Source organism: Mauremys reevesii, linkage group 2 (genome assembly GCF_016161935.1).
Source record: "Mauremys reevesii isolate NIE-2019 linkage group 2, ASM1616193v1, whole genome shotgun sequence".
NCBI lineage: Eukaryota > Metazoa > Chordata > Testudines > Geoemydidae > Mauremys > Mauremys reevesii.
This window is the reverse complement of record NC_052624.1, coordinates 133,878,169-133,947,545: the sequence shown is the minus strand read 5'-3', so window position 1 is coordinate 133,947,545 and position 69,377 is coordinate 133,878,169. Positions and strand designations below refer to the sequence as shown.

General features: G+C 51.3%; 2 protein-coding genes and 1 long non-coding RNA gene across 8 annotated transcripts; all 3 read right to left on the bottom strand.

The window, feature by feature from the left end:
• Positions 1-30,637: 30,637 nt before the first annotated feature.
• On the bottom strand, positions 30,638-37,493 carry LOC120396375. Its single transcript, XR_005593086.1, has 4 exons — positions 37,429-37,493; positions 36,685-36,744; positions 32,702-32,816; positions 30,638-31,964 (listed from the first exon to the last, which is right to left on the bottom strand). It is a non-coding gene; the product is annotated as an uncharacterized LOC120396375 (long non-coding RNA).
• Positions 37,494-39,706: 2,213 nt separating this feature from the next.
• On the bottom strand, positions 39,707-58,957 carry LOC120397285. The gene is made up of 10 exons (XM_039522981.1): positions 58,954-58,957; positions 58,636-58,752; positions 57,801-57,947; positions 42,720-42,824; positions 42,473-42,601; positions 41,972-42,066; positions 41,258-41,414; positions 40,358-41,167; positions 40,099-40,213; positions 39,707-39,740 (listed from the first exon to the last, which is right to left on the bottom strand). Exons 1-7 carry the CDS (start codon positions 58,955-58,957, stop codon positions 41,337-41,339), a joined length of 675 nt encoding a protein of 224 aa, XP_039378915.1. The 3' UTR covers positions 39,707-39,740; positions 40,099-40,213; positions 40,358-41,167; positions 41,258-41,336.
• Positions 58,786-68,834, bottom strand: LOC120396367 (maestro heat-like repeat-containing protein family member 1). 6 transcript variants are annotated; one of them, XR_005593083.1, is made up of 12 exons: positions 68,659-68,831; positions 66,827-66,880; positions 66,079-66,153; positions 64,912-64,991; positions 63,681-63,758; positions 62,767-62,881; positions 62,357-62,430; positions 61,302-61,397; positions 60,248-60,389; positions 59,733-59,782; positions 59,021-59,404; positions 58,786-58,813 (listed from the first exon to the last, which is right to left on the bottom strand). XR_005593083.1 is itself a non-coding variant. In XM_039521164.1 (12 exons), exons 7-12 carry the CDS (start codon positions 62,420-62,422, stop codon positions 58,964-58,966), a joined length of 660 nt encoding a protein of 219 aa, XP_039377098.1. In that variant the 5' UTR covers positions 62,423-62,430; positions 62,767-62,881; positions 63,681-63,758; positions 64,912-64,991; positions 66,079-66,153; positions 66,827-66,880; positions 68,705-68,834; the 3' UTR covers positions 58,843-58,963. The 6 variants fall into 6 exon arrangements, 5 of the variants coding, with proteins under 5 accessions (XP_039377098.1, XP_039377097.1, XP_039377100.1 ...); XM_039521164.1 differs by lacking the exon at positions 58,786-58,813 and having other exon boundaries at positions 58,843-59,137; positions 59,273-59,404; positions 68,705-68,834; XM_039521163.1 differs by lacking the exon at positions 58,786-58,813 and having other exon boundaries at positions 58,843-59,137; positions 59,273-59,404.
• Positions 68,835-69,377: the final 543 nt, after the last annotated feature.

The window sequence follows — 69,377 nt, the reverse complement described above, 5'->3', positions numbered from 1 at the left end:
CCACAGAGCAAGAGAGGAATAAGGCTGCTGCAGCCAGAATTTCCTTCACTCTGGCTGCAGTCCTGTGCTCTCCCAAGGTATGACCCTGGCTGTCAGAAAACTCCCCAGCTCCCTTTAACGAGCGTCTTTGCCCCCCCCCCCCCACACACCACCGCAGTCACTGCTGAGGACAAACTGCGGGGGCCAGTTCTTGCTTAGGGAGTGGGAGTTTGAGCTCTTTACATTGGCTTTGTAGTGAAGCGAGCTCCTAACCAGCAAGGCCACTAATAATAGCAAGAGCCAAGAGGTTATTTGAGCTAAACAAATTCTTTAAAAGAGGCAGGGTGGGGAGTAAACAGAAGCCTAAATGACAGCAGGTAGCATGTAAGCGGGAAAGTAGAAGTGCTAAGATGGCTTGTGAAGAGCAAATAACTGAAGGGATATAGACAAACACTAAAAAACACTTTAAGGAGATCAGAAGTCTATGAAAGAACGGGTGGATTCAAGAGAGCAATTAAAGACGACAAGGAGATTGCTGAGAAGCTGAGATTTTTGTGTGTGCATCTTCTCCCTTTATCACAGAGGCTGTTGGAGAGAGATCTGTCCCAGACTGGTTCTCTTCTAGTAATAGAGGTACCATCAGCGCTTGAGATAGCAGCCGAGGTGGTCACGGACCGAGCTGATGATTTACAAAGTAACCCCCACACCCACTTCTTCGAGCTGAACTTCATCCTGCTCTTAGTACTATAAGAGCCCTACCATCAATTAAACCCTAACGCCACCCCTTAACCCCTTAAGCCCTGCCCCCATAGGACCGCCCCCCTGTCCTGCAGGGCTCACTCACCAGGGTCCTGCAGGCTTCACTCAGGAAGGTGGGGATGCAGCCAGCTGGCTCCGCACGAGCGCGCGCAGTGGATGGTAGCTGAGGAAGGATGCGCAGCGCAGCAATGCCACCCTGCACGCCTGCCGGAGAGGGCGAGAAGGGAGCTGGTGAGCCTTCCTGAGCGCCAACTCGCAGGCTCTGCGCGGCTTGGGGAGACTCCACTGTGCCGGAGCAGCAAGGAGCCACCTCTTTGCAGACCCTCCTCTGGCCTGACAGTTGTTTCCCAGGCCCCTACAACCCCCATCTCCAGCTTGGCTGGGTTGAGAGGAGCCAGGCCCGACTGCTGGGGCCGGGGAGGGACACTCCTGGAGCAGGGAAGGGGCCATTCCCTGTGGGTCCCTGTTGGGCTGTTAACAGCACTGCCCTGTGACCAACGTACTTGGCCTCCTCTCAATCCCAGGCCCTATTGGGGGCTGCTACGTGGGGGAGCAGGGGAGGGGATTGCTGCAGGAGGTTGGTCGTTCCCAGACAGGAGCTAGCACACAAGTGAGGGCAGGGCAGCAGCAATGGAGAGCCAGCCGGCCCCAGCGACTTGCCCTACCCTGAGGCCCTGCTTGGGTCAGGTCACTTGCTAGAGGCCACAGACAGACCTGGGCCTGGCCACTAAACAGGGCAGGCTGTAAAATGGAGCCAAAGCTGTGGAGAGTCTGGCTGGGCAGGGAGGCTGGAGGTGCCTGTGGGGAATGGAGGAGAAGAAGGGAACCCCACAAATCTACCCCGCAGCCAGGGCTGGCTCCAGGCACCAGCTGAGCAAGCTGCTGCTTGGGGCGACAGATCTGAAGGGGCAGCATTCCTGCAGGTTGTTTTTTTCCCCCTTCGCCGCTCCAGCCGCCCTGTAGGGGGCAGAAGCACAGAGGAGGGGAGCACCCTGCTGGGAGCGGTGCCAGGTCTGTAGCAAGCCCGGCAGTTTTTGGGGGTTTTTCTCCCTTCACTGCTCCGGCCGGAGGACGGAGTTTGCACCACGCTTGCCATGTTGTTATAATGCCCCCAGCACCCCTGCCCCTATGAGCCCTCAGCTGCACTCACCTGGGCCACCTGGGGATCCCCGTCCTGTAGGTGGATGAGCAGCGTCCCCATGCTCTCCTCCACCTCAGCCCTAAAGAGGGACGACTTCTTGCAAACAAATTTGCTGAGGTGGCCAAAGAGCTCCATGGAGGCCCGCCTCAGGCCGCTGTTCTCCTGCAGACAGGGGGCGCAGGGTGGTTAGGGGAGGACAGGCTCAGGTCCTCACATGCTTTGGAATCAGCCTGGCAGATTCAGAGCCCGGAAAGGTGTCAGCTAGTTCAAATGACAGGGCAATTCTCTGCAAACTCCCCTCCTTCCTGCTGGGCCCCAGGGCTGCCAAACAATTGTGGGCCCACGGCCCAAGAATGATTCTATCCCTGCCCCCCCGGGCAGAGGAGCTGAGCTGCCCCACAAGTCCAGGAACATGCCTGCATTGGCCACTGAGCCCCCTCTGCGGGAGGGCAGCTCCTGAGCACCTCCCCCTGTGGGGGGCACTATATCGCCCTGGGGCCTGCCCTGCTTGGTACTTACATCCGAGGAACTAAAGGGACCGAAAGCAGCTGTCAGAGAGGGCTGGGTGAGGCCAGTGGGTCCTAGCCTGGCTGGAGGAAGAGGAAGGGAGTTTGGTCAGGGGCCAGTGGGTGACTTAGATCCGTACCGACTGCTGTTCACGGGTACAGCACCGGGACTATCTCTCATTGGCTGACCAGCTATTGGCCTCCTGTTCCATCAGCTTATGGGCCTTGTTAATGCTCCCCCCGATCTTCCAGGCTCACCTCTGCCAACAAGACAGTGCAGGCCATGCGTTCGCCCTCCTGGCTGGCCTGGAGGCTGGGAAGGAGGAGCCATGGGATGCTCCTCAGGGCCTGCTTTGGGTGGATCACCATGGCCCTGGAAGAGAACAAGAGCTCGTGCTGACGTGTGCATGACAACCCTGCACATGCCGGAATCTGGCCTGGTCCCGGCCACTCCCTCCCATCTCTGCCCCACTGAGCTCCAGAGCGAGAACGTGACTCCTGCAGCCTCTGTCCTCACCTGCTAAGGAGAGCGAACCCCTCGGGCTGGGCCTCCTCTAGCAGCTGCCAGCCTCACTCCTGGTCCATTAGCTCCACAGCTGGCTGACTGCCCCTGAGGTGCAGCACCCACACCAGGGCCTGCCACGACCATGCTGGGAAGAGAAGGGGGCAGGAGATGGTGATGTGGGGATGCCTGCTCTCTGGGCGGGGTGGTGGGGGGCAGGACTCCCTTGCTGCAGCACTGAAGGGATCAGGGTGAGAATAGAAGCTGCTCTACTTCTGCCTATGGTTCCCCCGCTGCCAAATGTGGAGGTGGAGGTGGGGTGGGGTGCAGTGTCTGCAGATGTCACCTACGCTCTCATCCAAAGATGTGAAAATTCCCCCCACACACCCCCAGGAAAATGACCCTGGGGAGAAAAGTACATGCAGTGCCCCCCTGAACGCCCTGCTGCTCTGAAACCTGCCCCCATGAACTGCCCACTCTGAGGAGCTCTCTGGCTCCAGGAGTATCCGGGGGCAGCTCTGCCTGCTCCTAAGCACAAGAAGCCTGACTGATCTGAACCTTCAGTCCCTCGAAAGCATCCGGGATCCCTGGACAACGAGGATCTAGGCAGGAAATCCAGGCAGCCCCCTCCTCGGGGCTGGCACAGACACTGCGTAGGTGCTGGAATCCATCAGCCCCACACGTTACCGATGGGGACTGGCGTAACTGGGCAGGTCCTGCTGGGCTCCCGAGAGGTGCTGTGTCGGAGAGCAGGTGATGGCGAGGAAGCAAGAGGCGAACAGGTCGTTCTCGAGTCCCTCCAGCGTGTCCGCTTGCCCCAGGGCCCCGACCAGCTCCCACAGGCCGCGTGTGGTCTGGAAGGGAACAAGATACAGTCAGAAGGCCGTGGCCGTGTGCAGAATGCAGCCAGGAAAGAGGGCTGAATGTCAGCGCTGGGAACTTACCGCCGGGGGCAGCCGGGCTGGCTGGGGGCAGCTCCTGTCCTGGCTCTGTCTAGCGTTAGCCTGGCCCTTCTCCGGGCTGTCACACCGCAGGATGTGCAGTACCTCCCTGGTCAGCGTGGGGTCTGCACCTAGGAATCTCCAGATGGCCTTGGCCTGGCTGTGACGGACAGAGGGACGGCAGGGAAGGAATTAACACAGAGGAGGGGCCCAGTTGGTGCACACCGGGGATGATGCCCTGCGAGGGGTGACGGGCCAGAAGCAGCAGGTTGAGCCTGCTCGTGGCTGACCTCAAGGCCTTTCAGGCACTGGCCAGTTCTAAGGGGTTCATACCCTCCTGCCTGGGCACTGCCATGGGGCACTGTGTCACAGCAAGGGATGGGCGGAGGTGGCCAGACTCACTTCTCCCAGCTGGGGGGGCCCCCTCCTTCCATTGCTGCCTTCTCCTGATGGGAACCAGAGGGGCTGGGGTTAGAGTCCCCATGGGGGAAAGCAGTGACTCCAGGCTCAGGGCTGGTGTGTGTGAGGAGGTGCCCACTCTTGGGGTGGGGGGCTAGGGCGAGGTGCTGGGCTGGATCTCCTGAGCTTGGGGGGGCAAAGAGTGGAGGCTGTGGGCAAGGAGAGCAGGAGCTCCTTCCCCACGGGGCAGGGGATGGGGGGTTCAGGAGGAAGAAGGCTCCAATTCTGGCCACGCCATGGCTCTGGGGTAGGGGGTTGGAGAAGGCTGTAAAATGGGCGCTGTGCTTGTTGGCTCTGGGCAGGATGCAGGGGAGGCGCTGCTGGCCCAGGGGAACCTGGCAGGCTGGTGAATCAGAGAAGACCAGCCTCTAGGGGTGGGATGAGGCATCTAAAAGGGCAGCGATGGGGAAGATACCAGGCTGGGATTCCAGTGGGGAGGGGGCATTTCCCAGCTGTGGGGAGGGGGTTCCCCTGCGATGCAATTAGGCTGGCCCCTCTCCTGCCTCAGCCTGGAGGAATGCCCTGCCGGGAACGGGGGGCCATGCTGACAGAGGGGGTGACTCTGCTCACATGGGGTCTCTCCTGCTCTGTGTTGTGATGGGGGGTCCCTGGAAGACTGTTCTGGCCTCCAGCCAGCCAAGCCATTGCACAGCCAAACCGGGAGGAGTTAGCACAGAACGAAGTGGGGGAGGGTGACAGCTGTGTTAGGAATAGCTCAGCTGGGGGAGCCCTGAGCGGGGGTCCCAGAGCACACGGAGCCCTCCAAGGGACAGGGAGGTGAATGGTGACACATGCCGGGGCAGGGCTGTTCCCTGGGGGCCTGTGTGCAAGGGGAGGGTCTGTGCTGTGTGTAACCATGGTGCTGTAGAGTGACCCCATTAAGGGGGGGGCTAGGAGGCTGGAGGGGGGGTGTCTATCCTTTCCCTGGGACCGGCGCTCACCGCTCGTAAGGCCAGGGCATCTGCAGGAGGATGCTGACTGCAGCCTTGGTGTGCTGTCTGGCCAGCAGGTGCAGGATGTCTCTTTTCCTGTCACTCAGCCGTCTCCCCCGGGGTGGGCTCAGTGTGGAGGAAAGAGCCGTGTGCAGATCCTGAACCTGTGGAGGCAAAGCAGGGGCTGAGACCCTACCCCCGCTGTGGGTGTCTGGCAGACAAGCGCTAGGAGGAGCTGGGCAGGCTCAGAAACAAGTCAGCGGTTACATGGCCCGGAGGAGACCATGGATAAACTCTCCTAGCGAGTGACTGAGCAGAGGGGGGTTTGCTACGTTGAAACCCCCAGCCCTGAGCCAGCTCTGTAGCACTAAGGGTCCCAATCCCATGGCCGAGTGACACCCCCATCCCCCTCTCCCCCCCCCCCGGATATCCCGGCTGCACCTCCCCTTGTGACAGCACGCCTGGGCTGCTTCAGCACCAGAGTGGGATCTAAGCATCCGGGATGCATTTCCATGCTCAACATCAATCCGTGTCCACTGGGCAAAGAGTCAGTGGACACGGGGGACCCCACTGCGGGCTCCGTTCCCCCAGCTGCGAGATGAGTCTAGAGACAGGGCACATTTCCCAGGGAGTGAGCCGGGCAAGCCAGACCCCTGGGATCAAAGCCTGCAAACCATTACAGGGCCATGCCCAGCGGCCACCCTGCACACAGGGGATGGATGGGTCCCATTGATCAATGATGGTGAGAAGGGACGTCTCCCCGCCACATCCTCCCTTGTGCCCCAGAAATTCTAGCAATGGGGCAAGATGGAGCTACCCGAGAGTCCCATGCCCAGCCATTACTTGGCCCTGTACCTCTGATTCTTTCAGCACCGCCTCCATGACGCCCGCCAGCTGGTCAGCACACTCCCCCTTCTCCAGCAAGCCCACCAACAGGGTGAAGCTGAAGGGCGTGAGGTCACGCGATGGCGGTTGCTTCGCAATGAGCTGCAGGGAAAGTCACAGGCCGAGTGTGAGCAGTGAGCCCAGGCCCGGGGAGGTGGGTTTGCTCTTTGGGGAATGGGGACCGAGGCACTGGCCTGTGCCCAGGGCTATGTGAGTGGGCATTGGAGCCCATACCCAGGAATTTCCATCTGCCGGCTCCTCATCGAGGGAAGGAGACAATAACCCCCCTTTCCCATGGGTGTGTCCGTCTCTCCAGCCACAGTCTCTTTTATTCACCATAGCAACGTGGGCAGGGCTCTCTGCAGCTGGCATCCTTCTGCATCTTGCTCAGCATGGTCGCCACCACCCCTGTCTTGGAGTGCACGGCGGCTGCACAAGAAACCAGCAGTGCTCAGGCAGAGCTCTCGGGGCCGGATTCTTTCCCCTCCCCGTCGAGCCAGGTCAGAGGTGCCAAAGAGCCAGACTCCGGCCGCAGCTGGGAAAGCCCCACTAGGGTGAGCTCTCAGCTGGCTCCTGGGCCAACTGCCCACCCTTCTCCCTGCTGTAGAAGGTGTGTTGGGGCTGGGGTGGGATCAGGGGAGGTCCCAGATGGTCCCAGGCACCTGGTGAAGGGCAGATGCCAGGTCAGCCTGGTAGGTACCAGCTCACTTCTGCTCTGTGTCCCTCTGGTCAGGGCTGTGATGAAGGCACCACATTCTCTCTGCAGCCCTGCTCGCTAGGTAATGGCCAGGGCTGTGAGGGCTGAGAAGTGGCGACTGCTTCTGCTCCATCTTACCTTTGCAAGGCGTGAAGAGCCAGTAGAGAGCCTGAGATGCCCAGTATCTGGTGGTCTCCTGAACATCAAAGGCCTGGCTTGTCAGCAGCCCGGCCATGTAGCCCTGCTCTGCCATGGGTTTCAGGTCCTAATGGGCCACCAAACAGAAAATCAGGGCATGGGTTGGGGGTGAGCCCAGCTCTGTCTGTATCACCCCCGCCCCACCCCTTGAGTGCTGTGGGGGACAGCAGGGTCTGTGCTGCTCACCTCGGTGATGACTCTGAGGCGATAAAACATGAAGATCTGGGCCCGGGCTCTCACAGCTCGGCTCCTCTCCTGGGCCCGGGGAGAGCAGATCCACAGCTGCAAGTGCTGGGGAGCAGGGAGAAAGCCGTGTGAGCGGCAGCAATGCCAGGGCAACTCCCAGAACCTGCTTCCCGCCCCAGCAGGGAGAGGACATGGAGCATTTAACCTCCTCTCCTCTGCTTTCAAACACTGGAACTCAGCGCTCCTCTCCTGTCTGGGGGGTGTTGGGACAGGTCTGAGGGTCTTGGGCTCAGTGCTTTGAGGATTCTCCCCATTGATCCTGTGGGGTCTCAGGGCTGTTTCCTTCAGGGGCACAGAGGCACCAGCCCAAATTTAGGAGGCCAAAGTGACACACCCTGGAGTAGGACTAGAATTGTCTTGCTGGCCACTAGGGAATAGGCAGAGCTGCTGGTGCTAGAGGAGCGGTGGCCAATCTCCTGCCCTGGCCAGGCTGGGGGCCAGGGAGGGGGGTGGCTCCTCCTGGGCCCTGGCACTGCGCCAGGTTTTCAGAATGTATCAGTTCAGTTCACTAACTACAGATGGTATTTCCTTTCTTTAAGAAATAAGGTAGTTTTAACTGCAAAACATTTTTGATTAATGTTTTTCTTAAGCTTCTCTTTCTGGTTCGGCAACAGCATTGCTGTGTAACCATCTCTTGTTCTTTATCCCTGTTTCACCACCTCTGTTCGGGATAGAGACACTTATCTAACTCTTAGCAGTAGTGTGATTTGAGTAGGTCATAAGCATTAGACACCTTTGATCTCCAAAGTACAATGGGTGATTTATCAAGAATCCCTGGTGATTTCCCGCTACTCCTCCATCCACAGCCGATATCACGTTTGGGTCTGGAAATTCTCAGCACCCCTCAATTGTCTACTGCTATCAATTGTTCCTTAGATTTAGAGCCTTGGATGCTAGCAGGACTGGAATTTGTTACTGGGTTCCTGGCTGTTCCAAGTCAATGAGGGTCTCAGTCTGGCCTCCAAAGTTCAAAATCCCAGAAGTAAACATCTGGGTGGATTGAGTTACACCATTGATTTTAATCATGTTTTGCATGTGTACTTTTTAGTTATTTTCCTAATGATAGGTTGATTCTCATTGGTTGAGAATCATTAAAAAATGTTGATTTGCAACTAAATATAGTATTTACACTAAATTTGGTGATTTTTCTTTTGCTAACCATGACAGTAAAGTATATCTATGTACATTTAATTAAGCAGTTATATGGCTTAATTTACATTTCTTGTATCCAATGTTTACATTTTTATTATGTTGCAAAATGGCAAATGATGCATTTATTTCCTAGACGATGATAGATTTTTTACTTGTGATTTGTCTACGCGCTGTTTCGATGGAAATTCAAATGCACTTAAAAATGCACAAAAACAGCATTTTCCATTTGTTTCTTAACTGAATAAATCTACCTTCAGTGTGCTGGATTTACTGAAACATATTTTTCATTTAAAACTAACTGATTTAAGGATGTATCTGCAGTTAGTGAAATGAGCTGATTGTATCTGGTCATCGTGTCCGTCAGATTTTAGAACTAATAGATCTGATCCTTTCATGTCCTTCTTTTTCCACTCCCAGTCAGTTTCTGAAATTTTGAATGAAATTATTATTTAACTCAACTAGCTGAATCAACTGAAATGAAGAAAATAGTCTCTCTGTGCCTGCAGACGAGGCTGCTGCTGTCAAAATCTGGTTTACCATTTCAGCAAACTCTGGTGCCAGCCAAAGACTGCCATGAGTTCAGTGGTTTGATATCCATTAAATCTTGGCAGCAAACATGGACTTCTTAATATTTATTATTTAATTTAAATGACTTTACTAAGCTATTGCAAGTTTAGGCATTGACATGGGTTGTCATAATTTCAAACTAAATCTCCAATAGGTTTGTTCTTCAAAAAATAAACCTGTTTTTAAATTAAACAAAAATAATCCAATTTAATTTTTACAAAATACCTTTTTGGGTTTCTTGGTTTTCAAACAACCATTGATTTTTATTTACCTTGATTTTAGGAGAACTACTACATTCATGAGAATCATAAACTGCTCATATTCCATTAAAGGAGAGAAGGCAGCAAAATTCATCATATCAATTTCTTATGAATTATTTACTCAGTCGTAAAAGAGACTAACTAGAGGGTTGGACACTTGTTTGTTTATGTAGGCCCAGTTTCTACCTATGAACCAGTAGCAATTGCACTGGATAATGCCGCAAAACCTAAATTTTATTGTCAAATCATCTAAGTCATTTCTCTTCTGCTCTTCTTGTTTTATAAGTTTCAGATCAACAAAATCTTCCCCTTGACAGTCACTGCCCATGTGACGCTGCAGGCAGAGTAGCCTGAGCAGTAACATTGTGACATCGGAGGTAATTCAGCCACTCATCACACACTTACTCCAATAACCCTGACCTTAAATACTAACCCTATGGCCAGCCTTGGTCATCTCTCCTATTGAAACCTGCAGGATCATTTGTGGGGTTGAATTATGCAAATCACCTGCACAGAATTAGCATTGACTGGCTGAGTTAACTCTGATGTCACAATGTGCCTCTACCTGCAGCACCAAGTAAATGGGCACAGTGTGGAAATCAAGCTTTCCGGGTGGTGGTGGTTTCCATTTGCCACTAAAATCAACAAGGTTCTTTCCACCGATGCCTAGAAATTCCCTGCAGTTTTGGAATCAATTGGACGTAGTCTTCAAAAATTATTGCATTACAGACAGACAAAAAAAAGCCATTCAATTGAGTGTTAGGCCTCACGGCACTCAGCCAACAATGACTTCAGTCTCATCCCTTTTAACTCAGTAATAACCCCCAGCTCACCCAATCAGTGTGGAGACACTCAGGGACTGGAGGCTGAGCATTCTCAACAGATGGCCAAAAGACAGCACTAGTCACAACAGGAGATCATTCTGGTGGAGATCTCTGTCAGCGCATTATTCCAGTCCCACCTCTTTGTGAGGGCTTCCTACAATGACAGCTGGAGAACAGCCCCACCCTCCTCAGGAAGAAGAGCAGCAGAGAGAAATGGAACAAGAGCAGAGAAAAGAAAAGACAAGAGGAAGGGAGGAAAAGAGAAGCAAAAATGGACAAATTCCAAATGCCTCAGTGAGTCATAGATTTCAAGGCCAGAAGATCCACTTTGACCATCTAGTCTGTGTAACGTGGGCCATAGAACTCCCCTCCAAATAATTCCTGTTTGAATTAGAGCACATCTTTTAGAAAAACAGCCAATCATGATTTTAAAATGGCTAGTTGTGGAGGATCCATTCCAGCCCTGGGTTAATTGCTCCAAACCCAGACTGTTCAAAATGTTCGCCTTATTCCAGTCTGAATTTGTCTAGCTTCAATTCACAGCCATTGGATCTTGTTATATCTTTGTCTGCTCAAGTGACGAGCCCATTAGCAAATATTTGTTCCCTTATGCTCATCTGTTACCCTTCTCTTTGTTAAGCTAAATAGATTGCGCTCCTTGAACCTATCTTTATAAGGCATGTTTTCTAATCCTTTAATCATTCTTGTGGCTCTTCTCTCAACCCTCTCAAATTTATCAGCATCTGTCTCAAATTGTGGACACCAGAACTGGACACAATATTCCAGTAGTGGTCACATCAGTGCCCAGTACAGAGATATAGAACTTCTCTACTTTTACCTGTGATTCTGCTAGGTATGGGTCCAAAGATCGCATTTGCCCTTTTGGCCAAAGTGTCTCAGTGGGAGCTCATAGTCAGCTGATTACCTGCCATGACCCCGAGTCTTTTTCAGGGTCACTATTTCCCAGGATAGAATCCCCCTCTTGTACACATAGCCTATATTTTGTTTCCTAAAGAGAAACTTTACATTCGGACATACGAAAATGTATGTTGTTTGCTTGTGCTCAGGCAATCCAGATGGCTCTGTATGAGTGACATGTCCTCTTCATTATTTACCACTCCCCCAATCTTTCTGTCATTGGCAGATTTTACAGTGATGATTGTATATTTGCTTCCAAGTCACAGATCAAAATGTTTGTTTACATCCAAGAACCAATCCCTGCAAGACCCTACTAGAAAGACACCCACTCGTTAATGATTCCTTATTTACAATTATGTTTTGAGACCTAGTAGGTAGCCAGTTACTAAGGGGCGGAGTGCCAGGTGGGACATTTTTCTGCCAACTTATCTTGTGTTTTACGAGCCTAGAGCTCGGCTGGCAACATATGGATCAAACAGGTTCCAACCCTCACTGAGAATCTTACCTTCTACACAGGGAATGTCTGCTTCCTACAAAATCAACACAGAAAGGAGAACACTCCCGAAGAAGCTCCTCCTTAGTACTCAGGTGTGTGACCACAAATCCTCTCTTAGTCCTCTAGGAGAGACCGCAAGAAGCAGGCTTACTGCAGCAAGGCTACAGGGGTCTCCGAGGTTCCCCCTACCCTCCATCCCTGCCTGCCTGGCTGAGGTTAAGGGTGCTGTGTGAGGTCACAGCCTCCTCACCACCTTTGCCCAATAGGCTAAGTTCCTACCAAAGGCTCTTGTGAAGTCACTGCACCACCCACCTCTGCCTTGCAGGGCTGACATCTGCCGTGGGTCAGCCTGGTGGTATGTTTGAGCTGCTCTCCAGATCACCCCACATGCTCATTATTGATTCTGGGGGGAGCAAGCAGGTTACCCAGAGTCTGTTCCTCACCCCACACTGAGTTTTTTCATAGATTGTGAGGCCATTAGATCTCCTAATTAGGCCTCTATTTCACAAACCACGAAATTTCACACCCTTACCCCCATATTAAGCCCAATAGCTTGTGTTTCACTAAAACACACCTTCCAGAAAGATATCCAGTTGTGATGTGAGGCCATCTCACTGCTCCGCTCGTGTCCTTAAATTTTTAGAGAAAATTGTGAGTAGTTGAGAAAAAGTTTTGTAGAAAACCTTAGTTAATTTCTAAAATATTGAAATGGCAAACTGTTTTGGAGGGCATATTTGCCAAGCATTTTAACTGAATGCAAAGTATCTAATGTGGTTTTCTAATATCATTGCTACGTGTAATAAAATGCATTATGTACTAACATGAAATCTAATTACCTGATTACCAATATAAGACGACATTTAAGTCTAGCCTATTTATTATATTAATGGGGAAGTAATTAGTTACTGGCAGAGCTCTATCCACTCCTTACCCCAACTCAGAAAGATAAGGAGTATCATCAACAATTGTTCTAAAGAATCAACAACTTCTTCAATCACAATTTAAGCTAAAGACTCGTTAAGAATGATTTAATTAATTTCTCAGAAAATGAACTGAGTAAGTTAAGAGTTAAAAGACTAAATTTGAAGATGTTCTGAGAATCTCTCCAACAAAAACAAAGGAACTATAACTGTCAAGAAAGACTTACAATCCTAACACATATACGCATTAACAAACTACCTATCCATAAGATGAAGAGACTCCATGAATATACGGAGCCAATGAAAGGGGAAGAGAGGTGTGTTTTTCTAAAATTGCATGGAAATAGGGAAGAGACGACAAGTATAAAAACTCAAAGTGAGCACCCTGCACACACTCTGCTACCCTGCTCAAACTCAACTCATCCTCTCCCGCTCTACAAGCAAGCTGACACAGACAGAAGAGAGAAGACTCGTGAAGAAACCAGCCCAAGAAACGACCCCAGAACCAGCTCCTCACTGGAATGTTTCCCCCCAGATCAGCCTGCATAAAAAATGGAAGATCCCCCCTTCTCTGTCGAGTATCTGGAAAGGTCCCTCACCCCTGTGCTGGGATGGTCGAGCCACAGAAGAATTTTGATATCTCACATATAATCGCAGATGACAGTGAGGATGTGAATTCCTCCGCAAGTTCTGTGTAAACATGTGCTATACACTCCAAAAAATGCTCCCAACGGTCTGAAAAGCAGAGCCCAGACAGCTGTGTGCTCCCTCTTCCAGCTCCCAGAGCACACTGAGCCACAGGCTGCCTACCCCCTTTGTGACACAGGGCCACTGCTGACATCACAGAGGCAAGGTGGGCTGGGGCTGTCTGGCTAGTGCCCTTGGGGTTTGCATCCCCCCAGATTGGATTAAAGGAGGATTGCTCTTGGCTTTTGTTGGGAATTTTAATTCAAGGGAGCCCCGGGGCCTCCTCACAAACCCTGGCTGTATAATGTGTCATGAGAAAAGGAGATTCGACCACAAGGTGCAAAACCATTCTGTGTCAGTCCACTCCAGTATCTTGCCTCTTGCCTCAGCAAAGGGGAAGGTGAAATCCCCACAATGCACCTGGCCAGCTTTGCTGTTCTCTGACATATGGGTAAAAAATCCCTTCCTCACCCCTCAGTGACCATGGAATCCCTGAAGCATGAGATTGGACTGGCCGTCTGTCTCAGCGTGAGGCGCTCCAATTGCTAGTCCAGCCACAGCTGCATCAGTGCCCTGGGCTGAGAGAATAAAAGGGCTGAGAAGATTCTTTCCTAAGGATACACACAGACACTAAATCCCGTTCCTGAAGGCTGCAATAAAAGGCAGTCAGAGCGCAGGACCCATGGGTATTTATTGAGTCCCAACGGCATGCTGGGGGCTGTACAACACAGGGGAGGGCACAGGCCCGACCCCAAAGAGCAGCGAATCTCGTGCTTGGTTTATTTGATTTCCCATTCTCCTGAGCAGGATCTTGTTTAAGGAGGAACTTGAAGGAAGAGAGGGAAGTTTGGGGCAGGAGAAAGGGAGAACAATGTTAGCCTGAGGAGCAGCATGGCAGGGGGTTGGCAAGGGAGAGCCAGGGAAGGACCCAAAGGGAATGGCTGGGAGAGTGGCGTTGGAATGAGCCCGGAGAGCTAGGTGGGGATGAAGTTTGCAAAGACGCAACAAGGAGCTGCACTCGGGTGCTGAATGGAGCTGAGCCAATCAGTGATTTTTCAGTTTGGGGGCCAGTCGAGAAATTAAAAAAATATATATTGGTTCAGTTTGTACTGAAACAAAATTGTTTTGGTTTTTCATTTCAGGTTGTTTGTGGGTGTTTTTCAAACCCTACCCCACTTTTTTTAAAGTTGCCTCAATTTCAAAATGAAAAGTGACAACATTTTGCTGTGGAATGGTCCAAACAGACTGGTTTGACCTTTAAATCAAAACAAAACATTCCCTTTGTGTGTGTGGCTGAAAGGATTTGCTGAATTCGCATGTGGCTTGGGTGGCCCGGAGAGATGCATTTTTGGGGAATTTGCTAGTTCTAGCGTAGGACCTACAAGGGAGCCAGGGTAGGGATGGGGAGGGAGCCAGAATGGTCTGGTCTGATGGGTGAGATTTTACAGTGGGCTCTGAAGGGGAATGAGAGGAGATGTGGTGGGAGGGCAGAGTTAATGAGATGGGTGATGAAGGCCTGGAGCAGGTGGGTTGGAGAGGACAAGGGGGATTGTAGAGACATCGTAAAGGAAAGACTGTTCAGGAAGGGCAGGCAGGGCAGAAAAGGTGGAGGAGTTGCACTGTATGTAAGAGAGCACTATGACTGCTCAGAGCTCCAGTATGAAACTGCAGAAAAACCTGAGAGTCTCTGGATTAAGTTTAGAAGTGTGAGCAACAAGGGTGATGTCATGATGGGAGTCTGCTATAGACCACCAGACCAGGGGGATGAGGTGGAAGAGGCTTTCTTCCGGCAACTAACAGAAGTTACTGGATCGCAGGCCCTGGTTCTCATGGGAGACTTCAATCACCCTGATATCTGCTGGGAGAGCAATACAGTGGTGCATAGACAATCCAGGAAGTTTTTGGAAAGTGTAGGGGACAATTTTCTGATGCAACTGCTGGAGGAACCCACTTCTTGACCTGCTGTTCACAAACTAGGAAGAATTAGTAGGGGAAGCAAAAGTAGATGGGAACCTGGGAGGCAGTGACCATGAGATGGTTGAGTTCAGGATCCTGACACAAGGAAGAAAGGAGAGCAGCAGAATACAGACCCTGAACTTCAGAACAGCAGACTTTGACTCCCTCGGGGAACTGATGGGCAGGATCCTCTGGGAGAATAACATGAGGGGGAAAAGAGTCCAGGAGAACTGGCTGTATTTTAAAGAATCCTTATTGAGGTTGCAGGAACAAACCATCCACATGTGTAGAAAGAATAGTAAATAACAGTGAAATCCTTGCTGATCTTAAACACAAAAAAGAAGCTTACAAGAAGTGGAAGATTGGACAAATGACCAGGGAGGAGTACAAAAATATTGCTCAGGCATGCAGAAGTGAAATCAGGAAGGCCAAATCACATTTGGAGTTGCAGCTAGCAAGAGATGTTAAGAGTAACAAGAAGGGTTTCTTCAGGAATGTTAGCAACAAGAAGAAAGTCAAGGAAAGTGTGGGCACCTTACTGAATGAGGGAGGCAACCTAGTGACAGAGGATGTGGAAAAAGCTAAAGTACTCAATGCTTTTTTTGCCTCTGTCTTCACAAACAAGGTCAGCTCCCAGATTACTGCACTGGGCAGCACAGCATGGGGAGGAGGTGAGCAGCCCTCTGTGGAGAAAGATGTGGTTCAGAACTATTTAGAAAAGCTGGACGAGGACAAGTCCATGAGGCCGGATGTGCTGCATCCGATAGTGCTAAAGGAGTTGGCGGATGTGACTGCAGAGCCGTTGGCCATTATCTTTGAAAACTCATGGCGATTGGGGGAGGTCCCGGATGACTGGAAAAAGGCTAATGTAGTGCCTATCTTTAAAAAAGGGAAGAAGGAGGATCTAGGGAACTACAGGCAAGTCAGCCTCACCTCAGTCCCTGGAAAAATCATGGAGCAGGTCCTCAAGGAATCAATTCTGAAGCACTTAGAGAGGAAAATGATCAGGAATAATCAGCATGGATTCATCAAGGGCAAGTCATGCCTGAGTAACCTAATTGCCTTCTATGACAATATAACTGGCTCTGTGGATGAGGGGAAAGCAGTGGATGTGTTATTCCTTGACTTTAGCAAAGCTTTTGATACAGTCTCCCACAGTATTCTTGCTGGCAAGTTAAAGACGTATGGGGTGGATGAATGGACTATAAGGTGGATAGAAAGCTGGCTAGATCGTCGGGCTGAACAGGTAATGATCAACGGCTCCATGTCTAGTTGGCAGCCGGTATCAAGCGGAGTGCCCCAAGGGTCAGTCTTGTTCAATATCTTCATTAATGATCTGGAGGATGGCGTGCCGTGGACTGCACCCTCAGCAAGTTTGCAGATGACACTAAACTGGGCGGAGTGGTAGATATGCTGGAGGGTAGGGATAGGATACAGAGGGACCTAGACAAATTGGGAGGATTGGTCCAAAAGAAATCTGATGAGGTTCAACAAGGGCAAGTGCAGAGTCCTGCACTTAGGACAGAAGATTCCCACGCACTGCTACAGACTAGGGACCGAATGGCTAGGCAACAGTTCTGCAGAAAAGGACCTAGGGGTTACAGTAGATGAGAAGCTGGATATGAGTCAACAGTGTGCTTGTGACAAATTTCCTCCTCTACCTTGGTGGGTCCTGCACTTATTGGCGGATTTGCTCGCCTCACAGATTCACCTTGTGGGTTGGGAAACAGGCCAGAGACCTTCCCCTCTGGTAGAAGCCACAGTCCAGGTAATTCCTCCTGTGTCTGATCAGGAGTTGGGAGGTTTGGGGGGAACCCGGGCCGGCCCTCTACTCTGGATTCGAGCCCAGGGCCCTGTGGACTACAGCTGTCTAGGGTGCCTCCTGGTACAGCTGCGTGACAGCTACAACTCCCTGGGCTACTTTCCCATGGCCTCCTCACCACAGCACCTTTCTCCTGGTGCCTGATAATGCTTGTACTCCTCAGTCTTCCAGCAATATGTCTTCTCACTCTCAGCTCCTCATGCCTCTTGCTCCCAGCTCCTCTCATGCACGCCACAAACTGAAGTGAGGTCCTCTTTAAACTCAGGTGCCCTGATTAGCTAGCCTGTCCTAATTGATTCTAGCAGTTTCTTAATTGGCTCCAGGTGTCTTAATTATCCTGCCTGTCTTAATTGGTTCTAGCAAGTTCCTGATTACTTTAGTGCAGCCCCTGCTCTGGTCACTCAGGGAACAGAAAACTACTCATCCAGTGACCAGTATATTTGCCCTCTACCAGACTCCTGTACCCCACTGCTCTGGGTCTGTCACAGTGCCCTTGTTGCCAAGAAGGCTAACGACATTTGTAGAAGTAGGGGCATTGCCAGCAGATTAGGGGACGTGATCGTTCCCCTCTATTCGACATTGGTGAGGCCTCATCTGGAACACTGTGTCCAGTTTGGGGCCCCACACTACAAGAAGGATGTGGAAAAATTGGAAAGAATCCATGGGAGAGCAACCAAAATGATTAGGGGGTTGGAGCACATGACTTATGAGGAGAGGCTGAGGGAACTGGGATTGTTTAGTCTGCAGAAGAGAAGAATGAGGGGGGATTTGATAGCTGCTTTCATCTACCTAAAAAGGGGTTTCAAAGAGGATGGATCTAGACTGTTCTCAGTCGTAGCAGATGACAGAACAAGGAGGAATGGTCTCAAGTTGCAATGGGGAAGGTTTAGGTTGGATATTAGGAAAAACTTTTTTACTATGAGGGTAGTGAAGCACTGGAATGGGTTACCTAGGGAGGTGGTGGAATCTCCTTCCTTAGAGGTTTTTAAGGTCAGGCTTGACAAAGCCCTGGCTGGGATGATTTAATTGGGGATTGGTCCTGTTTTGAGCAGGGGGTTAGACTAGATGACCTCCTGAGATCCCTTTCAACCCTGATATTCTGTGATTCTATGACTGGCGAGATTGGGCAGCAGCCTGGATTTGGGGTGTGGGGAGCAGGAGAAGGAGGGGCAGAGTTGTAGCTGACCCCAAGGTTGATGTAGAGGAGGGTGGCTGTGGGGCCGGCACTAAGAGGGGAGGGTGTGGGGCAGCTGGGCAATGCAGCTCTCCCAAGGGCTAGTATGAGCTGGGGGGAGAGAGGCAGCCATAGCCTGGAAGGTTTTTGTATTTGGTTTAATGGAATATATTGGCCTAGAGATTGAAAGGTGTTAACATGACTCCTGCCACTGTACAGCACTAAACAGTGAAAGAAGGCCTGGGATTTTGGAACACACACACATTGTCTGCTCAGTCCCACAGCCAAGACCCCGTTAAAAATCTCTGTAACCTTTTATTAAAGACACAGAACAAGAAGGAAACAGTTCACACCTTTAAAATGTAGCATCTTGAGGGAAGCTTTTGTTTGAACAATATTCTTTTGCTATCGAGAGTTTTTAGAAGGGAAAAGCCCTGTCTGACGGTCTCTTTGATGGTATTAAAGATGGTAATAACTGTCCTTTGTTTTTCCCTTTGTTATTTTGGGGTTTTTGTTTGCTTTTGTTTGTTTCTTTGTTTTTGGGAAAGAGAAGGAGTTAGTTGAGATGGGCTGGATCTGTTGTCGCAGACGGATGCTGTTTCCGAAAAGACAGAACAAGCCAAAAACACACAAAAAGGGGAAGACTGAAAAAGCAGCTTCAGTTTCTGGTGTTGACTTTCACTTGCAGCCTTATTGCTGGCAAACTAATGGCACAGCACACAGTCCAATCAGCCACTCTGAGACCTGACAAACTTGTACCAGCATTGGGCTGCTTAGAACATTGCTTTTTGCTGCCTCTTTAGTCACAGGCTCACAGCAGTGTTGCTAAATATGCAGTCTTGGCCAGCTCAGGCAGACTCTTACTAAACAGAAGGCAAAAAGAGGGAGAGGAAAGAGGAGAAATAGGAGGGAAGGAAAATGACACACAAAGGTGGGGGTGGTGGCGACAGCAGGAACATAAGTCTTATATCCCAGGTGGTGTTTGGGATTTGACCAGAGCCAGTGGAGGTGGCTGTGTCATCTGGTTCCCTCTCTCTAATGCCTGGTCTGGACAGGACATTTCTCGGCATCAGGATCACGATCATGAAGGCCCAAGAGGTCCCTAGGAGATGGTGGATGTGGCAGCCATGCGGTGAAGCTCATTTTTTCCTGTCCACCCATCTCCCAGTTAACCAGAGCACTTCATTCTCCCCCCAAGGTCTTTTTTCGAACGGACCCCAAAGGGAGCCATGGGTGGAATAGTCCTTCCCCTTATTATTTTGTCCACCAATTAGACCTCATTTCCCCCTTCATCTTCTCCCTCTCATTCTTTCCTAGTCTCTTCCTCTGCACCTCATCCAACCCCTTTCCCTGGGACCTGTGGGTTCTTCCCCTGAGATTCCCCAGCTCTCTCTTTTCTCTCTCTTCTCCCACCGCCTCTTTCTTTCCTTCTGTCCCTTTTTGGCTCTGTCTCCCCAAACCCACTTGCTCCCCATTCCCCATTGGTGTCTTTCCCTAGTGCCTGTCTCTGCTCCCTGCCTTTTTCCTACCCATTTACTTTCCTACCCATGTACTTTCTCTCTCTGTATCCACACACTCACACAGAGTGATCGAGGAAGAGTCTAATTTAGAGTGAATCAAAGCTCTTGACTCTCTTCAGGAAAAGCTGCCAGACTATAGGATGGTCCCTGGCTCCAGCTTTCTGATCATCTCAATGTTCTTTTGTAACAAGAGTATCTTGTCCCCCCACCCCAGGCAGTGTTGTCAGGGGCATCTGCTCTTCCAATGTGTCACTAAGGAGCAGTTTAGTGGCCACGAGAGGTGTAAAGGCAGTCTAGAATTGTTCAGTGGACGCATATTTTCACTGGGCATTCCAGGGACTCAGTCAAAGGGGTGGGAAGCAATATGGCTGCTGCTAGGTCTCTTTGATCCATGTGTGAAGAAAGTTCCTCTCTCTCTACAGTCTCTCCAGAAAGCATTACCAAGTGTTCATCATTCAAAGTGTTTTAGCAAGGTAGGTGAGGAGTATTATCTCCATTTTAAAGATGGGGAAACTGAGGCACGGAGAGGGGGAGATCAACGTTCTCAAAAGCAGCTACTGATTTTTGGGTGCCTTCATTTCTTGTGCCCAACTGGGGACACCTGGGGGCTGTTTTTCAGTGGGGCTGTGGAGCCAGTGCTCCTATTGCCTTCAACTGAATTTGGGGCTAGAGCTGGTCTGGAGGTAAAAGGCCTCTGCATGGAGAATCCTGGCCTTCTGCGGTACTCTGGGGATGTGCAGAGCTTGAGGGTGGGCCTTGTGGCTTTGTTCCCTCTTTGTCCCCTACCAGGATGATGTGGAGGTACCTCAGCTAGGGTCTCATGGAGATTTCCTCCCCCAGAGCCTTCTACCATGTGTTTGACCATGAGGGTGGGATGACTTAGCCGCAGAATTCCAAGAAACTGCATCCTGAAAACAATTCAGATCAGATCAAAACCCTCATTGGACAAAGGATCACGGTGCAATATGAGTGAATAGAGAGAACAAGCAACGGCGGTGTGAAACTTTCTGTACTCTGCTACTTTCTGGTAGCCAAATTCTGCACATGGGAAATTCACAGGGCCCAAATTCTTCTCTTACAGAGATCTATCTTTAAATGACTGCCCTTGTTGGATTTCTAGCCCCATACTAGCCCATGCTTATTAAATTCTTAGAGAACAATGTGAATGGCTATTGAGCACATTTTCAGAAGTGGAGACAGACAGTGTATATTTTAATACAGGGTTGAGTTCAAGCTTCTCCGGCTGCTCACACTTCTGGGAATGATTTCAGTAACTGTTCTGATCATCAGAGAAGTTGTCACAACGAAGGCCCCGACCTTACAAGCTGATCATTGTGGGTGGTTCACTGCACCTAGGATGAAGCTCACCAAAGACTCTGCAGGAGTCCACCTACATGGAGCTGCTAGCAGGGTTTGAACCTGAGAGTGTTTCAAATGTGGTCCCCTTTCTACCTATGATTCCTTTACAATGCAACTGATGTAACAGTGACAACATAGTGGTGTGAGTAAAAATATTTGAAGGTGTAAAATTGCCATGCAATGGGGTCAAACTTAGTAGAAGTCCCAGTGCTATCACTAATTAAAATGGATTAATTATCTCTCTTGCGTGCAGTGATGATGATAAAGTAGCTCATTCAAGGGAGATGTTTGTAAATGCTGAGATGAAAAAGCCATATTCTTTCAAAGGTCCCAGTTTTACAATGAGATGAGTGTGGGTGGACCCCTGCGGCTGTACGGAGCTCAGACAAGTTTGGGGGCCAAAGCCACTGATCCTCTAACTGGTCCACATGGAAGGCCTTTTGCGCATGTGCAGAGCCCCAGTGAAGTCAATTCGACTATTCACATGAGCAAACTCATGCAGAAGTGACATAATCCCTCAAACCGGTCCACTTCGGTGGATCCCTGCATCCATGTGGCAGACCCTCCTTGGCTTCCATGGAGCTCCTTGTAGGGGTAAGGACTCGAGTGTGCAGGGCAGCTTGTGGAATCCTGGCTTGTGTTTGTTGGGACAGGGCCTGATTTAAAACAAGATGCAACAAGTGAGTGTGACAAACACTAGGAGGAAAGGGCATGTGAAATGAGAGTGACAGTAACAAGTTCAACTTGGTCCATGGCCTTAGGTTGACCAGATGTCCCGATTTTATAGGGACAGTCCCAAGTTTTGGGTCTTTTTCTTATATAGGCTCCGACTACCCCCACCCCCATCCCGATTTTTCATGTTTGCTGTCTGGTCACCCTACACGGGCTTGTTGTGTGTGGTTAATTTGTGTGTGTGTTTTATTACATGCATTACCCTGCATAGTGTGTGTGTGTGTGTGTGTGTTTTCTCATATCTCTGCCTGTCTGTAGTCTGTCTTAGGTACTCCTGTGGGCCCAATATTGTAGGAGCTGAGCACCTCCCAAACTTTAAGGTCTTTATCCTCATACCACCACTGGGAGGCAGGGCAGGGCTGTAACCCCCACTGCAGAGGTGGGGAACTGAGACACAGATGTAAGCAGAGTCAGGATGAGATCTACCCTGACATCTGGTGGTACATTATGAGGAGTGGGCAAAGGAATTTGAGGAATGTGCATTTGCATTGGTAAACCCACTCCACTTAGCATAACACACAGCAGCATGGGATGGTTATTTTCACACTGTGGAATCCCCAATTTCTTTGTTATTGGGGCAGGAAGGAAAAAAAAGTGCTGTTACCTTAATTATGTGAATGAGGAACTATGAGACTGCTTTATGACAGAAATGACTCAACCTACATTAAATAGTACTTGCTAGACAAGGGACATGGGTTCCAAAACCCAGTGAGGGGAGAGAGGCTGGGGACTGGTGTGTGTACCTGATGGTATGGGCCCCTTTTGAGGGCCTGGAACACCAATTGCACATCCTCCTCTCTCCACTGTTAAAGAGTGGAGCTAATTTTGAATCCTTTAGGAGTCCATCTGGAGGCTGCTGACCTGAGTTCACATTGGGCCAAGGTGGCGCTGCGGCTCCTCTACTACAAGTTGAAACCACTAAGAGCTGAAATCACTAAAAGAGCTAAGCTTACTGAGCTGAGATCACTGAGTGGGGGAGCCTGAAGATCGATCGCTAAGCAGCTGGCAGCGCAGAGCAGTCTGCAGCACGTTGGCGCAGCCCGTGGAACGGTGAGCAGTGTGGAGCGGTTCGCGGGGACGGCTGATGCGGTTCATGGGTTGGCTGGAGGAGTGGCACAGCTGATGGAGTGGAGCCAGTTGTGGTGAAGGCTGCAGCAGAACTCCACAGAGAAGCGGGGCAGTCGGCCCTGGCCCACGTAAGGTGTCCCTTAACACCCTGTGTGTGCCCCCCCCCCATTTCCACCCAGGCTGGGGGGAGTAAAACTCTGCAGATAAACTTTTGAACTCTGGGGGTGGCACTGACCAGAGACAGAGACTCTTGGGTTGTTGGATTTTGGGGTGATTGGACTTAAGACCCTAAGGGGGAAAGGACAGTGCCAAATGTACTTGGAGATGGGTTTTTTGCTTATGGTTTGTGTATAGTCCTGTTTGTGGTGTCTCTCCAACGTGATACCGCATTGTTTCCCTCCTTTATTAAAAGGATTTTGTTACACTCGGACTCTGTGCTTGCGAGTGGGGAAGTATTGCCTCCTGGAGGCGCCCGGGGGGGTGATAGGTAATTGTCCCAGGTCACTGGGTGGGGGCTCGAGCCGGTTTTGCATTGTGTTATTGAAACGGAACCCCTGGATACTGAACCCGGCCCTTGTTGCTGCCAACTCAGAGGGGCAGGAGGGTTACACAGAGAAGGTAGGATTTCAATGGGATTTAGGTGCCTAAACCCATGAGGATCTGGGCCCAAGTGACTGACCCACCGTGGCACTGGGAGCCTGCGGCACAGCAGGGCCTGGTTCCCACGGCAATCCCGGGGCTGACCCCGTGGCTGTTCACAGCCGGCAGGGCCAGCCCACAACATTTTGGCACCAGAGGCGGGGAGCTCAAATGACACCAAAATTTTGAAAGGTCTCAATTCTGCCTTCTTCCTATTCTACTCCTCTCATGATACTGCTCTGCTACCTACCCCAATAAAGGAAAACTAACAACTTAAAATGCCTTGTTCAAAAATTGTAAGTAACACTTAGCTTTCAAATATCTGAACAGCAAATGTAACTTTTCTTGTCTGCATAGTAAACAATGGCATTTTTATCTGTTTGAATGATCAAAGTGGTGCTTTCCGGGCCTTCTTGGTTGCAAAGATTTGAACTGCTTCCTGCTGATGGTCCAGAGTCTGGGCCACCTCATGCTCTATTGAGATGGTTGCAAGGCCGACCAGGCTCTCCTGTGTCATTGTGGAGCGTAGATGCATTTTTATTAACTTCAGCTTGGAGAAGCTGCGTTCTTCACTGGCAACTGTTACAGGAAGTGTTAGAAGTAGGCACAGAGCAACACAAGCATTTGGAAAGAGGGTGCTCATCTTATTTGTGCACCTATATTCCAGAACAGCCTTTGGAGTTGATCTTGCTGAAATGTATCTTGAAAGGGCTTTCAGTTCATCACCTAAATCACTCGCATCAATATTGCGCATGTCATCATGTGTCAACACTGTCTCCAGTGCCCTGCATTGCTGGTGTAGGTCTTCTTCAGGTAAAGTGAAGAGTTTTGGAATATTATACAACATCCCAAATATACTGCCGTGTGCCTTGAGCTGCATGAAACATTCTTCAACTGACTGTATTGCACAATCTAGCACCTGGTTAAAGAATTCAACTTTGAATTGTTGTTTGGGGCCTCTTATGGGATTATCCCATTCATCATAATCAAAACCTCTTCTTCTTCTTCAGTGACTCTTGCTTTTTTGAATGGGTGGGGAAAATAGCTTCAGTGTGAAGTTCCTCTGCCAACTTCTGTGCACTCTTCAGAATGTTTTGAAATCCCTCATCTGACCGGGAAGACTGTAGGTATGACTTTGCTTTGTCCAGTTATTCCATTGCTCCAGCTATTCCAAGGTCTCTTGCTAACAACATTTATTTCAAACAGTATGTCATGCCACAACACTAAGACACGCAGAAATTTGAAGTTATGTACGTTTCTGGTGATTCCATTTCCCTCTGCCACTGTTCTCCCATGAACAGTTCCTGTCAAAGCATTATCCTCCATAATGGCAACTATGGCTTCATCCATCGTCCCAGTCTGGTGTTTGATAGGCTTTATCGCCTCCACTCGACTTTCCCATTGTGTGGCACTCAGTGGTTTCAGTGTCAGAGAAGATGTTGCTTCGAAATGTGCCATTGATGAGTTGATGCAGAGAAAAATACATAGATGCTTTGAATTACATTAAAAAATTCAGCAGCCTCACTAGAAGCTGATGCTGCATCACTGACCACCAAGTTCAATGAATGAGAACTACATGGAACAAAAAAAGCTCAAGGGTTTAACTCTCAGATCCATGTCTGCACTCCTCTGTTCTTTCCTCTCGTGTTGGCACCATTATCATAGCAATGACCTCTCATGTCAGCTATTGCAATTCCCATATCTGCCAGCTTTTTAAGAAGCACATTTGTCAGACCAGCTCCTGTAGTATCATCAATGTCAATAAATTCTAGAAAATGCTCTCTGACAGTCACCATTGCAGGGACATTTTCACTAGGTTCTGTTGTTGTTACAAACCGCACCATTAAAGTCATTTGTTCTGTATGGCTGCTGTCAGATGTGCAGTTCAGAATAACAGAGTAATATCTTGCTGACTTCAGATCTGCCACAATCTTCTGTTTGACTTTTGTTGCCAATAACTCTTTGATCTCATTTTGAATTGTTTTTCCAAGGTAGTGGTGTGTGTACATTTCTTGGGTGGTGACTCTTTTTAGATGCCCCTGGAGTACAGCATCAAACTCAGCCATCAGCTCCACAGTTTTAAGGAAGTTTCCATTGTTTGGCACATACAGGTGATCTGAAGTGCCACGTGGTGCTAGGTTTTGGGTAGCAAGCATTCTCACAATGGCAATGAGCCTTTTCAGAACATTTTGCCAGTTAAGAGACTCTGATGCAATCTTCTCTTGATGCTGATCTTCTATGGTGGCCTTTAACCTTATTCTCATCTCAAGCTCTTTCCACCTATGGAATGCTCTCTGGTGATTTGCTGCCTTCTCATGGCATGCCAGATTTCTAGCCAGATTTTTCCAGTCCTTTGTTCCTGTAGAAACCAATGGGACTGGAACATTAGACTGGAAGAGTTTGCAACAAAACCAGTATGCAGCATTCTGGGTTTTTGAGTACATAAGCTATTGCCTCGCCACTTTGTCACCATTGGGGATTTCACGCCAGTAATGTGTTGGATGGAAACTTCTATTTTCATTGTCTTTGGGGAACAGGACATTTTTCACTTGCTGTGGCCCATGCAGTACAAGGAAGTCCCTCAGGCTACTGCTCATGTGGGTCCACAGTCCTGGATCATCTTGACTTAAGGACCAAAACTCAGTAGCAGCTGTTTCTTGCGCCTCCACCACACACTTCTCTGATCTACACTTTTCTTCAGGAATGTGCATGGTTACATCCATTTGAGATGGAGATATGGATGCTGCAGTAGATGCCAGGTCACCTGCACTCTGACTAACTGGAAGATCAGGCATCTCCTCACCACTCACATCCTCACTGGGGCCGGAAGGCTCACCGTGAACATTTGTGTCTATGTATCTCAGGAGAGCTCCTTCCTGCTTGGATAGAAAAACTTCCTTTGCTTTCTTTCTTCTGAATGCTGCCTTAGAGGGGCGTTTTCTTCTTTCACTCATGACTGCTGTTCTGTGCCAGCTATTGTGGCTCTCTTCACTCAGTTGAAGGGGACAAATAACCAGGCTGGTAGTAGGGCATGAGTGAGGGAAGATATGGAGATATACCGATCTCATAGAGCTGGAAGGGATCCTGAAAGGTCATCGAGTCCAGCCCCCTGCCTTCACTAGTAGGACCAAGTACTGATTTTGCCCCCCGATCCCTAAGTGGCCCCCTCAAGGATTGAACTCACAACCCTGGGTTTAGCAGGCCAATGTTCAAACCACTGAGCTATCCCTCCTCCTCATAGCATCTTAAGGGCCTAACTGGCGCCTACTACTTCAGTTGACTGCCTGTTCTCTTCAAGTGGGTTCAGGGGAAAAGCAGGAAACAAGAAGCTCCCTGAGAAGCTGGTGTTAATCAGTCCAGGCTCTTGGGGGTGCTAGAGAGATACATAAGAGGCTCCTTCTCCTCTCTCTCCCTGCAGCCCCTGCTGCTTTCTGTTATTCCCTCTCACCAATTCTCCTGCCTGCCTGTTACATCCCTTGTGCCCTCCTTCCTCCAGCACAGCACTCCACCATCTCTGTGCATCTAGAGCAGAGAGAATAACATATGCACCAGCAGCAGACACAATTTTCTACACTCTGGGTCCTAGTGGTGCTGGTGCACCCCCTCCCCTCCAGTCTGGCACCTCAGGAGGCTGCCTCAGTTCGCCTCATGGTAAGGCCAGCCTTGACAGCCAGGCCGCGGTCCTTCCCCAGAGCGGTGTAAGGGACCCCGCCGGGGTGTGCGTCCCGCTCTTTCCCCGCAGCGGCTGCAGTGGGGAGCCCAGTCCAGGAATCTGGGCAGGGCAGCGGAGGTGGAGCCCAAATTGCCCATTGCTAGGCGACAGGGAGAGGTGGAACCCAGGCCCCGCCCCCGGGGTGCTCACTCCCCACCGGGCCCCGGCACCGCACATGCGCAGAAGCCCAGAGGGACCAGCTCCCCCTGTTGCATGTTCCAGCTGTGGCTCGGCCCGTGTCCGCGCTGCTCCGCAGGGCCATGGCCGGGCCCCAGGGGCTGAGGCACCAGCGCACCATGCTGGAGCGGGCCAAGCAGGGCCGGCTTTAGGGCGATTCACCCGATTCCCCCGAATGGGGCCTCACGCCCCTAAGAGGGCCCCGCGCCCCTAAGAGGGCCCTGCAATGTCCGTAAGGACCCTCCTCTGACGTGCCACCAAAGGCACCGGCAGCCAATAGTCCAGCTTCTGTCTTTGGCAGCAGCTCTTTTGAATCAGGCCCCGCAGTGCCTAAAGCCGGCCCTGGGACCGAGAAGTTCCTCTCCGAGCACCGCTTCCCCGACTGCAACCTCCGGGGGCAGGTGGGAGCCAGACCGGTCCTCTGCTAGTTCCGCCCGCTCCGGCCGGGAAACAGCAGCCCGCAGGCGTCCCCCCAGCCCCTGCAGCGGGGCTTGCCCACCTCTCCGCCTGCACCCTCACTTCCAGCGCCCCTCCCCCTGTGCCTGGAGCGGCCTGGCCCGGTGTGCCGAGGTGGGCGTGGAGCTGGCTCAGGCCGCTGGGTGGGGGGTCCTCACACGAGCTGCGGAGCAAGCCCCGCTGGCCCGTGGGGGACCCGAGCCACCCCCAGCCCCTGCTTCCTGCTGGCTAGGCTGTGAGCATGGGCCATGATCGGAGAGGTCTGGATTTGGAAAGTGACGTCGCTTGTCCCCAGTGAAACCTGCTGCTCGGGCTGTGGCTTTGCCTGAGAGTCGCAGTAACTCCAGCCGTGCCCTGGGGCAGGGGGCGATCGGGTGGGGTGTGCACACCTGCTACAGCCTGGGTGTGGCTGCTCTGAAAGCATGGAGCAGGCTGAGGTGTTAATTTCAGTTTACATGTTTGCCAAATTATTATGTATAAAAGTTAAAATATGTTCTGTAAATCAAAAGGCCATTTTGGTTTGATAAAAGGACAAGGCAACCTCCATTTTGGGTCAGGTTCTTGTTCCTCAGAAAAGGCGGGAAAATGGAAAGCGCAGGAATCTGACCTTGCCCAGCAACAGCTCCCTATAAAGACCGATGAGGGGAGGGGCCAGGGGCAGTGGCTCTTCAGCTTTTAAGCTGTCAGAGGTTCAGGTGTCTAGCTCTCTCTCGTAGTGTGGTACAATCTTGGCACTGGCTATTGGCCTGCAATAGTTACGGACATTAGTTCTGTCAGAGGCTGATCCTGCCAGCCGCTCACTAGGCAGACCCCAGCCAGGTGCTGAGCAGGCTATGCTAGGCCTGGGGCGTAAATGCCTGTAGAGGCTGCGGTCAGCCCAAGAAGGGTGGGCAGGGGTTGGCGGAGTTGCAGGCTGAACTGCAGGCCACAAGCAGACCCAGTGTCACTTCTCACAGCCCCAATCCACAGAGCAAGAGAGGAATAAGGCTGCTGCAGCCAGAATTTCCTTCACTCTGGCTGCAGTCCTGTGCTCTCCCAAGGTATGACCCTGGCTGTCAGAAAACTCCCCAGCTCCCTTTAACAAGCGTCTTTCTCCCCTCTACCCCGCCGCAGTCACTGCTGAGGACAAACTGTGGGGGCCAGTTCTTGCTTAGGAAGGGGGAGTTTGAGCTCTTTACATTGGCTTTGTAGTGAAGCGAGCTCCTAACCAGCAAGGCCACTAATAATAGCAAGAGCCAAGAGCTCATTGGAGCTAAACAAATTCTTTAAAAGAGGCAGGGTGGGGAGTAAACAGAAGCCTAAATGACAGCAGGTAGCATGTAAGCGGGAAAGTAGAAGTGCTAAGATGGCTTGTGAAGAGCAAATAACTGAAGGGATATAGACAAACACTAAAAAACACTTTAAGGAGATCAGAAGTCTATGAAAGAATGGGTGGATTCAAGAGAGCAATTAAAGATCACAAGGAGATTGCAGAGGCTGTTGGAGAGAGATCTGTCCCAGACCGGTTCTCTTCTAGTAATAGAGGTACCATCAGCGCTTGAGATAGCAGCTGAGGCAGTCCCGGACTAAACTGATAATTTACAAAGTAACCCCCACGCCCACTTCTTCGAGCTGGACGTCATCCTGCTCCTAGTAGTATAAAGGCCCTACCATCAATCAAACCCTAACCCCAGGCCCTTGACCCCTTAAACTCTTCCTCCATAGGACTGCCCCGAGAGGAGATTTGATCAATCGGGGGAGTTCCGGGGCGTGGAGACCCATCCGGAAGTGGGTCATGTGACCCCTCTCTGTTAGCCACATTGCCTATGACGTAAGATAGTACGTTCAGTTCCGCCATGACATTCATAAACACATCCCATCCTTTAGGTACATGTCTGCTAGGAACAGAGCGTGTCTGGGTGACGGCCCTCACTAAGCATGTTAGAACCATTAAATACAGAGCCTTTGTACAGAAAAGCCCCTTTATCTTTCCATGTAGAGACATTTTTATCCTGGCCCAACTTATTTAGCAATACTAATGCATTTTTCTTATAACGCTTATTCACGTTATCCATCGCCTCCAGGTCTTTGGTGTTTCTGAGGCTTTGGCAGTCACACTCTGTTCCTGTTCCGGTAGAAACAGAGTTATTTTCCCTTTATCAGTATCACTCTGCTTCACGTACATTAGGTACCTTTGAAGCACGGCGCTGTAAAGTTTAGCCTTTTCGTATTCAGCTAAATCAGTTATTTGAAGAACAGACTTCATTTCAGCATCCAGTAAGGGAGTTGCGGTCGTTCTGATATTTTCCTCTGCCAGAGGGGGAAGCCCTTAATTGTTCCAATTGGCAGCTGGGAACCAGTTACATTTTTTCTGCATACTCCATTATTGATTAGTCAAAAGTCCCGTTATCAGAGGGATAGCAAAACTTAACAGAGGTCCGATAAACCCCCCCAGACTGCTTCACCAGATGTTTCTTTCTTTTAAGTGAAACCCTTTTATTAACACAAAGTTTTTATAAGTCTGCATCTCTTTTTCAGCACGCACACTTGATTTTGTGTCCAAGGTACGTTTCCTTTTAAGGTATTGAGCGCTATTTCTGAGATGGCCACTACTAAATCGACAGAGGCCGAACACAGTATAGCCCTCCTTTGCTGCTGGGATGATTTGCTAAGTAATTTTAAAAGGACCAGGTTTCTCTTCACACAGCTAGACATGTTTTCGGTCAGCAACCCTGGCTGTTAAAAAGGGGGCCTGCCAATAATTCATCTCTATTTATACCCAGCTGTTGTTCTTTTCAGAGTATAAACCGCCGGCCACTCTGGAAGGAAAAGACCAGTTCCTAGTCTAAAAGCTTCTGGTGTGGAAGCATTTAAATCCACCATCAGGTAGCCATAAGGTCTTTTGGTAGCATCCTCAAAAGCTTCTAGAAAGAATTGAGCTTTGATGGGGTACATTTGCCGAGCGAGCTTAGCGATTTGTAATTTAGCCCGGGGGTTTTTGAACAGAACCATGTACTTTGTGTTTAGGTTATTGTGCGACTCTTTTTTCCCTGACAAAATATGTTTTGAAGTATATACATAATGCTCAGGTTTCTGTGATGCACGTACTTGGTAAAGGCTTTTTTGATTTCATCGCTTTCAAAAGCAGAGTTCATCAGATCATCTATGATAATCATATTTACTTTATTAGTAGGAAACAAACGGACATCGTCCAAAGCATCAGGCAGCCCCTCCTCAAAATTGATCAAGGGACATTTACAGAGCAGTTCTTTATACAGAGGTTGCCAACAACTGTAACATCACACAATATTCTCAGGCAGAAAAGACAATGTCTGTTTGGCGTTATCCAACACATTTTTTATAAAGTAACTTTTGCCGCAGTTGCTAGGCCCCGCGAGAATTGTAGAAAAGGAGTGTTTTCACCTCGTATCCATTTTTAAAAGCCGTTTTTAAACGGCAGGGTTTTAAACCCTTCTCCTAGGACCCTCTTGTTGTAAACAACTTTCTGTGTTTTCTTAAGGTTTTTGTCTCTATTTGCCGCTGATTTGTGTTCCTTACGATACAGAGTTATCTTTTTTGAGGTGTTTTCTTGCAGGCTCGTGCAATTGTCCAGGATTAGATCTTTCAAACTGTCAAAGTTAATCTTTTCACACTTTGCTACGTTTAGGGTAATACCTTTGACTTTCATACAGGCCTTTCCACCTGACAGCTTATACCCGTATGTTTTCGTGCCTGCCGACACAAACTCAGTGATGTGTTGATCCGGCCGGATCTCGCTCGTGAGGTCCCCTAAATAATCCCCCAGAGGGGGATTCCAGTCACCCTTTTCGCAAATACCACTGAGTCAGTGTCGGGTACAGGCAACCTGTCTAGGAGGTTGTATAGTTCTAAGCGGGCATAAGCGGTGGTAAAACAGGCTATGAAGACGTTGGTATTACCAGAGACAGAGTACTGGTCTTTTGCATGTTTCCAAGACACACACGCTGTTTCATCGTCGATAAACTCACAGGATGAAACCTCATAATTGGGGGGAAAACAGGTACTGAAAGAATTCTTCAGGGTTTCTCATGATGCTGGTGTTGGGTAGGTTTGTTCTTTGGCCAAATTTACCCCACAGAGAATTTAAAAACAGTTTAGCGATTTGGTGTTTAGTGGGGATCGACCTGATCGTATGTTGGCATAAACACGTCTTCTTTCTGGTAGAAATCGTTAACATACTTATTTTGTTTTTCTTCATTTGTGCACCAGCTGGAATCCCTTTGAAGCCTCTTGCTTCTGGCGGAGGTGTAATTTTATGTACTCTGAAAAGAGTTCATCAGATTTTTCATTACAATGCCAGATTTCATACCGCATACCCCTTCGCTATTGCTGCATTCAATTCCACCGTGCACCAAGTCCCCAGGATGGCCCTCTCCTCGTCAGTATGGGTGCATGTCTCTCGCTGCTCGGTTTCCGCACAGGTTCAGCATAGCGGGAACATAAGCTTGCCGCCCACTCTGACAGGTAACAATGGGGAAAAGAGGCCTCGCGGGTGGTACACTTTCACTTTTGCAATTCCAAAATAATTTGCAAGGGGTCCAAATTTTTCATAAACTATATCGGGGTGTCCAATAGGGTATTCTTTGATTTTGCTTACAAAAGGGTACAGGCTGGTTAAATCGTAATAGTGGATTTCTTCCCCAGGGTTAGGTTTCTAATATAGGCGGGTAGCGTTTGTCCTCCCCCACAGAAGAGCATCCCTAGGTATGAGAGGCTTGGGCAACTGAGCTTGGTTTAAAAAACCTGTAAGCTCCCTGTCTGTTTCTTTCATCACATCCCACTCGTGCTCCCAGAGAGTCCTCGCTACAAAACCAAGTCATTTCAGATAGTCAGGCTTGAGCTGCATCTTGTAATAAAGAAACCCAAAAGATGTCCCCATCACAGGATTTTGTGCTTTTTCACAACAGGTGACACACCATGGAAAAAACCACCCGTTAAACTCAAAGGCCATGTGTACCCCGTCAACACTGGCATAAACGTCTAAAAAGTAGGGGCCTACCTGTAGTTCTCCACCCTGTAAAGCATGCCGCAGCTGTATGTTTTCTTTGTGGGAGGTATATGACAGCCACTAATAGATGGGGTCAAATATCTCTTTTTCTGCCTGTGATAGTTGTCTGGAGGGAGAAGAGATACCATGTTAGGCTCCAGAAACATAAATTTGTACATAACCATGCAGACAGATGCCAGCATTATGTACCGGAATGGATCTATAGACAGTTTTATCTCGGTGAATTTACCAGGTTCTTTCTCTACTGTATCTCCCATCTCCATCATTTTCATAATTTCTTTTCTTTATAGGATACAAGTCTGTCTCAAAATTTTGACATCCTGCTGACAGTAATACGCACGCTCTTTCTGCAAGTCAAATGTCTCATATCTGTGGTCCCGATACTAGTCAAGAAACTGCTTTCTCCCTGGGCATCATGCTTTCCACACCATAGTGCTCCACGCTGGGCACAGACCCCACGTAATTTTGATTTTCTAAAGTGTTAAAAAAATGTGGAAAATACCTTTTTCACCCTTCAAACCCCATTGCCTGTGGGAGCTTGCTAAGCTTCGTGGGCAAGAAGTTTGAAGAGTCTATAAAACAAATGCCCAGGACCTTAACTTCCACACACATTAGTTTACTACTCTGAGTGATCAGTTCTAGGCACATTTTTTTCTTCAGTAACTGTCTAATGATGAAGTATGCATCATAACCTTTGGAATTGTGCGCTAGGAATGTGTACTCCTGGAACTCTTTGCCAATAAAGGTCTTAACAAACAAAGAAAGACACTCATCACCCTTAAATTCTCAGGATTTTTCTAGCTTTAGGCACATAGCAAAAATATAATTGGTCATGTGCAACCCAGTCTCCTGCGTGCATTCAAAATCATAAAAAATATACTTTTCTGATGATTCAGGCTCTAATGCTGTCCATGAAACAGAGGTGGTTGTCTCCATCACCAGCGATCAAACCCTGACACTGCTTACAGCGTCTCCCTTTACACCTGTGCCGCTTGTCCACATAAGACTGACAGGCATTCGACTTGTTTTTTCGATGCACAGTCGATGTGCCTGTCTAAATACTCTTCAGACTGACAATACAGTCTACAGGTAGGACACCTCAGCTGCACGCCCACACTGTCCGAGCACGTTACGCTCAAACAGAGGCAGCAACGATACCTGCAAGAGTGGTTGTGACTGTACACCGTGTGGCTAAACTCACAATAATTTTTCGCACCGAACAACTTTTTCACATCCAAAACCCCATAGTAATGCTCATCATGCAACAGGATGAAAAAAGTCTTGGAGTACACTGGGCCCCCGGTTTTAAAAAAGCCCCATCCTCCTTTCGCCGCATGAAGCACCACCTGTACGTTGACTCCTAAATGCCATTCAAATGTCATTACATCACTGAGCAGAACTTTTTTTTATCTGATCACCCCAGTTTCTCATGCAGCTTTCTTGCCCCCCCTAACAATTCCGCATCCATAGGTTTACAGTTAGACATAACTGCCTAGAGCCCACCCGCAAAACACAGATTGGTACCGGTGTAAGTCAGGTCTACCAAACATTGTCTTTTTATGGAGTATTTGACAACTGAGGATAGAATTTAAAACTATGAGCACCCCCACCCCTGTTTTATACAAGTGTCACAACGAGGTGCAATGTCCTATTGACATGCAACTCTCTGTTGCTCTGTAGCAGCTTTAAGGCCTGATTTAAGAAATCCTCAGCAGACAGCTCATCCCTAGTTCTTCTGACCAAAAACAAAGGGTTAGTTAAATTTCGGATCTCTAAACGTAACTGAACATAATATGAGGGGATTGGTCCTGCTCTGCACAGGGGGTGGGACTAGATGACCTCCTGAGGTCCCTTCCAACCCTGATATTCTATGATTCTATTATCAGGGCTTACCCTACTGTTAACATCATCGAGAACTAACTGTATCCCCCTGTGTATGGCTTCAAGAACATGCTGAGCTGAATTTATTAGCTCAAGATTGACAAAACGAAATTTGTCACAATAGATCGACACCACCCCCACCCCCCCCCGCCAGTCTAGGTAATTCGCTTCGCCAACTTCTCACTCTCTGCATACACACCTCTGCATTTTCAGGGTTACTTGGTGGTTCCTCTACGGGACCATCAGCGGCATCTTCTACATCAGAGGCTATTTGAGAGTCAGACTTCGAGGGGCCTCCCTGACGGTCATCAGGAGTAGACGGGGACCCATCTAAAGATCCCTCTGGGGAATTTTCTAAATCAGACTCTGCGTGAGAGTCGGGTTCCACCTCCCCTTTTTCAGATGAGCCAGTTTGAGAGCCTCCAGTAGGGGGCATCTCTTTTGGGGTTTTTTCCTCATTACCTCTTTAGCCTTTTTTAAAAAATTGTACAGCGTCCCTGGCCTGGAACTTTTTGGCAGCCATCTGTTTATCCCCCAAGAGCTGTCCCCGCTTTTGCTTACACCTAAGCTGATGTGTACCCTTGAGGGTGCCCTTTTTACCCAGGCCCCTTTCCACGGCTAGTCACGCCTGCTCAGAGCTACCCTTAGGAAAAATTGAACTATTTTTCAAAATCATCCACCAGAGCTTTTACATTTTTGATGTTGTTTCCAGCCCTCTTTTCTTATAGGCCCCCTGAGGATACAGCAGCCACTAGTATTCTGAACGAAGCGTCATATTTTCCCCAAATCTTTTTAGAATACCGTTCTTTTAGAACCCCCAAGGAAACAGCGTCCATCAGTTTTCTGAATGAAGCATCATATTTTTCCCAAATACTAGAATATGGGGGAGCTGGAAGAGTGGTTTGTCAGTCCTTGTTTTTTTATTCACAACCCCTAGAGCACATGCTGTTTCTGAAGGTGGGCGTTTTCGCTCACAGTTTTCTCAGGACTTGGTGTGGTGGCGGCCACTGAGGAACTGGAGTTGTGTTTGTGTGGTTGGTTTTTGCCAGAGTCTTTTGTTTTATCCTTGGGTTTGATGTGTATGAGGTTTAGACTGCCCTGATGCTTCATCTGAAGCGTGAACTGGTTGGGGTTCACAGGTGATTGTGGTAGTTCAGGGTCCTGAGGGCAGGAGACAGGCAGAGCCCCCAGCACGATCAGTCAGGAGATGGAGTCCCAGTAGAACTGATGCACAGCTTGGGTCTATGCATCAGAACACTTACTGGAGGGTGAGCAGGAATTTTTGTAGAGAAAATACAATGGTTCAAGGGAGAACACTAGATTTCTTTCTAGGTTAACTGATGACTCAAGGGTTTTCTTTAGGCTAGACAATAGGAGCTGATCACTCTTGTTTATGGGTGATGTTTTCTTCCAGGGAGCTCACAATGCAACTAGGCTGCTTCAGTATTTTGGATACCAACCAAGGATTCCTTACTAGAATTGGTCTGATAACTGCTGAGCTGGTGTGGGCAGGCATAGGTTCATTAAGATCTGGAGCAGAGATTCCTATGATGCAGTGCTTCCTGCTTTTTCTGGTCCCAGAGTTCAGTGCGGTTCTCTGTTCTCCATTCTGTATGCAAATTGAGATGTCTCTGTGTCCCATCTTTCATGCAGATGAGGCTAGGGAGTTGTCTCTGTTCTTCATTCTGTATGCTAATGGAGATGTCTTAATCTTGCACCCTTGTCAAGAGGGGACTAGGTGTGTCTCCTATCCACCCTTCACTGCTCTGTGAGTTTTTTCCTCTGATGGGTTTTGGCCCCAGAACTCCCCGGACTGATCAAATCTCCTCTCTGGGCGGTCCTATGGGGACATGGTATATTACTAAGAGCGGGATGAAGTCCAGCTCGAAGTAGTGAGGGGGGTGTTACTTTGTAAATTATCAGCTCGGTCCAGGACCACCTCGGCTGCTATCTCAAGCCCCGATTGTACCTCTATTACTAGAAGAGAACTGGTCACCATGTCATCTGGCTGCTACCCCGTGCCCCTAGAACTCCTCCCCGATTTCCCTCCGCCCCTCCTCCCAGCACAGCAATACCCCTCAGCCGTGACTTACAGCAGGGCGGGCGTTCCAAGCCTCCTGCTCTTCTCTGGCTTCAATTGTCCATCATGTATCCTAGGGGAGGCAGGCGGGCCTGGTTATTTAACAGCATGAAGGGCACCAGCCACCGCTTGTATTTCTGTCCTTCAAGGTGCTCCCTGCCCCCAATCCATGCGGGCAGAGGAGGGGAAGGAGCTGGGTGGAGAGTCAGTCCCCAAGATTACTGGGATCATTTTGCCTTTGGCCTCGAGCCCCAGGAAGGCTAGGAGAGGTGTTGTGCACACACTGGGTGCTGGTGTGAAGCACAGTGTGGCAGAGATGCTACCCTGGCTCTTTGCCTGCATGGCTGGTGGTAGCTGAGGTGGGCAGGGCTGGGGCTTCCTGTGAATCTCTGCCCTCCCTGTACAGGCTGCAGGGGAACCTGGCTGGGGCCAGTGCCTCGGAGGTGGGGGGAGGGGAACCAGGCTGAGACCTTTGGGAGGCAGGATCTCTCCCTCGGGCCTGCTCCTGCTGCAGGAGCTGGGCTTGACCAGGGACAGGACAGAGGAGACCCTCTGGCCGCAGAGCCCTCCAGCATCTGGCTGCAAGGAGCCTTGGTTCCCCCTTTGTCCCAAGGAGGTGGGAAGTTGGTTGGGTTTGTGTGTGGGCAGAGGAGGCCTCCCCGCCGGCCCCGGGCTTGGAGTGTGCATGTGGCACTGGGCCCTGGACTCATGGGGCAGGGAGGGATAATAGGAAGTAGAGCTCCAGCCCTTTTCTTACCTATCAGCTGCTGGGCAGCGGCTGCTCTCAGGGCAGCCTTCTTGCTCAGCCTCTCCGGGCAGCCCTGGAGCAGGGAAGCCAGGAACCCAGTTAGTCCCAAGCCACACATCCTCCCCAGGGTGAGGGGAGCTGCCTGCTATGGAGGTGAGGAACCCCTGGCTGTCAGAGCCCTCTCCCCCTTGACTCCTCCCATGGGACAGAGCTGACTTGTAGGGGAGCCATCCTCAAGGGCAGGGGAAGCGGCTGAGTCAGTGAGGGGGCTCCCTGGAGCAGGGAAACCCCCCTGTGCCTAGGTCCTCCCAGCCCCCTGTCCTGCAGGGCCCACGCCCCAGAGCACACTCACCAGGGTCCTGCAGGCTTCACTCAGGAAGGTGGGGATGCAGCCAGCTGGGTCCGCACGAGCACGCGCAGGGGCTGGTAGCTGAGGAAGGGTTCGCAGCGCAGCAATGCCACCCTGCACGCCTGCCGGAGAGGGCAAGAAAGGAGCTGGTGAGTTTCCCTGAGCGCCAACTCACAGACTCTGCGCGGCTTGGGGAGACTCCACTGTGCCGGAGCAGCAAGGAGCCACCTCTTTGCAGACCCTCCTCTGGCCTGACGGTTGTTCCCCAGGCCCCCACAGCCCCCATCTCCAGCTTGGCTGGGTTGAGAGGAGCCAGGCCTGAGTGCTGGGGCCAGGGAGGGACAGTCCTGGAGCAGGGAAGGGGCCATTCCCTGTGGGTCCCTAACGGACCGTTAACAGCAACGCCCGGTGACCAACGTACTTGGTCTCCCCTCAATCCCGGGCACTATTGGGGGCTGCTACATGGGTGAGCAGGGGAGGGGATTGCTGCAGAAGGCTGGTCATTCCCAGACAGGAGCTAGCACACAAGTGAGGGCAGGGCAGCAGCAATGGAGAGCCAGCCGGCCCCAGCGACTTGCCCTACCCTGAGGCCCTGCTTGGGTCAGGTCACTTGCTAGGGGCCACAGACAGACCTGGGCCTGGCCACTAAACAGGGCAGGCTGTAAAATGGAGCCAAGGCCGCGGAGAGTCTGGCTGGGCGGGGAGGCTGGAGGTGCCTGTCGGGAATGGAGGAGGAGAAGGGAACCCCACAAATCTACCCCACAGCTACACTCTGAGGGCTGGCAGAGCTCTGTGTGGGGTGGGGAAGAGCTAGACTAGTGGGGGGTCCCTGTCCTGGGTGCCACAGGTCAGCACTGAGAAGATCTGGGGATTGGAGGACGGAGTTTGCACCACCCATGCCATGTTGTTATAATGCCCCCAGCACCTCTGCCCATATGAGCCCTCAGCTGCACTCACCTGGGCCACCTGGGGATCCCCATCCTGTAGGTGGATGAGAAGCGTCCCCATGCTCTCCTCCACCTCAGCCCTAAGGAGGGATGACTTCTTGCAAACAAATTTGCTGAGGTGGCCAAAGAGCTCCATGGAGGCCCGCCTCAGGCCGCTGTTCTCCTGCAGACAGGGGGGGCAGGGTGGTTAGGGGGGACAGGCTCAGGTCCTCACATGCTTTGGGAATCAGCCTGGAGAGGTGTCAGCTAATTCAAATGACAGGACAATTGTCTGCAAACTCCCCTCCTTCCTGCTGGGCCCCAGGGCTGTCGAACAATTGTGGGCCCACGGCCCAAGAATGATTCTATCCCTGCCTCCCCGGGCAGAGGAGCTGAGCTGCCCCACAAGGTCAGGAACATGCCTGCATTGGACACTGAGCCCCCTCTGCGGGAGGGCAGGTCCTGAGCATCTCCCCCTGTGGGGGGCCCTATATCGCCATGGGGCCTGCCCTGCTTGGCACTTACATCCTCAAAGAACATTCTCGCCTGCAGGGCCAGCGGGACAGCGACGTGCGCCTTCAGAGACGCCTTGGGGACCCGCAGCATCCAGCAGAGCCCTTCCATGGCATCCAGAACGGCGCGGGGGTCGCAGCATTTGCACACGGCACAGACAAAGCACCCTAGGATCTGGTCTCGTTTCTTCCTGACCTGCAGAGAAGGGGTTGGACGCTGCTCGGTGAGCAACGCTCTGTCAGCCTGAGTGGAACCCCAGTCCGGGCAAGTCAGCCTACAGCCCAGTCTGCTCCACAGGAGCCATGGGCGGCGGAGAAGGGGAACCAGGAGCTTCCCACCCAGCCCTCTCTGCCTAGTATCCTGCCATTCCAGACCCACCTTGTCCGAGAACTCGGTCACTGCGTTCCTGAGGCCGTGCAGCGCTCTGCCTCGAATGTGGATGTTGCTGTCCTCTGTCTGCTGCAGCATGGCCTTCAAAGCTGCTTCCGCATGGCCTCGGGCTCCTTCTCCATCAGCAGGGGACTGCCAAGGAACTAAAGGGACCGAAAGGAGCTGTCAGAGAGGGCTGGGCGAGGCCAGTGGGTCCTAGCCTGGCAGGAGGAAGGGGAAGGGAGTATGATCAGGGGCCAGGGGGTGACTTAGATCCGTACTGACTGCTGTTCACGAGAGGCTGGCTTCAGCTGAGCTTAACACAAGTGACACAAGCAGGGCAGAGCGCTCCCTCGGGTGCAGTGGGGTGCTCCCAAACCCCACCACAGACCCCCCAGCAGAGGGACTAATTTACAAGCAATACACCACCGGGACCATCTCTCATTGGCTGACCAGCTATTGGCCTCCTGTTCCATCAGCTTCTGGGCCTGCTTAACCCTCCACCGGGTCCTCCAGGCTCACCTCTGCCAACAGGACAGTGCAGGCCATGCGTTCGCCCTCCTGGCTGGGCTGGAGGCTGAGAAGGAGGAACCACGGGATGCTCCTCAGGGCCTGCTTTGGGTGGATCACCATGGCCCTGGGAGAGAACAAGAGCTCGTGTTGACGTGTGCATGACAACCCTGCACATGCCGGAATCCGGCCTGGTCCTGGTCACCCCCTCCCATCTCTGCCCCACTGAGCTCCAGAGCGAGAATGTGACTCCTCCCGCTTCTGTCCTCACCTGCTAAGGAGAGCGAACCCCTCGGGCTGGGCCTCTAGCAGCTGCCAGCCTCGCTCCTGGTCCATTAGCTCCACAGCTGGCTGACTGCCCCTGAGATGCAGCACCCACGCCAGGGCCTGCACGGCCATGCTGGGAAGAGAAGGGGGCAGGAGATGGTGATGCGGGGATGCCTGCTCTCTGGGCGGGGTGGGGAGGCAGGACTCCCTTGCTGCAGCACTGAAGGGATCAGGGTGAGAATAGAAGCTGCTCCACTTCTGCCTTTGGTTCTCCACTCCCCAACTGCGGGGGCAGGGGGGAGTGTTTGCAGATGTGACCTACACTCTCCTCCAAAGAAGTGAAAATTCCCCACACCCACGAAACTGACCCTGGGGAGAAAAGTACATGCAGTGCCCCCCTGAACACCCAGCTGCTCTGAGCCCTGCCCCCATGAGCTGCCCACTCTGAGGAGCTCTCTGGCTCCAGGAGAATCCGGGGGCAGCTCTGCCCTCTCCTAAGCACGAGAAGCCTGGCTGATCTGAACCCTCAGTCCCCCGAAGGCGTCAGGGGTTCCTGGAAAACAAGAATACAAGCAGGAGACTTCCCCCTCCTCGGGGCTGGCACAGACACTGCGTGGGTGCTGGAATCCATCAACCCCACACGTTACCTACAGGGACTGGCGTCACTGGGCAGGTCCTGCTGGGCTCCCGAGAGGTGCCGTGCTGGGGAGCAGGCGATGGCGAGGAAGCAAGAGGCGAACAGGTCGTTCTCGAGTCCCTCCAGCGTGTCCGCTTGCCCCAGGGCCCCGACCAGCTCCCACAGGCCGCGTGTGGTCTGGAGGGGAACAAGATACAGTCAGAAGGCCGTGGCCGGGTGCAGAATGCAGCCGGGAAAGAGGGCTGAATGCCAGCACTGGGAACTTACCACTGAGGGCAGCTGGGCTGGCTGGGGGCAGCTCCTGTCCTGGTTCTGTCTAGCGTTAGCCTGGCCCTTCTCCGGGCTGTCACACAGCAGGATGTGCAGTACCTCCCTGGTCAGCGTGGGGTCTGCACCTAGGAATCTCCAGATGGCCTTGACCTGGCTGTGACGGATAGAGGGACGGCAGGGAAGGAATTAACACGGAGGACGGGCCCAGTTGGTGCACACCGGGGATGATGCCCTGCGAGGGGTGACGGGCCAGAAGCATTAGGTTGAGCCTGCTCGTGGCTGCCCTCGAGGCCCTTCAGGCACTGCCCAGTCCTAAGGGGTTCATACCCTCCTGCCTGGGCACTGCCAGGGGGCACTGTGTCACAGCAAGGGATGGGCGGAGGTGGCCAGACTCACTTCTCCCAACTCGGGAGCCCCCTCTCTCCCTTGCTGCCTTCTCCTGATGGGAACCACAGGGGCTGGGTTTAGAGCTCCCATGCGGGAAAGGCAGAGGCCGAGTGTGAGCAGTGATCCCCAGCCCGGGGAGGAGGGTTTGCTCTTTGAGGAACAGGGACAGAGGCACTGGCATCCTTTGCCTAGGGCTATGTGAGTGGGCATTGGAGCCCATACCCAGGAATTTCCATCTGCCGGCTCCTCACCGAGGGAAGGAGACAAAACCCCCCCTTTCCCATGGGGGTGTCTCTCTCTCCAGACACAGTCTCTTTTACTCACCATAGCAACGTGGGCAGGGCTTTCTCTGCAACTGGCATCCTTCTGCGTCATGCTCATCACAGTCACCACCACCTCTGTCCTGGTGTGCACGATGGCTACACAAGAAACCAGCAGTGCTCAGGCAGAGCTCTCAGGCCCGGATTCTTCCCCCTTCCTGTCGAGCCAGGTCAGAGGTGCCAAAGAGCCAGACTCCAGCCGCAGCTGGGAACGCCCAGCTAGGGTGAGCTCTGAGCTGGCTCCTGGGCCAACTGCCCACCTATCACTCTGCTGTAGAAGGTGTGTTGGGGCTGGGGTGGGATCAGGGGAGGTCCCAGATGGGCCCAGGCCCCTGGTGAAGGGCAGATGCCAGGTCAGCCTAGTAGGTAACAACCCACTTCTACTCTGTGTCCCTCTGGTCAGGGATGGGATGAAGGCGCCACTTTCTCTCTGTAGCCCTGCTCGCTAGGTAACGGCCGGGGCTGTGAGGGCTGAGAGGTGGCGACTGTTTCCGCTCCATCTTACCTTTGCAAGGTGTGAAGAGCCAGTAGAGAGCCTGAGATGCCCAGTATCTGGTGGCCTCCTGAACATCAAAGTCCTGTGGCTTGTCAGCAGCCCAGCCATGTAGCCCTCCTCTGCCATGGGTTTCCAGTCCTAACGGGTCACCAAACAGAAAATCAGGGCATGGGTTGGGGCAAGCCCAGCTCTGTCTGTATCACCCCCGCCCCACCCCGTGAGTGCTGTGGGGGGCAGCAGGGTCTGTGCTGCTCACCTCGGTGATGGCTTTGAAGCGATAGAACATGAAGATCTGGGCGCTGGCTTTCACAGCTCGGCTCCTCTCCTGGGCCCAGGGAGAACAGATCCACGGCTGCAAGTGCTGGGGAACAGGGAGAAAGCCGTGTGAGCAGCAGCAATGCCGGGGCGACCCCCAGAACCTGCTTCCCGCCCCAGCAGGAAGAGGACATGGAGTATTTAACCCCTTCTCCTCCGCTTTTGGACACTGGAACTCAGTGCTCCTCTCCTGTCTGGGGGGCGTTGGGACAGATCTGAGGGTCTTGGGCTCAGCGCTTTGAGGATTCTCCCCACTGATCCTGTGGGGTCTTGGGGCTGTTTCCTTCAGGGGCATAGGGGCACCAGCCCAAATTTTGGAGGTCAAAGTGACACACCCTGGAGCAGGACTTGGATTGTCTTGCTGGCCCCCGGGGAGTAGGCAGAGCTGCTGGTGCTAGAGCAGCGGTGGCCAATCTCCTGCCCTGGACAGGCAGGAAGCCAGGCAGGTGGATGGCTCCTCCTGGGCCCTGGTGCTGTGTCTCTGGCTCCTCTACTTCCTGGAAAAGAAGCCCCCGAGCTGCCTGGCCTGGCTCCCGCCCTGCCCTGGGTCCATCCTGCACAGTTGCACCCTGGGCCACCTCCATGTTGGCCCAGAAGATGTCTTCCTCCTCCAGAATGGCAGGTACTTGCACCACTTGGCCTGGCCACAAGCTGCTTCCTCACCAGTGGGGACAGAGGGGCAGATCTCCTCCTGGGGAAGGCAGCTGCTGCTTTCCACTGGCTCTGGACACACCGCCACAGCCTTCTTTCCCAGCATCTGACTGAGCTTCTCCATCCTGGAACTGAGTGGGGACCCACCTCCCTTCTGCTGGGGCAGCACCCCCTCGCTGCATTCCCCACCATGGGGCACAGGGACTGCAATCTACACATACTGGCAGCAGCTCACAGCACAGGCTGCCCCCAATGCTTCCCCTCCCCTCTTAGGCACTGTGACACCGGCGGAGTCTCATCTTTTCAGAACAGTGGCGTTTTCAGTCTGGACAAGCAGCTCCGTCCTCCCCGCAGATAACAGGCCCTCCCAGGCTAGAGAAAGAACAGAACCTGGGAAGGCCTCTGAGCTTCCCCTGGGAATTGGTCCCCAGCTAAACTTCACAAGGTCCCAATCATATGAGGCATGAGTCCCCCTCAGTTCCCACTGATTGGGGTTGTGGGTGTTCAGCAGATGGCAGGGTTTGACCCCCCAGAGACTCTCAGCCTGGGGAACAGTCTCCTACAAGGGAAGGGCTGGGAGCCCTATTGCTGGGCTATTTCCACCATGCTGGAGGTGGCTCTGGAGAACACCCTGCAAGTAACACGCTGCCTAGGCCCAGAGTGAAGGGCTGCATGGGGCTGTGTTAATAAGTCTAGTCTCACTTGGAGGAGATCCCCCGCCCCCATTTCTGCCCCTCCCCAAGCAGAACAGGGAAGCCTCTGAGGAAATGCTCCATGCCACTCACTAGCTCTAGATGGCGCAGTGCTGGGCCATAAGAATGAGTTCTTATGCTCAGCGTTGGTCTGGCCCTGGCCCTCTTCCTAGCTCTCCAACACAAAGGGGGGTGGGGGCAGGAAAGGGAGCTGCACAATACCCTGCTAAAGGATGGATAAACTCAGGCAAGCAGCCGGGGTCCAGATCACTGACATACCGTGGGCAGGACGCCTCCCATCTCAAGGTCTCCTGGCACCTCACACACATTCCTGAAGCCTGACAAGCCAAGGCCTATAGGGGAGAGACTCCAACCCCACTGACAGAAAACTGTGGCCTGGCCAGTGACAGTGATAGAGGCAGGGATGGAGCTGAGGAGGCCTGTGTCCAGTGTCCAGGACCCTGCACTGATCACTAGAGGAACATTCCTTTCCAGAGATGGCAATTGCAAGCAGGACACTATTCCCAGTCTCTCTGGCGCCGAGAGGGAGTGTGACCTGCTGGAGCTGCTGAGGCAGGGGATTGGGAGTCAGGACTCCTGGCTTTCATGGGCAGTTTTCCTATTGAGTTATGGGACCTTGGGCAAGCCATTTCCCCTCAGTTCCTTCTCTACCGTGGAGAGTATCTCAGTACTCCAAAGTAGAGGGGAGGAGGGCAGGGAGTGGAGCACCCACAGGGACACACATCTCAAAGAACCTCAGTTACTGCAAGGTGAGTAACCTTCTCTTCTTCTTCGAGTGCTGTCCCTGTGGGTGCTCCACTCCAGGTGAATGTGTAGCAGTACCCACTATGGTTGGTGGGACTTTGGAGATGCGGCAGGAAGTGCTGAAGATAGTACTGTATGACCTACTATTGTGTCTGCCATGGTGTCTTGCGTGAGAGCATAGTGTTTTGCAAACGTGAGTTCAGATGACCATGTAGCTGCTTTGCAGATATCGGGAATGGGAACGTTGTGTAGGAAGGCAACAGATGCCGACATGGCTCTAGTGGAATGAGTTCTCATGCCTTCGGGCAGTTGAAGATTCTTCGCATGGTAACAGGATCTGATGCAGTCAGAGATCCACTTAGATAGACGTTGTTTAGATATAGCTGTGCCTTTTGATCTTTCGGCAATTGAAACAAAGAGTCATGGAGACTTGCGAAAAGGTTTAGTCCTGTCTAAATAAAAGGCAATTGCTTGCCTGACGTTGAGATTCAGGGTTGTGTCCTGTGGCGTTTTGTGAGGTTTGGGGTAGAAAGTAGGTAAATATATAGGTTGGTTGAGGTGGAAGGTTGATACCACCTTAGGAAGAAATTTAGGATGTGGTCTCAAAGTGACTTTATCTTTGGAGAAAATTGTGTATGGAGGGTGGGCCATCAAGGCACTTATTTCTCCAACTCTCCTTGCCGATGTTATGGCAACTAGGAAAGCCACCTTCATGGACATATGGAGATCAGAGGAGGTAGCCAAGGGCTCAAATGGAGGTTTCATGAGAGCATGAAGAACGAGGTTAAGATTCCATGTAGCCACTGTTGAGTGAATTTCAGGGTAGAGATTCTGCAGGCCAGAGAGAAAGCATTTAATGGTGGGGTGTGTAAAGAGTGAGTACCCATCCAATAGTTTATGGAAGGTGGTAAGCGCCGCCAGGTGCACTTTGATGGAGCTAAGCGAAAGTCCGTCCTGTTTCAGTTCGAGGAGGTAATCTAGAATGTTAGGAAGGGTCACATTGTTGGGTGCTAAATGTTTATGTGAGCACCAAAGAGCGAAGCGCTTCCACTTCTGAAGGTAGGTTTTATGGGTGGAGTCTCTCCTACTGTGCAAGAGGACATGTAGGACTTGCTCGGAACAGGCTAGTTCATGGGTTTGGAACCATGAAGGAACCAGACCGTGAGGTGGAGCTTCTGGAGTTGGGGATGAAGGACCCGCCCATTGTTCTGGTAAAGGAAGTCTGGCCTGTTGGGGAGAGCCCATGGGTGATGGGAGGACATGCGGAGAAGGTAAGGGTACCACGTCTGCCTTGGCCAAGCCGGGGCAATAAGGATGACCTGGGCCTTGTTGTCCGCGATCTTCCGAATAACCCTGTGTAGTAGAGGGATAGGCGGGAAGGCGTACAGGAGGTAACTGTTCCATGAGATGAGGAATGCATCCCCTAGGGATGCAGTCCCGAGTCCCACCCTGGAGCAAAACAGGGGGCATTTTCGATTTCGGGTCGTGGCGAAGAGGTCTATTGATGGAGTGCCCCAGTGGGAGAAAAGGTGTTGGAGTACTGCAGGGTGCAGTTCCCACTCGTGTTCTGTGGAGAAGTTCCTGCTGAGTGCATCGGCAGTAGTGTTATGGCAGCCTGATAGATAGGAGGCAATGATCTGTATTCGATGTTGTATGCACCAATTCCTTAGTCGAATGGCTTCCATGCAGAGGGAATGTGATCTGGCACCCCCCTGCCTGTTTATGTAATACATACATGCTATGTTGTCTGTTAGAACTCGCAGGTATTTGTCCTTTATAAGGGGAAGAAAATGAAGGCATGCTCTCCTCACTGCTCTGAGCTCTAGGAGATTTATATGTAGATGCGTCTCTGATGGAGACCATCGACCTTGTGCTCTGTGTTCCCCTAGATGCGCTCCCCAACCTATCAGGGAAGCATCCGTCGTGAGCATGAGCGATGGGGACCGTTGCTGGAAGGGAACCCCTGCACAGAAGTTTTCTGGACTTGTCCACCATTGTAGGGAAGTTATAACCTTGGGAGGAGGAGTTAACAGCATCCCTAAGTGATGTCTGCTCGGTTTGAAACTGGAGTTGAGCCAGCCCTGGAGGCATCTCATATGGAGCCTGGCGTGTTGAACCACGAAGGTGGTAGCTGCCATGTGACCAAGGAGCTGTAGGCAGATTCTTGCTTGCGTCCTGGGACGAGTAGAGAGCGTGCGTATGAGTTGTGTGATAGCGAGGAATATGTTGTATGGGAGCGAGGCCCTGCTCTGGGTTGAGTCGAGATGAGCTCCAATGAACTCTATCTGTTGCGTGGGTACTAGGGTGGATTTTTGGGTGTTTATTTGGAGACCTAGGCTGCAAAAGCGGGAGATGGCGAGATGTGTGGCTTGAAGTGTGTCGCCATAGGAGTTGCCCTTGATGAGGCAATCGTCCAGATAGGGGAAAAGTGTGATTCCGTGTTTGCGGAGGTGAGCCACAACGACAGCTAGGGTCTTGGAAAAAACTCTTGGAGCCGTGGAGAGTCCAAAAAGAAGAATTCTGTATTGGAAGTGATCGTGACCAATTGTGAATCGTAGGAAGCGTCTGTGAGCTGGATGAATTGATATGTGGAAGTAAGCGTCTTGTAGGTCGAGGGCTGTGAACCAGTCCCCTTGATCCAATGCGGGTATTATTGTGCCCAGAGTGATCATCTTGAATCTTTGTGTCCTCACAAATTTGTTCAGTCGGCGTAGATCTAATATAGGCCTCGATCCTCCGGTCTTTTTCTGCGTTAGAAAGTAATGGGAGTAGAAACCTGTCCCTTGGTGTTTCGGAGGTACAGGTTCCACTGCGCCTAGTTGCAGAAGGTCAGCCACTTCTGTGCGAAGTAATTGCTCGTGGGAGGGGTCCCTGAAGAGGGACGGGGAAGGGGAAAGGGTAGGGGGGTAGGATATAAAAGGGATGGAGTAGCTGGTCTGAACTATTTCGAGGACCCAGCAGTCCTGTGTGATCCGCTGCCAGGCACGTTGGAAATACTGGAGGCGGTGGCCAAATGGGCAAGTAAGTGGTGGAATCAAAGGGTGGTCGTGCAGACCCTCGACCAAAGCTTCAAAACTGTTGTTTATTGCCCTGTGGACGGAAGGTGGTGGCTTGATTTTGATTTTGTCTGCGCTTGGGTGGTCTAGTACGATTCCTAGTTGTGTCGTATGGTCTGGATTGAGGGCGATAGTACTGATGTGTGCGTGGTCTTTGGTAGGGTTGGTATCGCTGTCTCCTGGGGAGAGATGGTTGAATGCCCAGGGTGCGCAGTGTTGCTCTGGAATCCTTCATGGTATGGAGGAGTTCATCAGTTTTTTGGGAGAAGAGTTTGTCCTTGTCAAAAGGGAGATCCTCCACTTTAGTCTGGAGTTATTTAGGAATCCCGGACGCAGAGAGCCATGAGGTTCTGCGCATAACCACAGCAGTTGCGGTAGTACGGGCTGCTGTGTCCGCCATGACTAGAGACGCCTGTAGGGCTGTTCTGGAGATCAGTTGCCCCTCAGACAGGATTGATTTGAAGTCTGCTCTTCTGTCCTTTGTCATGTAGGAGGCAAATTCGAAAAGCTTATTGTAGTTGTCGAAATCATAACTACCGAGGAGGGCAGAATAATTAGCAATCCTGAACTGTAGTGTAGAGGATGTGTAAACCTTGTGTCCGAGGACATCAAGGCGTTTAAGGTCTTTGTCTTGAGGGGTGGGTCGATATTGTGACTGTTTGTTTCCTCTGTGCAACTGCATCGATGACAAGGGAGTTCGGTGGTGGATGAGAAAATAAGAAGTCTGCGTCCTTTGCAGGGAGGTAGTATTTACGTTCAGCCTTCTTGCAAGTTGGTACCAAAGAAGCTGGGGTCTGCCAGAGAGTGTCAGCTGGCTCCATGAGTGCTTCATTTATAGGGAGCGCGATTTTTGAGGGCGCAGACGGTTGAAGGATCTTAAGGAGTTTGTGTTGCTTCTCCTGAACCTCTTCCAAGGGAATATCCTGGCTGAGTGCAACCCTCTTAAAGAGTTCTTGGAATTGTTTGCAGTCGTCCACGGTTTGTGGCGGTGAAGGGAGTCTGGCTTCATCTGAGGCTGGTGGAGAGTTAGGGTTAGGCGAGTCAGGATATGGTGCGTAGCTCCCCGGCTCAGGAGTGGGCTCAGGCACCCTGGAAGTGGATGGAGCAGGAGACTGAGGTACCGAAGGAAGATGATTGGTAGGAGGATTCTGCCAGGGGTACTACTGCGGCCAAGGCATGGGGTAGGAGAACCCAGGTATCACCCATGGGGGGGCAACATAGGGAAACTGAGGCTGCTGAACTTGAGGCGTGACCTGAGGTGGTAAGGGTGCCTGTGGAGGAGAAGCAGGAGGGGAGAACTCCGCTTGCTGTTGTAGTTCAAGGTCCTCATCGGTGAAAGCCAGTTCAGGTGGAGAAAGTGGCAAGTCAAGGAAGGAGTCCTCCGTATCCAGGAGCGGAGAGTGAGGCTCAGGTGGCACTAAAAGGTCACTTTGAGTGAGCAGCTGTTGTTCCTGCTGTTTAGGCTGAACTAAGTCTGCTCCCTGCTCTAGCTCTTTGCTAGGAGAGAGTGACAGAGAGTTTCCTGTAGAGTTGTGCTTTGCGGTGCCCTGCAGGGGGTCCGCTGCTGGTGCACGGGTCACAGAGTGGCTAGGTGCCGATGCTCTTCGACGCTCTTTATTTTTCAAAAAATAAACCTGTTTTTAATTTAAATAAAAATAATCCAATTTAATTTTTTAAAAATCCCTTTTTGGGTATCTTGGTTTTGAAACAACCATTGATTTTTATTCACCTTGATTTTAGGAGAACTACTACATTCATGAGAATCATAAACTGCTCATATTCCATTGAAGGAGAGAAGGCAGCAAAGTTCATAATATCAATAATTTGTTATGAATTATTTACTCAGTATTAAAAGAGACTAACTAGAGGGTTGGACACTTGTTTGTTTATGTAGGCCCAGTTTCTACCTCTGAACCAGTAGCAATTGCACTGGATAATGCCGCAAAACCTAAATGTTATTGTCAAATCATCTAAGTCATTCCTCTTCTGCTCTTCTTGTTTTATGAGTTTCAGATCAACAAAATTTTCCCCTTGACAGTCACTGCCCATGTGACACTGCAGGCAGAGTAGCCTGAGCAGTAACATTGTGACGTCCGAGGTAATTCAGCCACTCATCACACACTTACTCCAATAACCCTGACCTTAAATGCTAACCCCATGGCCAGCTTGGTCATCTCTCCTATTGAAACCTGCAGGATCATTTGCTGATTCCTTTTAACCAATGGGGTTGAATTATGCAAATCACCTGCACAGAATTAGCATTGACTGGCTGAGTTAACTCTGATGTCACAATGTGCCTCTACCTGCAGCACCAAGTAAATGGACACAGTGTGGAGATCACTGTGTCCTGATGGTGGGGGTGGTGAGGGTTTCCATTTGTCACTAAAATTAACAAGGTTTTTTCCACTGATGCCTAGAAATTCCCTGCAATTTTGGAATCAATTGGACGTAGTCTTCCAAAATTATTGCATTACAGACAGACAAAGAAATGCCATTCAATTGAGTGTTAGGCCTCACTGCAGTCAGCCAACAATGACATGAGTCTCATCCCTTTTAACTCAGTAATAACCCCCAGCTCACCCAATCAGTGTGGAGACACTCAGGGACTGGAGGCTGAGCATTCTCAACAGATGGCCAAAAGACAGCACTAGTCACAACAGGAGATCATTCTGGTGGAGATCTCTGTCAGCGCACTATTCCAGTCCCACCTCTTTGTGAGGGCTTCCTACAATGACAGCTGGAGAACAGCCCCACCCTCCTCAGGAAGAAGAGCAGCAGAGAGAAATGGAACAAGAGAAGAGAAAAGAAAAGACAAGAGGAAGGGAGGAAAAGAGAAGCAAAAATGGACAAATTCCAAATGCCTCAGTGAGTAGTAGATTTCAAGGCCAGAAGATTCACTTTGACCATCTAGTCTGTGTAACGTGGGCCATAGAACTCCCCTTCAAATAATTCCTGTTTGAATTAGAGCACATCTTTTAGAAAAACAGCCAATCTTGATTTTAAAAATGCTAGTTGTGGAGGATCCATTACAACCCTGGGTTAATTGCTCCAAACCCAGACTGTTCAAAATGTTCGCCTTATTCCAGTCTGAATTTGTCTAGCTTCAGTTCACAGCCATTGGATCTTATCTCTTTGTCTGCTCTAGTGACGAGCCCATTAGCAAATATTTGTTCCCTTATGCTCATCTGTTACCCTTCTCTTTGTTAAGCTAAATAGATTGAGCTGCTTGAACCTATCTTTATAAGGCATGTTTTCTAATCCTTTAATCATTCTTGTGGCTCTTCTCTCAACCCTCTCAAATTTATCAGCATCTGTCTCAAATTGTGGACACCAGAACTGGACACAATATTCCAGTAGTGGTCACACCAGTGCCCAGTACAGAGATATAGAATTTCTCTACTTTTACCTGTGATTCTGCTAGGTATGGGTCCAAAGATCACATTTGCCCTTTTGGCCAAAGAGTCTCAGTGGGAGCCCATAGACAGCTGATTATCTACCATGACCCCAAGTCGTTTTCAGGGTCACTATTTCCCAGGATAGTACACATAGTACACTATTTTCCCTCTTGTACACATAGCCTATATTTTTTTTCCAAAAGGGGAACTTTACATTTGGACATATGAAAATGTATGTTATTTGCTTGTGCTCAGGAAACTAAGCAATCCAGATGGCTCTGTATGAGTGACATGTCCTCTTCATTATTTACCACTCCCCCAATCTATCTGTCATTGGCAGATTTTACAGTGATGATTGTATATTTGCTTCCAAGTCACTGATCAAGAACCTATCCCTGCAGGACCCTACTAGAAAGACACCCACTCGATAATGATTCCTTATTTACAATTACGTTTTGAGACCTAGTAGGTAGCCAGTTACTAAGGGGTGAAGTCCTAGGTGGGACATTTTTCTGCCCACCTTCTTACCTTCTGTTTTATGAGCCTAGAGCTCGGCTGGCAACATATGGATCAGACTGAACAGGTTCCAACCCTCACTGAGAAAAGACGGTTACTCACCTTTGTAACTGTTGTTCTTCGAGATGTGTTGCTCATATCCATTCCAATTAGGTGTGCGCGCGCCGCATGCACGCTCATCAGAAGATTTAAACCCTAGCAACACTCAGTGGGTCGGCTGGGTCGCCCCCTGGAGTGGCGCCATTATGGTGCCGGATATATACACCTGCCAACCCAACGGCCCTTCAGTTCCTTCTTGCCGGCTACTCCGATAGAGGGGAAGGAGGACGGGTTTGGAAAGGATATGAGCAACACATCTCGAAGAACAACAGTTACAAAAATGAGTAACCGTCTTTTCTTCTTCGAGTGCTTGCTCATATCAATTCCAATTAGGTGACTCCCAAGCCTTACCTAGGCGGTGGGGTCAGAGTGGGATGTCGCAGAATGTAAGTCTGCTGAGCCAAACGCTGTGTCATCCCTGGACTGTTGTACCAATGCGTAATGTGATGCAAAGGTGTGAACCGATGACCAGGTAGTTGCATGACATATCTCCTGGATGGGTATATGCGCCTGGAAGGTGGCAGATGAAGCTTGAGCCCGAGTAGAGTGGGCAGTGAGGAGGCTAGTTGGAAGGTGGACCAAGTCATAGTAGGTACGGATACAGGATGTCACCCAAGATGAAATCCGCTGAGAGGAGACCGGCAGGCCCTTCATTCGATCTGCCACCGCTACGAAGAGCTGGGGCGTCCTTCTAAATGGCTTCGTTCTTTCAATATAAAAGGCGAGAGCCCTACGGACGTCTAAGGAGTGCAGTTGCTGTTCCCGATGCAACGAGTGGAGCTTCGGGAAGAAGACTGGAAGGAAGATGTCTTGATTGACATGAAAAGCTGACACCACCTTAGGGAGGAAGGCGGGGTGTGGTCGCAGCTGTACCTTGTCCTTATGAAACACCGTGTAGGGTGGGTCCGCTGTGAGGGCCCGAAGCTCGGACACTCGCCTCGCCGATGTAATGGCAACGAGGAAGGCTGTCTTCCAGGAGAGGTACAGCAGCGAGCAGGTGGCTAGCGGCTCGAAGGGAGCACCCATAAGCTTGGCTAGAACGAGATTGAGGTCCCAGGTCGGGGCAGGACGTCAAACCTGCAGGTACAAATGTTCCAAGCCCTTGAGGAACCTTGAAACCATAGGGTGAGAAAAAACTGAGCGTCCGTTCTCCCCTGGGTGGAAGGCCGAGATGGCCGCCAGATGCACTTTTATGGATGAAACCGCTCGGCCGTGTTTTTTCAAGGACTAGAGGTAGTCCAAGATCATAGGGACTGGTATCTGTGTGGGGACAATGTTACGTTGAGCGCACCAGCAGGAGAAATGCTTCCACTTGGCCAGGTATGTCAACCTAGTGGAAGGCTTCCTACTGCCTAAGAGCACCTGTTGCACTGAGGCAGAGCAGCACAACTTGGACTGGCTTAAGCACGCAGCAACCATGCTGTGAGGTGAAGAGACTGTAGGTCTGGATGGCGAAGTCTGCCATAGTCCTGAGTTATGAGATCCGGCCAAAGTGGTAGGGGAATTGGGTCGGTCAACATGGTGTACCAGTGCTGCCTCGGCCACACTGGGGCGATCATGATCAGGCAGGCCCTGTCTCTGCGGAGCTTGAGTAGGACACTGTGGACCAGCGGGAATGGTGGAAAGGCATAGAGCAGATGGTTCGTCCACGGTATCAGGAATGCGTCTGAGAGAGAGCATTTCCGATTCTCGCGAGAGGCGAAGAAGTCTATGCGGGGAAACCCCCACTTCCAGAAAACACAATGGATAACGTCCGGACGAATCGACCACTCGTGGGTTAGGAAGGATCTGCTGAGGCGATCTGCCAGGGTGTTCTGAACTCCTGGAAGAAAGGACGCTACCAGATCGATTGAGTGGGCTATGCAAAACTCCCAGAGCTGAATGGCTTCCTGACAAAGAGGAGAGGAGCGATCTCCGCCCTGCCTGTTTATATAAAACATGGCTGTTATGTTGTCCGTAAACACTGATGAACAACGGCCTTGGAGTTGATGAGAAAACACCTGGCACGCTAGGCGAACCGCTCACAGCTCCCGTACATTGATGTGTAAGGTTAGCTCTTGAGCCGACCGAAGGCCTTGTGTATGGAGACCCTCTAGGTGGGCACCCCAACCCAGAGATGACGCGTCCGTGGTTAGGGCCATCGAAGGTTGTGGTGGGTGGAATGGCATTCCTGCACAGACCAGGGATGGGTTCAGCCACCAGGTCAGGGAAGCGAAAATGTTCAAGGGAACCGTGACTATCGTGTCCAGGCTGTCTCGGCCCAGTCGGTACACTTGAACAACTGTTGCCATCGCCTGGAAACGAGGCTGTGGCAGGCAAGCTCTGGCGAGATTAGAGTCCAGAATCGCCCCGATAAAGTCTATTCTCTGTGTGGGTACCAGATTCAACTTCTCAGTGTTGATCATCAGGCCTAGTCTCGTGAAGAGATCTTTGACGATGCAGAGGTGACTGCTCACCTGTGACTCGGAGGCCCCTCGAATGAGCCAGTCATCGAGATATGGGTAGACGTGCACCCAACGACGGTGAAGAGAGGCGGCGACTACCGCCATGCATTTTGTAATTACTCGCGGGGCCGTAGAAAGGCCGAATGGAAGGACCGTGAGTTGAAAATGTTGATGGTTGACCACGAAACGAAGGTATCGTCTGTGGTGGGTAAATTGCAATGTGGAAATACGCGTCCTTCATATCGAGGGCGGCATACCAGTCTCCGGGATCCAAGGATGGGATGATGGTCCCCAGGGATACCATGTGGAACTTCAACTTTATCATGAATTTGTTGAGTCCTCGCAGGTCTAGGATCGGTCTTAGACCTCCCTTCGCCTTGGGGATTAGGAAGTAGAGGGAATAAAACCCCTTGCCCCCTCAGGTCTTTGGTACCTCCTCTATAGCTCCAATGGATAGGAGCGTCTGGAATTGCTCGTGAGAGGGGTCCCTGAAGAGGGACAAGGAGGGGGGCAGGGAAGGAGAGGGTATAACAAACTGAAGGTGGTATCCCAACTCCACCGTGTGCAGGACCCAACGATCTGATGTTAGATGGGACCACGCATGGAGGAAATGGGAGAGGCGGTTGTAAAAAGGTGGGAAAGGATCCGGGAAAAGAACTGGTGCGTCGTCCTCAGGCGCCCCTTCAAAAGTTCTGTTTGGGCCCCGCAGGTGGTTTAGGGGGGCCCTGATTTTGACCTCCCTGGGGTCCAGACTGCCCTTAAGTCAATTGGGGGAGGGCCAGAGAAGGATGTCCCTGCCACCACCTCATCTGGTGAGGAGGAAGAGGAGAGGCCAGGGACAAGAGGGTCTTGTGGGGGCTCCTGTTCTTGAGGGGTAACGTCAGGCTCAAGTGGGGCCTGGGTATCTGCTGGTGGTACCGAAGCCTCATCCGTACTCGTGGCAGGGGGCAGCTTACAGTTGATTCTGGCACCCAGTGTTCCGATGGAGCCGACCGTGGTGCAGCTGGTGGAGCACCTTGGACTTGGTGGTACGCCCAAAGTGTCCAGAAAGACCACTGATGGGCCCCTTGCTCATGGCCATGGCTCTCAGGATACGTGTGGCTGGGCACGTCCGAGTCGCGGTCCTGTACGTAGGAAACACTACCAGCATGAGATGACACCGAGGTGTGTCTCGATGGCCAAGGTGGTGCTGAGGGGCCCTGAGAAGGAGCCCTGTCTCTGGCTGGTCGTTCCCGGGACGGCACCGGGGAGAGGTACCGGGACCTGTAATGGTACTGTGAGTGAGACCGGGACCTATGACTTTATCAGTGCCGGGAGGTCGACCGGGATCTCGATCCCCTTCGCCTGGAATGGCTGCGAGGTGATCAGTGCCGTGAATGGTGCCAGGAGCCGGATCGGTACCGGGTGTACTGGGCAGGTGAGCGAGAGGCTGAGCGGTGCCGCGAGTGCGACCGGTACCGCAATGGAGAGCGGTGCCGGGACTGCGAGCAGCGTCGGGACCGGGATCGTCGGCGTGACCGAGATCGTCGGCAGGACCGAGATCTTGAACAATGCCTCTCGGCGGCTCCCACGGAGGGCGGCCTCAGCAAGGCAGGCTGGCCAATAGATTGGATGACCCGCACCAGCGGTGCCGGGAGTTAAGGCAGCGCGGTCTCCGTCATCGCGATCAACTCCCGTGCCGTGGAGAAGGTCTCCAGCGTGGATGGGAGAGTGAGCTCGACCCCGGCATGAGCTGGGGAGCTTTCGGGCACTGGACTCAATGGCCCTTGTGGGACCGGAATCGACGGTGCCGCAGTCGGCGGTGCCGCAGCAGATGTCAGTGCCGGGCGATCCATCTTAGACATGTGCTCCTTCTGTGGTGCGGATGATACCGAAGCCACTGGAGCCTTGAGTTGCTTCCTGGGCCGCGGGGAGAGGGAGCGGTGCCGAGCCGATGTCGGTGCCGGGGAGAGTCTGTGCCAGGACTGCTTCACGGCACCGGAGCGGTCCAGAGCCGAAGGAGTGCTCCTCACAGAAGCAGATTGTTCAGCGCTAGGTACCGACGGTGCTGGGCTAAGTGCCGCCTCCATGAGGAGCTGTTTCAGACAAAAGTCCCGCTCCTTCTTTGTCCTCGGCTTAAAGGCTTTACAGATGCGGCACTTGTCAGGAAGATGGGATTCCCCAAGGCACTTGAGGCAGGAGTCGTGGGGATCCCCTGTTGGCATCGGCTTTTGGCAGGCTGAGCACAGTTTGAATCCCGGTGACCCGGGCATGGGCCCCGGTACCGGGCGGGGGGGGGGGGGGAAGAGGCTAATCCCCGGTCCCCCTTCAACTATATACACTAACTATATATATACACAAACAACTAATACCAACTATAACTGTAAAAACTCGAACTATATACACAACTAACAGTAAAGAACTATGAGTAAGCTAGGGAAGCGGAGATCAGCTAAGCCAGGCTCCACAGTTCCAACGACCGTCACGGGCGGTAAGAAGGAACTGAAGGGCCGTTGGGTCGGCAGGTGTATATATCCGGTGCCATAACGGCGCCACTCCAGGGGGCAACTCAGCCGACCCACCAAGTGTTGCTAGGGTAAAAATCTTCTGATGAGCGTGCACGTGGCGCGCACACACCTAATTGGAATCGATATGAGCAAGCACTCGAAGAAGAATCTTACCTTCTAAACAGGGAATGTCTGCTTTCTACAAAATCAACGTAGAAAGGAGAACACTCCCGAAGAAGCTCCTCCTTAGCACTCAGGTGCGTGACCACAAATCCTCTCTTAGTCCTCTAGGAGAGACCGCGAGAAGGAGGCTTCCTGCAGCAAGGCTAAAGGGGTCTCTCAGTTTCCCCCTACCCTGCATCCCTGTGCTGCCAGGCTGAGATTAAGGGTGCTGTGTGAGGTCACAGCCTCCTCACCACCTTTGCCCAATAGGCTAAATTCCTGCGAAAGGCCCTTGTGAAGTCACTCAAAAATCCCCCTTCAGCACCAGAGCCTGTCAACCAGGCTAGGGGCCTGAATCCCTCCATGCGCCTTTTGTGCCCAGCTACACCATCGACTGCAGCGTGTGGGGAAACAGGCCATAAATCTTTATCTTCTGATCCCTGAGTGTGGCACAAGCCTAGAGGTACCAAACAGCGTACAGTCGTCTCTGGGACAAGAGCACCAAGTGATGCTCAGCTACACTCTAACAAGGCCCAGGTGGGAGTCCTTCCATTAGCTTCCAAGGGCCTGGAATCAGAGAAGAAGCCAATCGAGATGGGGGAGTCACAGAGAATGGTGCTGTTCCCATGTCTCCTGTCCCTCCTGGGGCCAAGGGCCAGCCCTCTGAGCTGAGTTTATGTAAAGACATAGCTCTGTGCTGCTGTGCACAGCCTGGATATGTGCTGTGTGGGCAGTCAGGGGAGGGCTCTGACTTACGTGTGGGCTCAGAAAATAGTGTTGTCACATGGGAGACAGGATCTTGCAGTCTGTGCTCTCTAGGATGAGATCCATGGGGCCTGAGTGGACCACGTGCCCATAGGTGAGGAGCAGGAGGCTTCTCAGCTGCTTGATGGAAGCTGGCTCCTGAGAATTGCAAAGGAAAGAGTGAAGAGGTGGGATGGCCTCCAGCTGCTCCTAACTCACAAATGGGGCCAGGGGAGGATTTTTCACCCAGCCGGCTTAGCAACCAAAGGCTACTCTGCTGAGCTGAATTGCCTGGACTCCGAGACCCTTCCCAGCTCACCAGGATTTGGTGGCTTAGGTGACCTGGCAGCCGAAGGGGACGCACTAGCAGCTGCTTTAATTCAGCCTAGCTCCAGAGATGTCACTGGGACTACAGTGGATTGCACAGGCCCAGAGAGTTACTGGGAAGGTGGTGGTGGTGGTGCGAGGGGAATATCAGACACGCCAGCCCTGGTGAGTCTGCCAGGAAGGTCTGTGAAATAGCCCAGATCAGGAGAAGACCAAGGGTCTGTTCTGCTGAGAAATGTGTCAGCTGGAGCTGATGGTATGGCAGTGTCTTTTGGGCCCTCTCTGAGCCTTGTTTATGGGGCTGGTGGAGCATGTCTGAGCTCCCCAGGAGATACCCTGGAGGGCTTATACAACAGGACCCACCTTCCCCCCTGGATCCACCCCATTGTGCTGTGATTGCAGCTCCATGGAGGAGTAAGGAAAGGGCTCCCTCCACGGAGGCTGAGCCACTGCTTGGAAATTCAGCTCTTCACTGAACAGGCTTCTGGGAAGCAGGGTCCTCCCTGGCAGGTCCCTTTACCTGCAAAGGCTGGTGAAGGGATGGATGAAAGAGCAGAGACGCTAGGTGGGACCGTACCTCCAGAGAGCCACTGGCAGAAGGCTGGAACTTCACCCTGCTGACGAACTCCTCCCAGTGCTCCAGGATGGCGAAATGACCACCATTGCCTAGCACACAGCCCAAGTGCTTGGGCAAATCTCTGAGAGACAGAAAGATGGAGGTTGGGATTGCTGAGCAATACGCCAAGGGGCCAGGATGGGCTCTCAAAATCATCAACATGGGCATGGGTATAAGGAAGATCTTTTCAATCCTCTGGACCTTGTCCAAGGCAGAACATACACATGTAGCATCAGGGGATTGACAAGGAATGAGGGATCTCTTGACCGTGGAGGAGCAAAGACCTCACCTCTCTTTCCTCTTCTTCTCGGAAATCAACCATCTCCACCAGAAGCCATAGCTGGGGCTTGATGCTCTCTGCTGGAAAAACCATCAGCACGGTGCCCCAGCACTTGGAGAGGAAGCTCTGCGAAAGAGACACCGTCAAGCTGGATGCGTTGGGCAAGGCCTGGCATGCACAGAGCCACTGGGTATAGTTGTCTGCTTCACTGGCCCCAAGCCGCCCCTGGGTAGCGACTGCTGTTCTGAACTAGGCACTGACCCCCAATTCCTTCCAGGACACCGACATTGTCACCGGGCAGCTTATCACTGTGGGGAGCTGGCACCTGATACTAGCGATGAACCAGCCCAGCCAGGTATGGTCCGAGATGAAGAAGAGAAGGTCTTCCAGGAACTGCCAGGGAAAGAAGAGCCAGTTAGAACTGAGAGGGGCGAAGAAACTGGTCCTCTCAATAGCTCCAGCCAGGAACCCACCACAGCTGGGAGGGAAGGGCAGGGGAAGAGGGAGCGTGTACTGTCACCCCCCACGTCTCTCCTAATGCTTGTGAATCCTTATGAGCTTCCCCTGGTGCTTCTCCAATTGTATCTGCTGGGCTCAGCCCCTTCCTCTGTCCCACAATGCAGTGCTGCTGAGGGGCCTCTTAATCCTGCCTCAGCGTGGGCGGGCTGGACTAGATGACCTCTTGAGTTCCTTCCCAGCCCTCCATTTCTCTGACCCTTACCTGCAGCAGCTGCTGCTCCCACTCCCTCTGGCAGAAGCAGGTCTTGTGATCTGGAAGAGATGGGCAGGTCAGTTTCCTTTGTGTTTAGACCCGTCTACTGGGGAGCAGCCTACAACACGGCTCTTGTTTGGCAGGGGGTGGGGAGGAGCTGCCAACTCACGGGCCCCGAGCGGACTCATGGCTCTTTGCAAATCGCTGATAGACAACAATGCTCCTCAGACCCAGAGCCCTTCATGTGAAATACCCAGGAGTTCTGCTTGCCAAGATCCTTCCCCAGGGTATGAGGTGTCAGATAAAGGTTAGATATGGTCCTGGAAAGGATCCTTCCTGTCTGGGCACAGGGGCTGGGCTCGATGAACCAAGGGATATGATCCTGACGTGATCCTCGCTGATTCCAAGGTCACAGCATCATATTATCCTGGATTCAGAGGGAGGCCCTGGCCTCTCCCTCTCTGAGCCCAGCACCACAGTGTCCCCTCCCTTCGCTCCTGCAAGGGGAGACACTCCCTCCTCACCTTCCACGTAGAGGAGCATGTGCGTCATGTAGTTATCCCAGAATTGGCTCCACCCAGCCTGAAACGTGCTGATCAGCTGGAAGGGGAGGAACATGGCTGCCCTTCCGACCTGCACCATCATATACGAAGATGCCGCGAGCACCTGGCGGACAAAGAGGCAGAGGTGGCTGTACCCCTCCCTTGCAAGGCAGTGTGAGAAGGGAGCTGCCTACGGGTGCAGGGGGAGAGCTCAGTGATGGAGGGAAGGAGACAGCAGGGAGGTGGAGCTGACAACCAGGACAGGATTGAGATGGATATTTCAGTTGATCAGGACCCCCGGGGGCCTATCCCCACCTGTAAGAACTAAAGCACATATATTTGGCATGCTCAATCTGAAAGACAGTGTAGCCGAGTGCACAATATTTGGGTCTGCCTTGTTAGAAATGTGGCTTCTAGTCTCAGCTCTGCCTGGAGTGACCTTGCTCAACGTCGCTGTTCAGTGTGGGGAGGGGGTTGGCTAATACTTGACTGCTCAGGCTTGGGTTCTGAGACCTGGGTCAGTAATCAGATCTGTGCCATGTGTGGAAACATAAGCAATAGTCAGCAGAGATGAGATGTGGATGTGGTGTCTCCCAGCTCAGTGGACTCTCCCTTGGGCACCAGGGTAGTGTGGATGAAAGGCAGGAAATCCTGGGCTAGGGTTGGCATTTGCAAAACAAGAATGTGATGGGCTGTATAGATCCCACCATGGAACAGCCAGGAAAAAGTTAACAGAGGGACCGATGAAGAGGGACTGAGCTATGGAAGCTGCAGAACCAGCATGACTGGCCACCGGGGATGCTAGAGCGGAAGAGCCCCTGTGACACCAAACCCTGGCATGCAGGGGCACTCAGCCGGTGAGTGGTCCCTGTTCCAAAGAACCAGGTCTGGCTCGGATCCGAGGTCCATTTTCCCCAACCCCAGGATGTTCTGGAGTGGGGAGGCTCAGATAAATAAGTCTGGTTGGGGCCTGTCTCATCAAAAAGCTCAGACCCACAGAGGCCTGCGTCCAATGGAGAGAGGCAGGGTCACTTACATTGGCCATTCTGGGGGAGTCACCCAGGGACTGCAGGGTGCTGGAGCAGAGCTGGCGGACCTCCAGCTCCATGGTGCGTCTCTCGTCTGCTTCCTCCTGAGGGTGAGAAATAAGGGAGACACCAGGGAGATTAAGATTCAGTGGAGACCTCCATGGCACGGTAACTCTAGTGGGCATGGCAGGGGGTGAAAATGGGGCTTGAAGGGAAAAGGCGCAACCCTGGCTGTGACTGTGCCATAACCAGCCCAGGGTCTGTGTGGAGCCAGGTCTAGGCTCCTCCCCTCTGCCTGGGGAAACCAGATCCATCACGGCTTATTCTCCTGTAGGGTGGATGATCACAGTGGGGCGAGAGAAGGAGGAAGCCAGGGGTCCTGCCCTCCCAGCCTGAGGGACAGAGCCCAGATGGCAACTAGGAGAGGGAGGAGAGAAAATGGGCTGGGAGGAAAAAACACTGTCATCTATTTGTCATCATCTTCCATCAGTAGATGGAGGGCGCCATCCCCAGTTCCATCTGCTTCCCAAGCCCTATTTGCTGCCCATCGCCTGCCCCTCCCCATCTGCAGCTGCCCCTCCTTCCCTATCCCTTGATGTTCTGTCCCGTTCACAGACTCCCATCGCTAAGGTCTCTGCGGATTTTTACCATGCTGTCAAGGGTCAGGGTGCACTGACGCACCAAGAAGTCAATGAAGGGTCTTGATGCAGATTTCTCCAAGAGCCCATACGCCCCCATTGTCCATATAAAAGAAGCAAGGGCTTCTCTGACCTGCCAGACCCAGACAGAAACAGAAATGATTTGCACACAGTGTGGAGGGACCTTGTCCCCTCCCAGTCCAGGCTGGGATCCTTTCTCAGCAGGGTGTTTGGAGAAATGCTGCTAGGCAGCCCAGAGATGGGAATGCAGCCGGAGCCCTGCTGGGATTCTTTCCCCCACCTTCTGCCCTACACTATGGAGCACTGATGGGTCATGGGTTTTGATGCACAGGGTCCCAGCAGGCTCTGCACTGGCAGGCAGACATTGGCTAGCTTTGGCCACGTTGTCATGGTTCCAGACTCACCTGTATGCTTGTGCTCTGCAGGATTGGCCCTAGGGCTGTGAACAGCTTCTCTGTATGGTGTGTCATTTCGGAAACTGTAAGAGACACAGACACACGGCTCGGCAGGGCTGATGTTAAACCGGGGTGTGCAGGGACCTGAGATCTCAGGAACCTTAGAGCAGCCTCAGTGTCCCTACATGACCCTGCTGGCAGGGTACCCCATGGGTAACCAGCTGCATCTGCCCACGCTTGCAGTTCCAGCAGTGATTGTCCTCTCTCATTGCCACAGAATCGGCTGAGGGGCTGCAGGACTTGGATTATCTACTGCAGACAGGTACAAATGACCCCAATGAGGCCCAGTGCTAAGTGCTGCTAATTGCACAAGAGGCCATAACACATCATAAGACAAGGCCTCGCTGTGGGTCACTTACTGTTGGGATCAGACTATCCGGTCCAGAATGAAGAGACTGGCACAGGTCTCCTCTTCCTCATCCTTGTTCAGCCTCCCGAACAGGAACACAAGCAGCTCCAGCAGGAACAAGCGAGCTGCAGGAAGAGGAGTGAATCATAATGGGGTGAAGCATAAAGGGAGAGGGAATATAGTTCTATGCCTGGGCTCTGAAATTCCACAGGCTGTGATCTCCTTCTCTGGGAAAGGTGAATGGGTTTTTTACCTGGAGGGAGAGATAGCTCAGTGGTTTGAGCATTGGTCTGCTAAACCCAGGGTTGTGAGTTCAATCCTTGAGGGGGCTATTTAAGTATCTGGGGCAAAAATCTGTCTGGGGATTACTCCTGCTTTGAGCAAGGGGTTGGACTAGATGACCTCCTGAGGTCCCTTCCAACCCTGATATTCTATGATCTTATGGACTAGAGAGTCCAGGGCCTGTCTCTGTTCCTCCAGGTGCTCTCTGGGGAGATGACACACCTAAGGGAAGAAAGCAACAGCAGCAAAGATAAACTAGATCAAGTGTCTCTCAGGCCAAGCCCTTGGATGGCAGAGTGAAGGGCTGAGGCTGGAGAGGCAGATTCTGATTCCCATCTAAAGAACAGGTCAGCAAGATGGATCAGTCTATGAGTGACGCCGAGGTTTCGGGGACCATGGCTCATGTAGAAGCAGAGTTTGACGGGTCAGGAACCGAAGATGTGGAGCACTGGAACAAGGTGTGGGATGCTGATGTTCCCGGTCAAAGGGGTTGGTGCGGGAGGAAAAGAAACCAAAGGAGAGTTCTACAGGATCCATCACCCACTGGGAACAGAATGAGGCAGGGACAGCTCTTCCCACAGCCCACCTAGTCTAAGCCAACAGGCCCCGGCATTTTGCCTGAGTGATCCCAGCATCTCTTACCATGGAGTGGAGTGCTGGGAGGGTGCCAATGTCCGTCCTCAGGGCAGCCTCATCCATGTCCCTCACGCAAGCAAGGCTCTGTGCAAGAGAAGAGACGCAGGACATGGCGATGACGTGTCAGGCAGACAAGCCCCAGTGTGTAGAGTCTCCATCAGCAGCTGGGTTACCACAACCCAGACTTGGAAGGAATAAAGTTATGGCCTTGTGGAGAGCAGCTTCCAGCTGGTGCCGGACTCTCCCTACTCTGGGAGGGGCATTTGATCCCTTTGTTTGCACTAGCCTAGTATCACTTCTGGTTGGTTTAACAGGATAGTTGTACCTGACGCCAGCTGGGGTGATGTGTGCTGAGAGGATGGCAGGGATGGCGGGCTCGGTTTGGAAGAGCAGGGCCTGCCCTGATTACTTATCACTACTGATGTTAGGGCAGCGCCCAGAGACTCCAGTCAGGGTCAGGCCCTGTTGCATTGGGTGCAGCACAACACAGATAGAGACAATCTCTGTCCTGAAGGGCTGACAGTCTAGAGACCCACACAGACAGGTCAGGGATGGGGAGACAGCATCCCAGGGCTCCTCCCTGCTCCCGTGCTGGGGTGAGGAGACCACGCGGGAGCTTGGAAGGGAGAGCTTAATGTCCCTTCATGCGGCCTTACCAGGGGCCAAGGATCTGGCCCATTGTCTCTGCCTGCTCACCTCCTACAATGGTCACTTCCAGAGTGTACCAGGGATGGATACTCCTGCTTTCTGGCTTGGGCCAGCCACTTCCCCTCCCGGAGCCTTGCTCTCTGCAGATCTAGGCTGGGCTAACAGCTAACCCTGCCCTGGGCCCAGGGAGAGGTGAATGCGTGGGACACTCTGGGGAGAGGTGAAGCTCAGGACGATGGTTATTATTTCTCTCCCTGGTTCCCTAATGCAGCCCATTGCTGACCAGCCAGCAAAGAAGAAAGAAAGCAGAGCCAGGTGCTGGGAATGGAAGCGCCTCTCTCCTCCCATCTGCAACACCTGCCCTGGCAAAGGGGGTCAGAGCATGTTCTCTAGGGCCAGAGAATGGCAGTGAATCTGGGAGCAAGCAGATGGGGAAAGACGGTCAGAGCCTTAGAGGGTCAGTGTGTCGTGGGGAAGGCAGTAGGGGGCGGGAGTCCAGGCTGAGTTGGCGATGGAGGGAACTTTGTACCATCTGTGCCATAGGCACTTCCCCAGTGTGCTGTGGATTTCCCGCTATCTCCTCACTCACTCTGCTTTTCCTTGGCCTTTCCTCATTGATGATTGGGGAGAGCTGTCCCCTGGGTGATGCAGAGGCCTTTCGCTTGGTGCCTAAAATGAACAGAAGGAAACTAAGTTTGCTCTTAAGCAAAGTAAGCAGTCACGAGATTAGAGGGAGGGTCCCCTCATGGACTGTAGCTGGTTAAAAGACAGGAAACAAAGGGTAAGAATATATTTTCAGTTTTCACAATGAGGTAAATAGTGGGGACTAGCAGCTGGAGCCAGGGGCATGATGGGACCCTGCCCTTCCCCACCCCTCCAATAGCTAGATTTCATGGGGGAGGTCTGATTTCATGGTCCATGACTTTTTCATGGCTGTGAATTTGGCCTACCTATGGGATAGTTTAGGTTAAGAAATAAGTAGAAAATATGCTTTTGGCCTAAGTTAGCTTAAGTGCAGAAGAGTTTAGAAAACTGAAGTTGTTTGTGTGAGGAAAGTTAGTGGTAAGTTGGAGATCCTGTTATGGGAAACTAAGAGTTAGCAAGGACATGGCCCGGGGTTATGCTACTGTTAGGTTTGAGTTAAAACTGGCTTAAGCAGGATTTTTAATGAGTGGTTTTGAGCATTGTGACTGTTTTATTCAAATGTTATCTATACTAATAGTATGGGAAGGCTATTGGTGCAGCTGTTAATGTAAACCACGTGTAAAGTAGAGTCAATAAGGAGGCGATGGAAATATAATTAGTGTAAGGGGCAGATGCACGTTCAATAGTATGAGAATGGCTTCTACTGGGAGTTGTTTTGTTAATTTGGTGAGCGCTCCAATTAACACCCCAAGGGTACCGTTCCGTCCCAGGGTTCTAAGACTGTACTTCACGCTGTTGTCAGCAGACTGATCCCGCATTGATCCACAATACAACAGTTAGACACACACTCAGTGATGACAGTATAAGTGGTAACTGCGCACCTGTTTGCTTAACTAATCATTTTCCTTTTGAATGAAGTTTATTTTTATCATTCATAGTGTCGCCTAAATACATTTTCTGTAACCGACCTATATGCTTGAACCTGGGTTTCGTTGCAGCCTTATCTGTAACGACTTACTACGAATTGGAAACATTTCAACATGAATGTTACAGAAGGTTACGCAGGGAAAGGGGTGAATCTGAGGAGTCTGTATCCCTGTTTCCTACTTACCTGAAGCAGCAGGCCCAGACAGGGAAGAGCTGCAACTCCCTGTGGCTGCTGTATCCTCCTTCCCCTGATCTATGGCTGAGATAAGTGCAAAGAGGAGGGTGTCATTTCCTCCTTTCCTAGTCACTGATAGCAACCCCAGGGGGTGAGGTAGACAATATAGCCGTGTGGGGAACTTATCACACTTCACCACACCTCTGGAGAGGGACTGCCACCAGTCACAGCTCAGAGCATTTATATTACACACCCATCTCCAAGGCATTTGACAAACACCTCACCCCACAGGTAGGGAGCTGAGATAACATGGGCAGGGGCAATAGGGGCCAGGGGGAAATTTGGGGAGAATCTGCCCCAAATTCTTGCCCAACCAGCACGATTCCATTAGAGATTTTAGCCCAAGAGGCCAGGACTTCCCCAGCTCTGCCTATCCCCACTTCTCTAGTTAATGACAGATCTCCCTCAGGAGACAAGGAGAGTGCAGACAATGCCAGGGTGGCAGTGCTGCATTGGGGTCCCATCAGAGAATTCCCTGCCAGTCCAGAAGGGCTAGAAATGTCTGGGGGTTTAAATAAAGCTAAAATGCTCCAAGGATCCTTGGAGAAAACAAACCTCCTCCATCAGGAGACCCTGACTCCCCAAGCACATGGAGATTCATTCCATGCAGATTCCCAGTAGTCCCCTGCAGGTACCTTTGGAGAGAACAGCAATGTGGGGAGAGGAGGGTCCATTTCTGGGCAGAATTCCTACTCACCTCCAGACCGGACCAGCAGTCGGCAGAGGTGGCCGTAAAGATCCATATCGGCTCCTAAGACAAGAACCAACATGAATGAGTCCCTGGGGCTTCCTTCCCATGACACAGACCCCACCATATTCACACATGGTTCTAGATGGGCCAAGGAGACCCAGAGTTAGGTTTTTTTGCTGCCTGCCTGGCTGGAGAGACAAGACCGCTATGAGGTGGTGAGACCTCAATATTGATGTAAAAATTTTGTTAATAGCATTATTCTAACTTATTTTTATAATGTTAGGTCATTACAAACATGTTTGTGCCTTTACTGAACATTCATATATACCTAGAAGTATATTATCACCAGGATGCTTGAAAATATAAGTGTAGCCCAGTTTTAGTTAGCTAGGTTATAAAATGTTCATGCTAATCGAAGAAATAGCAGAAGGCTTCAGCTTTCTGTCATCCAGAAACAAGCAAATGTCCAGAAAATAACATCTCCTTGACCATAAAACTGTCTCACAAGAGTGTCTGTACAAACTTTAAAAGGCAGCTGTCCTCATTTTAATCTGCTTTAGCTTTTATACTATTTTCTTTCTGTGCTATGTTTAAAATATGTGTTGCTTATTAGCATTTGTGCTTTGTACAAAATATTTAAGAGAAGTTTAATTGCTATAACAAACCACTTGTAACCTAAGGAACTTGGGTCAAGAATCAAAGCACCCAAAAGAGTGTTTTATCTGCACCAGAACACCTCCCTCTTCTATAAGCTGCCAGTTTATTATAGATCTAACCCTTTATCTCAATAAAACAAATGTTATAAAGAAATGTTTTAGGAAAGATCTGGCCGCATAGGAGAATGTCAGAATGTTATTTATGTTGGATATTCCAAAGTGAATTTAGGGATATGTTAGAACAATAAATCTAGGCTGTAAAGTGGGCTCTACCAGCCCCTCTTTACAAGAAAACCCTATGCTTGTGTCCGTAAATTTTTAGAGAAAAATGTGTGTAGTTGAGAAAAAGTTTTGTAGAAAACCTTAGTTGATTTCTAAAACATTGAAATGACAAACTGTTTTGAAACTATTTGCAAAGTTTTTTAACTAAATGCAAAGTATCTAATGTGGTTTTTAATACCATTGCTACGTGTGGTAAAATTCATTATGTACTAACATGAAATCTAATGACTTTGCTCAGCTGATTACCAATATAAGAAGACGTTTAAGTCTAGACTATTTATTATATTAATGAGGAAGTAATTAGTTACTGGCAGATCTCTACCCACTCCTTCCCCCAATTCAGAAAGATAACAAGAAGCATCATCAACAATTGTTCTAAAGAATCAACAACTTCTTCAATCACTATTTAAGCTAAAGACTCATTAAGAATGATTTAATTAATATCTCAGAAAATGAACTGAATAAGTTAAGAGACTAAATTTGAAGATGTTCTGAGAATCTCTCCAACAAAAACAAAGGAACTATAACTGTCAAGAAAGACTTACAACCCTAACACATATATGCATTAACAAACTACCTATCCATAAGATGAAGAGACTCCATGAATGTACGGAGCCAATTAAAGGGCGAGAGAGGTGTGTTTTTCTAAAATTGCACGGAAATAGGGAAGAGACAAGTATAAAAACTCAAAGTGAGCACCCTGAACATGCTCTGCTACCCTGCTCAAACTCAACTCATCCTCTCCCTCTCTACAAGCAAACTGACACAGACAGGAGAGAGAAGACTCGTGAAGAAACCTCCCCAAAACCAGCCCCTCCCTGGAATGTTTCCCCCAGATCAGCCTGCGGAAAAACTGGAAGATCCCCCCTTCTCTGTGGAGTATCTGGAAAGGTCCCTCACCCCTGTGCTGGGATGGTCGAGCCACAGAAGAATTTTGATGTCTCACATATAATCGCAGATGACAGTGAGGATGTGGATTCCTCTGCGAGTTCTGTGTAAACAGGTGCTATATACTCCAAAAAATGCTCCCAACGGTCTGAAAAGCAGAGCCCAGACAGCCGTGTGCTGCCTCCTCCAGCTCCCAGAGCACACTGAGCCACAAGCTGCCTACCCCCTTTGTGACACAGGGCCACTGCTGACATCACAGAGGCAAGGTGGGCTGGGGCAGTCTGGCTAGGGCCCTTGGGGTTTGCATCCCCACAGATTGGATTAAGGGAGGATTGCTCTTGGCTTTTGTTGGGGATTTTAATTCAAGGGAGCCCCGGGGCCTCCCCACAAACCCTGTCTATATAATGTGTCAGGAGAAAAGGAGATTCGACCACAAGGTGCAAAACCATTCTGTGTCAGTCCATTCCAGTATCTTGCCTCTTGCCACAGCAAAGGGGAAGGTGAAATCCCCAAAATGCACCTGGCCAGCTTTGCTGTTCTCTGACATATGGGTAAAAAATTCCTTCCTCACCCCTCAGTGACCATGGAATCCCTGAAGCATGAGATTGGACTGGCCGTCTGTCTCAGACTGAGGCGCTCCAATTGCTAGCCCGGCCACAGCTGCATCGGTGCCCTGCGCTGAGAGAATAAAAGGGCTGAGAAGATTCTTTCCTAAGGATACACACAGACAC

Bases quoted from the DNA above. Each gene is read 5' to 3' on its own strand.
- LOC120397285 (XM_039522981.1), bottom strand. The intron at 42,825-57,800 runs GTAAGTCAGAGC...CCTGTTCCCCAG, and splicing joins ACTATTTTCTGAGCCCACAC to CACTTGCAGCCGTGGATCTG. The intron at 42,067-42,472 runs GTAAGATGGAGC...TTTCTTGTGTAG, and splicing joins GCTCTTCACACCTTGCAAAG to CCATCGTGCACACCAGGACA.
- LOC120396367 (XM_039521164.1), bottom strand. From the start codon at position 62,422: ATGACACACCATACAGAGAAGCTGTTCACAGCCCTAGGGCCAATCCTG. The intron at 59,405-59,732 runs GTAAGGGTCAGA...TTTCCCTGGCAG, and splicing joins GGGAGCAGCAGCTGCTGCAG to TTCCTGGAAGACCTTCTCTT. The intron at 59,138-59,272 runs GTCAGTGCCTAG...TCTCTTTCGCAG, and splicing joins TGTCCTGGAAGGAATTGGGG to AGCTTCCTCTCCAAGTGCTG.